Genomic DNA, 60948 nt, shown 5'->3' on the forward strand with positions numbered 1-60948 from the left:
TTGATACAAGCTGCAACTAAATCGTGTGTTCATTAGAGGTGCTGCTGTGGGAAAATGGCAGAACACTGTCACCTAGACATTATAAATGTTTTTCTTGGAAAGAGCCTGAAGGAAAACAGGCATAAAGACACTTGTGCATTGTAGTGTAATTGGCCCAGCAATTATCAGTACAAATCCAACTGGCATGTGTCACAGGTCAGTTTGAAATGTGACTTTGTAGAGTTGCACCATATCTGGTTGATCCGGCTTTTGAGTTGCAATGATTGCAGCGATTTCAGAAGCAGTCTAAAATCAAAGCAAAGCAACATGCTCCCTCAGGTGAACTATAGTGGCACTGCACTGCCATGGAAGCAGAGGACTGCACGGCAGTTTTTCATTTAAACTTATTTAGTCGATTGTATAACTTTTTTAAATCAATATATTTATCAGTTATATATTGTTTTATTATTCTATAGCTAATAAGTGATAGCAAAATATATGTTCTGGTGACTTACAACATTTTATGTGCTCTGTTGAATACTTCTGTTTAGCCAATGTTTCTGCTGTTATCTGTTACAGATACCTGCAGTTTATCCTTTAGCACATGTCCTGTAATGCAGCGGTGCCCAACCTTTTTTGCGCCATGGACCAGTTTATGTCCGATAATGTTTTCACTGACCGGCCTTTAAGGTGTCGCGGATAAATACAACAATATAAAACCAGTATAAAACAAAAAAAAGATTTATTCATAACACATGGGAAAAGACCCAGGGAAACTGAGTTAATGATAAAAACGGTTAAACCCCCACTAAAAACCGATACAAACCATAAAAACCACGTTTGACCAGGACATGTCCTTCAATGCACATATTAAATAAATATGTAAGACTGCTTTCTTCCATTTGCGCAACATCTCTAAAGTTAGAAATATCCTGTCTCAGAGTGACGCTGAAAAACTAGTTCATGCATTTATTACTTCCAGGCTGGACGACTGCAATTCATTATTATCAGGATGTCCAAAAAACTCCCTGAAAAATAAATGGCCTGAAAAGCCTTCAGCTAATCCAAAATGCTGCAGCAAGAGTCCTGACAGGGACTAGAAAGAGAGCATATTTCTCCTGTTTTGGCTTCCTGTTAAATCCAGGATTCAAAATCCTGCTCCTCACATACAAGGTCTTAAATAATCAGGCCCCATCTTATCTTAATGACCTTGTAGTACCATATCACCCTATTAGAGCACTTGGCTCTCGCTCTGCAGGCCTACTTGTTGTTCCTAGAGTATTTAAAAGTAGAATGGGAGGCAGAGCCTTCAGTTTTCAGGCCCCTCTTCTGTGGAACCAGCTTCCAGTTTGGATTCAGGAGACAGACACTATCTCTACTTTCAAGATTAGGCTTCAAACTTTCCTTTTTGCTAAAGCATATAGTTAGGGCTGGACCAGGTGACCTGAATCCTCCCTTAGTTATGCTGCAATAGACGTAGGCTGCCGGGGGATTCCCATGATGCATTGAGTTTTTCCTTTCCAGTCACCTTTCTCACTCACTATGTGTTAACAGACCTCTCTGCATTGAATCATATCTGTTATTAACCTCTGTCTCTCTTCCACAGCATGTCTTTATCCTGTCTTCCTTCTCTCACCCCAACCGGTCGCAGCAGATGGCCCCGCCCCTCCCTGAGCCTGGTTCTGCCGGAGGTTTCTTCCTGTTAAAAGGGAGTTTTTCCTTCCCACTGTTGCCAAAGTGCTTGCTCATAGGGGGTCATATGATTGTTGGGTTTTTCTCTGTATCTATTATTGTACGATCTGCTGTACAATATGAAGCACCTTGAGGCAACTGTTGTTGTGATTTGGCGCTATATAGACAAAATTGAATTGAATTGAAAAACCATTAATTTCACACCCGAGCCTCAACTCTCGCTGCCCGGTACCAAACGACCGGGCCGGGTTGGGGACCACTGCTGTGACGCATGCAGTACTCTTATCTCTAATTCCGCGAGAATAAACCCAAACTTCATTTTTTTGTAAACCTAACCATATAGATTTGGTCCCTAAACCCACTGAATAGTAAACCTAACACATGTAAACCAAACCAAGCAGTATGTGCAGCAGGATATGACCCCACCTGCTCTATTAACATTAGAATGTAACAGTTTTTACACACATCAGATCCAACTTTGTAATAAGCATCCACATTTAAAAACTGATCCTAAATATTGTAACTTTTCTCATTATCATTTTACTGTCTGTTAAGGGTAAAAGAAAAAGAATGAAAGTTTAATGAATACTTTTTCAAATTCAAACAAACACAAATTTTCTTTTGGATTCTTCCTCAAAACCTCAAAATGTTTTTTGTTGTTTTTCCTGCTCATCTGGCCGAAGGACCTGCAAGTTTATGGCATGTTGAGACATCCATCTGTCCGTCTGCAGTTAACTAGAATTGGTAAATGTCCAACAGTGTTGGTCTGAATTTAATTAAACTTACACATTCAGTTAATGTCCCTGCATCAGTACCAGCACATCCACTGATTTTCAAAATGAGTTAACACACTGATTATGGGCGATGTAAAATAAATAAATAAATAAAAAAAGACTAAGAAATGGTTTACAATAAAATGTGTCAGGTTAATACTCCTTGGTGTGAAGGGTTGTCTTGTATGGGCGATGGAGGGTGCATTTTCCTTTCCTGTGACACCCTGTGCCTCTCTCTAACGCCTCCCTCACATGTTTGGCTCATTGTGTGAGGCAAGGACTAAAAAGGACACAGTGTTAATCCAGTCTTTCACTCGCCTCATTGAATCAAAACACACACACACACACACACACAGATTGGGCAGAGAAATAGACTCCACTTTCAGTGCTGGTAATTTTAAGTTCAGTAAAACCTCTAATGTGCAGTATTATATGTTACATTTTCCAATCTGACACATAATAAATAAATACATTTGTCATTGTTTGGAAACATTTATTCAGCTATTTATTTACAGTCACATTATATGCAATGAAAATGAAAACATCTTTCTTTATACAGTTTATACACACAAACAGAGAAGGAACCACAAAGAGAAAGATAAATAAGAAGTAAAACATGGAACACTAGATACAACAAATTTCATCACTTTCATTGAAAAGTTTTACGTTGTGTTGAAAACAGAAGCCATGAAGATAAATTCATGGGACAAAATAAGGAATAGAAATTTGAGAAGAAGATTCACACATGAGCTCAGAGCTCCTCTGGTTTTTCCGTTTTGCTCCTCTGGGACGATACAACAACGAGAACTGACAGCCACAGGCTCGGTAGGCTAGTTTTTGCTATTTGGTCTATTTGTACTGTAAGAAACTAACAAAACCACATTTTTAACATTTTTAACTACTAAATGTTAACAGCAATATTTCACATTTCTCCTAAATTCTATAATGTTCAGCGCTTCAACCTCAGTCATTAGACCCAATGTTGTTGTATAAAACTTCATTAAACAGAACTTTGAGGCAGGAAATCTGCTAACAGATTAGCATCCTTGCACTTAAACCTGCTAGTGGCCATGCTAATGTAGTATAAGACTGGGCTGTTGCTGGTCATAAAAATCAATCGAAAAGCAGGAGAAGCAGGGTTTCTAGGAAATGTAGTAGTATTTTGGAGAACTCTATTAACCAGGCAGAGTACCAGAAAAGCAACGTTAACTGCTGCATAATTATACTAATACTAAAGAAGACAATCAGAATTAACCTGAAGACAGGATTTGACTACATAAGTCAGCATAAAGCTTAATGAGAAAACGGTCAATAGATAACAAAGAGTAGGAGAGTTTTGCCTTGAAGCTCAGTTAAAATCTAAGATGATGCAGTTTTGTTAGTCCTCCAGCTTTATGGAAGCAAAAAGTTAAACTGTGTTGTGGCTCTTTAATTTATACTTTGTGAGCCATTCAGAGGAAGTGTGCAGTTAATATGTTAATATGTTTGTAAGCATCTCTATAGGATGCACTCAGTATAACACGCAGTCATACAATGACATCCCGAAGTTATGTTACAAAAGGAATTACGTTTAAAACTGAAATATGGTTAAAAATGCATCAAGTTATAAAACTCTACAGGCGTTTGGTTTATTATTGAAACAAACACCCTGCTATGCACACGATGCTGTACACATGTGTAAGTTACTATGTGAGCGTCTTTAGCGGATGGGGGCCTTCAGAGCAGCATCCACCTCCTCCTCGGGCAGCAGCGTATGCCACTGGGCCACAGGACGCCTAGGATTGGCCAGCATGTCTGACCAGTGGCGCAGCCCGACGCCTGAGGCGCCGTAGCCAATCCAGCACTTGCCGATGGCATCGTTGCTGCCCAGCTTGTCATAGTCATATACGGTGATCACCACCTGAAGTTTCTGTGTGAGGAGACAGATGAGGGTCAGGTGTGCACCTTTATTCCAAGTTGAGTGATGTTATTGTACAGCTTTTGAGTAAACTCAGGTTATGATGGTTGGTCAGGTTTAGCTACTGGGTAATGCAGACCTATGAAAAAGAAAGTTTTAACAGGACTCACTAGGTACGATCCATGATTCAGTGGCTTGTAGACTCACCTTTAGCAATAATTACTTAATTTTTAACCCACTCTTCAACAATCTTGCTTCAAGTCACTGAAGCTTGAGGGCTTTTGTTTGTGTACACCTCTCTTAAAGTCCTGCCACAGCATGTCGATCAGGTTGATACTGACTGGTCATTGCAACACCTTCATTCTTTTTCTTTTCAGCCATCCTGTTGTAGATTTGGATCATTGTCTTGTCGCGTCCCTCTGGAATACTTTGGTAGTACTTTCACATTTATAATTTAACCTCTTAACACCTAGTGTAAGCATCATCATCATCAGTGAGACGCCCCCCCCCCAAAAAAATACTTTTTAAGCAACAAATTGCAAAAATGCTCCATGTTGCAATTATGATACAAATTAAAACTATATGAAATAATATTTGTAATTTAACTTTTTTTCTTTTTAATTCTCAGACGGTTTGATAAACACTATTTTTTTTTATTTAAATTATTACATGGTTCCAGCTTTAAAGGGTTGATACATGTAGTGACTGGTCTTCTGAGAAGGCTAAATCAAACGGATTCATTTGAAATTTAAACCTATATTATTTCAGTGTTTTCTCTGCTCAGTCTGCTGTAAAACTATATAACATACCGGGGATATGTGAACTTTGCAAATTATACAACATATTAAAACTGTGGCATGAGTATCATTAGAGGAAGTTGGGGCAAGACTAAAGGAAAATCTCTGCAAGAAGCACAAGATGAAATTTGATTTTAAAATTCTATTGTTTACTTATAAAATTTTAAACAATATGGCACCTGACTACTTAGCTGATCTCCTCTGTCTGTACAGCCCTCAGAGAGCACTAAGATCATCGGGCCAACTGCTCTTGGTGCAACCTAGGTCTCGGCTGAAGACCAGAGGAGACCGTGCCTTTGCCGTTGCTGCACCCAGGCTATGGAATACTCTCCCTCTTCATATTCGCGCGTCAGATTCCATTCAGTCTTTTAAATCACGTTTAAAAACGTATTTGTTTGATCTGGCATTTAAGGCGAATTAGGGTAATTTACATCTGGCTCTGTATTTAGATTATGTAACTATCTTATATTTTATATATTTGTAATTTATATTTTAGTGTGATTTTATTTGTACTGCGATTTTACTGGAAAGCACTTTGGTGTACTTCGGTCTTAAAAATGTGCTATATAAATAAATTTTGATTGATTGATTGATTGATTGATGAAATCACAAAATCTATACGAGCTAGGTAAAAATGTTGCCTTTATTCTTTTGAGTTTCAAGAGCCAATCGAGAGGCAAACATGGGGGCACGTTTTCCAGATGTTTGTGTTTCTTCTCATTCAAACACAGTGCTGGAATTTTCAGCCTAAACCTGGCACAGCAGTATTTCTAACAGCCTCTGTTTCAGGCCTCCTAAAATAAAATAGTGCACAAGCTGAATGCAACCACAGGAAAAAACGTTGCACAATTTAAGCCCTGTCCATTGATGCAACTCTCTGGTCTAAATATGACGGGGTCAAACTGTGATGCATACAAACCTGGATCTGGGAGAACGGGATCTCGAAGCTGAAGCTCTCATTGAAGTAAGGATTCAGTGTGTTTTGCTTGACTGACGTCTTCTTCTTTTTGATTCGTTTGCCGTTGTGTTGAAGAACTACCTTAACGAAGGGATCTGAGAGAGAGACATGACATCAGGATAATCAGTTAGCAGAGCTCTCCAGAGTCTTTAACAAGCACAAGTACGAGTATGTGTGTTCACCTGACAGTCCTCCAACATCCATCTTCTTTAGATTCTTGGCTTCCATAATGTTAACCGTTAACTTTCCGGCAGTGGGGACATAACGAAGGGAAATACAGATATCACCGAGTTTCTCTTGCTGTCAGGAACAAAAAATAAACACAGGGATTTGGTTATCTTGCCCAAAACCGGTATGTACCATTAGATTTATCATGTTTCCAGGAGATGGAAAAACACCTTTACCTCCTCTTTTTCTCCTCCAACCAGATCCCGCCATTCATGTATTGGCTGGCCGAGGTCTATGGAGTTCATGGGGATCTTGATTTCACCGATGACATCATGTTTACCAAAACGGTCAAAGTCAAAAACTTGCAGCACCAAAGTCTGACCGCCCAGTTCACTGTAGGGTATCTGAAGAAGAAAATTATTAACAATGTTGAGTGATGAGGTGGTGCTCAGCGATTTAAAAATATAATATCATCAGTGTGATTCAAACCTTAAAGGTGAAGGTCTCATTAAACACAGGGCAGAGGTTCTTGCGCTGGATTTTGGTTTCAAATTTCTTTTTCTTGTCTGGCAACATGTAGACTTTGACGTAGGGGTCTGAGGTGCCGCCCATGTCCATGGCTGGGAGATCCTGAGCCTGGAGGATGCCAACTATCAGCTGCAAGAGGAGGGAGGAAACAGATGTTAGATGAAGGTCATAAAATCCTTCTTTTATTGGGTTAAATGTGTGTGTACCTGATTATCAGTGAAGTTATAATCCAGTGTGTACTCAAGTTTGCCAAGGGACTCTTTCTCCTCCTCCTGCTTCCCTTCCTCTCCTTCCTGGAAGACACAAATTGGATAGAAGTTAACACACCATGCCACACCATGATTCTGCAAAATGTCTAAAATATGGAAAAGAAAATGAACAAGGAAGGCTTAAATGTAAATATTTAAATATAATACTCTGGTTTGGAGTCTGTGTGAAAATATAACCCTTTGATGAAATAATCTATATTCTCCAGTGCCCAAAAGCAAAGTACTGGCAGTTCTGACTCCTTTTGTGTTTACCCTAGTGCACTGTGGCTGTTGTGTGCAGTTTAAGCAGTGATTTCAGCCATCACTAGTCTCAACCTGGATAAAGGCCAAACAGCTGTGAACAGTTAATCAGTGATTACAATCAGATAGAAAACCCAGAGCTGCAGCTAACTCCATCTGTTGACACGCAGAGGGTGGAGGATGTATGCAGCCATGGATCTTTCTTGATTCACATCCCAATAATAATAATTATACCTAATAACACCCTCATTTCCTAATTTAAAATTTGATACTGCAGCCAGCAGCTGATAGCTTAGCCACAAAATTGTAAAAAAAAAAGAAAAAAGAAAATCTACATTCTGCTACCATTTAGGATAAATTAGGCTAGCCTTGGGCCTTAGGCTTCCCTTTCTTTCTGTTCCTAATAGCTGCTTAGCATAAAAAGCTCTGCAAATGTGTGATAATATGTGGCAGTTAGGGTGAATGTTGCATAGCCTGTAGAGATCTGTGTCCCTCCATTGATACGCTTCCTCAGACAATCACTGACCCACCACCAAATTCGTCATGCTGAATAATGTTACAGGCATCACAATGCTCTCCACAGCTTCTGCAGACCATCTGTGGGGCATAGACGTCCGTGGTGGACCTGCCAGTTCTGGTCTTCTATTGCAAATAGAAATCAGGTTCACAGTGCCAGACAATAAGCAGAGGGCCCACTAGAGGCCCTGAGGCTACCCTCATGAAATCTGTTTTTGAGTGTTTGGTCACACACATTCACACCAGCTTCCAGCTGGATGTCATATCGTAGCTCAGGAAGTCTTCATCCCGTTCTTCTCGCACAAAGAAGCAGATTCTGGTCCTGCTGAATAAAAGATCCTCTAGAGTCTGATCCAGCTCTCCTAGAATATCTGTTTGTGTCCTGGAATCTCCTCCATGCCCTTGAGAGACAGCAAACTCGCTGACAGTGGAATATATTAATGTGGCATCCTGGAGGGGTTATATATTATATGTAGCCTCATGCTACCAGCGGTAACACTGACTGTAGCCAAATGCAAAACTAATAAAAGATAAGGGGTAAAAATCCTCCACGTGTAAAAACATTGCTGTTTTGGGGGTTGTCTCAATGTTGCCCCTCTACTGCACAACCCACAGTAAGGGAATTTTAGACCAAACTAAGCAGAGTTACCAAGTAGTGCAGGTTTTCTTCTTTTTGAAGAAAAGAAATTCCTCTTTTCTCACCTTTTTCTCCTCTCCCTCCTCTCCCTCCTTGTCCTTCTTCCTGCGTCCTCGTCCTCCCTTCCTCTCGCGGGCCTTCTTGGGCTTGCTCTTGTTGAAGCACTTCTTGTAGATGCAGAATCCCAGGCAGCCGACAAGAGCAAGGACCACAACCACAATGGCACCCACAGCCCACATGGGCACTGGAGAAAGGATGAGAGGAAGGGGAAATGTAGATTAGTGCTGCATAAAAAGAAAAGAGTGATCACACTGCACAGGTCAGAAAGTCAAACGCTTTTAAAGTGTTAATGTTAATGTGTCATCCAACATAATCAGCTCACAATATCATGGCTTCTTGGGCTTCCAACAGGTTTAGTGGCCCTCAGCCCTCTGACTGGTTTAAATCAAATTATTAGCACTCTTACTGTGAGCATTTATCTCAAAGCACTGCTGTTTCTAAGAAACGGTAGCTAGCTATACTGTAGATGAGTAAATAAACTTAAAGACTGACTCTATAAAATACTTGCTTTTAGGGTCAACATTTTATCAGTTGCCTTTTTTCATGTGTCTGCTGTTCCGCCCAGGATGAGTTGGAATAACCTTAAGAACGTGACTCTGTGCGACAAACACAGCAGCATGAGATGTGAGATGAACTTACTCTTGAGTTTATGATCTTGGAGAGCAGGACAGAAAGGTCACACGGCGAAGAAACGAGAGAAGACAGAATGGGAAAAATGAATGACAGGATGATGAGATGAAAGAGACTGAGATAGATACCCTGATCTGCTTTCTGATGCACAATTTCATCTAACATTTTCCTTAAGTTTACAATATGAAAGTTTGTGATTTTTTTCTTTTCAGCTTAAACTGTAACGTTATGTTTAGATAGCCGTGTGCTCACTTGGCAGATGTGTGAGCTCATTAAAGAACTTGTTCTTCACGCTGTTAAACTGGTGGTGGGAGACGGGTGGTGGAGGGGGTGGCCGCTCCTTCTCCTCCTCCTCAGCTGCCCGGCGGAGCCGCACTCCAGCCATGTTGACCAGTCGCATTGTTGCTCTGTAAAAAAAAAAGGAAAGCAGACAAACAATAAATAACAGGATCCAAGCTGATCGTAAAGAAGACTTGACGGAGACAGCAGCGAGACGATAGGATTGCAAATCGGCAGATTTAGGAGACAGAAAACCAGAAGAGATGCATGTTCAGTCACAGTCAGTCCTTCTCTTTGTGTGTTGATACACCACTGCTGCTTGTCATTAAAGGGCATTTGTCTATGCATGCTTTCATTTTTCTCCTTCCCCTCATGCCCCTCCCTGAATCTGGTTCTGCGGGAGTTTTTCCTTTCCACTGTCATCAAGCGCTTGCTCTCTGGTTGTCGTTTTCCTTTTTACTTTGTAAAGCCTTATAATGTGCTTTCAGCTGGCATTTGCTGTGGATCAGCATTCACATATAAAAATATAAAAGCATATGAAAATTAAATTGATATGAAATGAATCAAATAAATTAAATTCATTGTTAAAAGTTAAATTAGAGTTTCCCTGCAACAGATTGGTGGCCTGTGCAGGGTGCACCCCGCCTCTCGCCGGGTGCACAGCAGTTCATTTGTATTTATATGGTTGATAAAATGGTTGTGATCAGGCAGCCACACATGTCCAGCAATGGTGGGCAGCTTTTGGGAACAATATTACAAATTGATTGTGGGGAGGTTAAAACCTCCACTAATTTTAGTCTTTAGATTAATTGGATTTTTTAATTTTACCTACACGATGCAACAGAATTACTACAAAGTGCAGTAAAGTAATAGCTCTTCTCACTGTTTCACTCTGATTTAAATGTGCCCTCATTTCATTCTGTCCTTTTTGACCTTTGACCTGGCTGTAATCCCTTTAATCCTCTCTCCATCGCCTCATTCTCATGCTCAAAGTGTGTGCTTAGTCTAAAGCATTGTGTTTTATCAGGTAAGTGAAATATTCAAACTCATTTGTGTGTAAGTGTCACTGTAACTTCATCCCTTTTACATAGACTGCTGTTGTGTAGTTTAATCTGTGTTATATTTGATAAGGTATTCACATATTTCATACATTGTGTTCAAACTAGATAACAAGTAAATGTATCTGTACGTTTTCTGAATGTATAATAATATAGTAGGAAACTGAATTACCCAGTAAAATCAGGTGCTTTTAGAGTTCCACATGTACAAGATTAATAGAACAATCAGCATATTCTAGACTACCTATGCAACAGTTTAAGGAGCCAATTTTTGATTGATATTTAATTTCATTATTTAGAGATTTTTTTAAGTAGCCCCTTTGTGGCCCCTACAATTTGTAGTGAAACTTAAAAAGGTAAAAGTTGTGCCTTCCTGCTTCACCCAAGACATTTCAAATCATGCAACTTTTCCTTTGAAGGCAAACAGTTGATGTTTCTGGTTTGTTTTGCACTTGTCACAGTTTGCGCATGTTTACATCAAAGTTAAGAGAACCCACTGTGCAAACTGGCAGTGACCACAGCAATTTGTTAGCGACCAAATCAATCAAATGAAGGTTTTTAACCAGGAAACTCCAGAACCAGTTACCTACCAGTTGGAGACTACACTTTTTTCCCTAGCAGCCAGACATTAACAGCTAACAGGACTAGGTCTGAATGAGTAAGGTCTGATTTATTTTCTCAAAGACATTTTTTCCAGGTTTTCTCAAATCCAAAAATTCACTTAATACAACCTGATGTTAAAGGCATACTTTTTTGGAGCGTTTGGCTAACAAGCTGTTATTTTGTGAACATCTCTGTTTGTCAGTCAGTAACACGTCCCGTTTCTGATTCTTGGTTTACACTAACACACTTCTAGTCCATTTGAAAGTGGCTACATTGTTTCATTTTCTACAATGTAACAACCTAATACAAATACATATTACTCATCCTACCTATGTAGCTGAGCAGATAAATAAGCTACATCATAGCAGACCACAAGGTTAGTTACTTTTAAACACACACAGGCCCCTCCCACGTCCCTCTGTCGCTGCACAGCACTGTAACAAGATTAATTGCCAAAGGTAATCCAAAAATCTCAGGCTTAACCAAATTAAGGACAGTTTGCCTCTCCGGGGTTCCTCCCCTTTCTCCGCCCACACTGTCACCACTTCTCCTTCACTCCTCCTCCCTCTGTTGTCTCCATCTGTCTGTGATTAGTCCTGATTTAGATACATGTCTCCCTGCTGATATGCACTACTGCACACGGAGAGGCTCATAGGCAACATATTTCAATAATGAGATCTGGTTCAGCTGGCAAGCTTTGTTACAATGACCCTTACAGCCCCCTGATTGTATAAGCAGAGGATTAGAGAGGGAGACCGAAGCATGTTTGTGTGTCTGTGTTTGTGCATGCAGATAGATACATAGAATAATTCACTGTATGTGTATTTTGAATGGATTTGCAGACCGCACATTGCTGTTAACACTAAACTGCATCAAAAAGAGGTTAAAACATATTTACACACAAAAATAAAAAAAACATGTGAGTCAAAGTAAAATACAATTAAATTATTTCAATTGCAAATAAATGAATGCTTCATTTTATGTTTTTACAGGATGGGATCATCAGCGTATAACATATTAGTTTAAATCAAATAAATGTCTCAGTAGGTATAAGCCTCAGATGGTATAGTGAGGATCCTGGATAATAGCAAGCATCATACTATGTATCATATTACTGTTTATGCCACAGGAAGGTGTGTTAAATAACCACCTGTTTGGAGGGATTTAGAACACCCCAAAACCTTTGGATGATAATTGCACATGTTTTCTGGGTCACAGCAGCTTTAAGCTGGGCTCCACCCAAAGTCAGAATCCTGGTCAGTAATGTGTGTGTCTGTCCAGAATTTAAAGCTTGGAGAAACACAGTCCACCCAAATCACACGTCAGAAGACTGAAATTCAGTTGAAAGATTATTAATGTGAACCAACTCTTGAAGAGAAAGGATGCCCCACACACAATAGTAGCAACGGTTTCTTTTTCCTGTTTTGTTAAGAAAACTCGTGTTACAAACAAAGAAACCTGAATCTCAGAGTTTGTCAAACATGACAATAGCCAGTAAAGTGTATTAATATTCTGCATCAGCCTCACATTCTCATGTTCTTTAATTGCAGTGTTGTATAACTGAGTAAAAGGACCCTATTGTGACTGACACTGTATAAATGGTATTCATAGCAAGAGTGCTTGTTTTAGCATAGAATAAACTGGAAAGGAGACAATTCCAGCTGACACAAAATGCAGCAGACATGTGAATCAGCACTTTGTTTTTCATTTTATGCACTAACTTGTTCCTATGATTAAAAACTCAAAACTCAAAAATGTTTGCACATTACTGTAAAATCTGCACTTTGTGAAAGTGCTGCCAAGAGGAAGACAGCTTAGAAAGGTGTTCAGCGTATACAGGTTATTAGCTATGATGTAATAATCAGATTTGTGTTATGGTTAAAGAGTAAATCATGCATACCATTCAGCACATCAACCTTTCATATAGGATTTGCAGTTTAAGCTGCATTAGTCTTCTTAAAGTTGCTCTGTATCTGCAAGCCCCTTTGCTACCCATCTCCATCTCACCTTGATAATGAGGTAATATTTTGTATCTGGGTTGTTCATATGATCACGTCTTGGATACAAAAACCCCCAAAAGGATAAAAATGCACTTTGTAAAACATCAAAGATGCACTTTTCTGTAGTTTGTCTTCAGAACATCATCGTTTCACCTCATCGATCTGGAAATGCGCTGGATACTCTGGTGATCGGCACTGTTGGAGGAACTACAGATTGTGGATATTCCTTGCCAATACATTGTCTTTCATAAAGGAGCACAAGGTGACTCACAGCTGGGGCTCTACTGCTGTTTTTAACAGCAGCTCTGTGGATGGCATTTATTGCCTGCTGGCTGGTTCATCATTTTATTTACAAGGAAACATCTCAAAAGCTATTTTTGAAATGTTGCACCTCAGAGTTTACAGAGCTGACGTATACAAGCTTCAGTGAGCCATCAGATCATCCAACATGCCTCCACCAAATACTTGGATTGATTAATCAAATATACTTATTGATGTCTAAACCCCACTTCTTCCTGTTAGTAGATGGAAAATGAACCAACAAAAAAATCAAGGTTCACCTCTAATACAGCAGCCCATAGCTGCCAACCATGACAAAACAGATCCTTTTTGTGGAATAGATTAGCTTATCAAAACAAAGTTACTGGAAAAAGTCATCTGCACTTACAGTAGCCCTGACAGGAAAGAAGCAAACCTTTAACCTCCATAACAAACAGAGATGTTACAGGCGAATACAGCAGGTGACTTCACGTGATCACAGACACTAGAAATAGAGGTAGATTCCTATAATCCACTTAAACTAATCTTTGCCACCTTAGGAATCCTACACTATGTATCATCAAATGTATTTTCCAAGAGGGAACTTTCTCACTGCTCAAAAAAAATAGATACTCAATAACTGAAGGGTGCAAATTAATGTCTACATGGTTATATCTTAAGAAATTTACAGCATGACTGTAATATGCTTATAAATACACAGACGTGTACAAAAGCAGGGAGGTATTAACTGTAAATAAGACCTGAAATAAGACACTGATACAAAGCTTGATACTTTATATCTACGGTATAGACAATATTAATGTCAACAGTTTGATTAAATGTATATTTTATATGCATTATATACCTAAAGTAAAACATGATACGGTGAAAATAAAAGAGGAAAAGCATAACTCACATGATGTAACCTCAGTCCGTCTTGTGTCTTTTTCTGTTATTACTTTCTGCATCCAAATGTTCTCCACCATAAATCCTCCACCACTGATTAAAGAGAAGCTGGTGTGCACGACTGTCTCTCTCTCTCACCCCCTCTGCACTAATCCTTGCAGTATCCCTCACTGCCAGCTACTAACTAATCACCTAGTTTAGTTCTGTGTTTTTTCAGCGGTGATCTGCATTTCATTGCTAAGATCATTCATATAATACAGAAACACCTTTAAAGCTACTTTTGTAATCAAATTAAAATCAAATGGTTCATAAAGGTTCATTAACACAGTGACACTTTATTTTTTAAACTAGCAGAGAGGAAACATACAAACATACAATCACTATAGTGATGATGCTATGATACATTATATTGCAACAAACACTCTAATCTGACAAATATATACAATTGTGGGTAAAACATTTGTATATAGCAATTAGATGTTGGCACTTACAGAGCCCTAGACAATGTCTGTGCAAAGTTTCATCATGATTGGTCGACTCATCTAGGAGGAGATGAATGGGGTCAAGCTGGTAATTACATGCAATATGTTTCTGATAATACGGCAACTAACAGTAATAAATTGTAAATCACCGATCTGTCTATATAGAGAGAAAAACCCATTTAACAGAAATTCATAGTTAACTTTTACATTTGCACTCAGTAACCTAGTAACAAAGGAATATAACCTGAAGTTGAGTTGTTCTCACTGATAAAGCCTCATTCAAACTGATGGAATCGTTGTAGCAGTTAGTCTGCATTTATAAATTGGACAGCAATTATTTGAAACCTTCACTAATCTCTCTCAGAGTGACTGCAGTCAGTCCAAGTCCGACTGCAGCTGTTTGCAGAAAGGTTGCCTCCTATAAGGTGAGATGAGCCCCCCTTATACACATTGCAATTTGCATTTGCAATATGTTGTTGGCCTTTACTCTAGGGTTCTGTCTTTCTTGGTGCTGTAGAAATACACTCTTTGCATGTCGTCCCCAGCACCTAATGAACAGAGAGTAGAGTAATTAATCCCCAGAAACACGATACTGTGAGGAATCACAAGTGTACAACTAATCGCAGAATGCATTACAGTGGTATAAGCCCAACCTAATTGGCAAATGAAGTTGAGTTGTTTCCCACAGTGGATGTCCTTCCACTGGAAGTCCTCTGTGCTGCCCATGCCGCCACAGGTGTTCGAATAATAGCGAGGGACCCAATTTTGTGGCCAATGGAAGAAATTCATGGAATGTCCAGACATCCAGAACCAGTCATTTCCTCTTAGTGACCTGTTGGACAGAGTGAACAAAATGCTGCTGTTTATGTTACCTGTGGATGTTTAAAAGCTTTTTCTCTTTTTTCCACAATTATATGATGCAGATTTATCTTTATGATGTTAAATGGGGCCAAAAACCTAAAACCAACCATTCATCCATTTTCTTCCTCCTACCAAGTTCAGGGTTATTATGAACTAACTGCACTCCTGTGACCCTCGGTTAGATAAGTGGTGCTCTGTTGGTAACTTTGTGTGTTCTCTATCTTCTTTTAAACCTTTCCTAGTCAGTTTGAGTCATTGTGTACATTGTTTGCATTGCTTTGTGGTGATATTTTTATTTGATGTGGTTACTTCTTCTTCTGTCTCTTTGTGGTCATTTCACATTTCTAATCATTGGATAGATTTCTTTTTACATTGTATTGCAACTGGACATGAACAACATCTCATTCATATTATGTCCTGTTCATTCATTGAGGTGTTAAGAGCATTTACATGATAAGCACAGTACCTGCGCAGTCCCAGCCAGATGTAGTCTGTGAGGGTGAAGGGAAGGCTGCCCAGCAGCTGCTCCAACTCGTCTTGCTCCTGTTGGCTGTGAAGGCTGAGCAGGTCCCAGTGATGATGTCTACAGTACATCAGAGCATCAGACCAGCAAAGCCTCTTTCCCACAACCATCACATTCCTCTCGCCCAGCAGCACGCTCACAGTGGGAGGAGATGGTGGAGGAGTTGGTGGAGGAGTGACAGCTTTGGGGGCTGAGAAGAAAAATTTTGACAGGTTGCGTTTGTTCCAACCATGTTTGGTTGTTTTCATTTTGTTTTAACAGGCTGAATTGTAAGGTTGCTTTCAGCTCCAAATTAAAACATGAATACTGAGAGGTGGAAAGCAATATAGAGACAATAAAGAAAGCAACAACAAGCACATGCAACCACAACATATGGTGCTAGAAACAAACACACCACGGCCATACCAGAGAGAGAAGCAAACACCTCCACTTCACACATCGTCAGTATTTTCTGAGGTCCTGGTAAGAACACAGTGATGTAGCGACCTTCCATTTCATTACACTGGAATGTGTGTGTTGGGGAACTCCCTAATGAATTGATAGTGCCACACCTGATAGATTTACACAAACATCAAACTTATTTTATCTACAAAAGAAAATGTTTTGGCTAAACAATAATGTGCTGTTGTTTAAATGAGAAAAATAAAATCATAAATATTTATGGAGAAATCGTGTCCTACATGGAGTTTTTAATTCCATTTTGATCCAGTGAGTTCCCAATCAAGATCTGCGCCCCAATAAGCCTGTAAGCTGTACTCCCGACTCTGTTGATGATGGTGACAGCAGTGACCTTATGGAGACCCAACAAGTCTATGTGCCACCAGGGCGAGTCCTCTGTTGGTGAAGTGTGGGTACAGCATCCTTGTGGCACTTGTCCATTTCTGCATCCATCGACAGCTTTTGAGGCCCAATATTCTGTCCCAGACCAAGTCGATGACTGTACTGTTTCTTTGTTTAAGGCCACATTTGGAAGCGGTTCCACTGAGTATCGAAAAGAACAAACAGACATGAGTCATTATCAGGCAGGTGTGTTTCAGTAGATCAGATTCACTCACTAAAAGCTCTACCTCGGGCAGCATACACCTCCACTTCACACAGGGTGAGAGTTTTCTTCTGTCCAGGAAGAAACAGGTTCACAAAGCGACCCTCCATGCTGCCTCCGTCACACTGGTATGTGTAGGTTTTACCCGCTTTTATGTGGGAGATGGAAGCACACCTGACAGACGAATATATGCAGACAATATTCTGTTAATATGGATTTTCCCAAAGTTGGATAGCATGTATCTCTTAATTTCATTTCATAATGAAAATTGAATTCTCATCATTACTTGGGATTATTGTTTCCATTGTTCTCCAGTGAGTTCCCTATTCGGATCTCAGCTCCATCCAGTCTTTCAGCACAGCAATCTCCTCTGTTGGTGACTTTTACAGTAGTGATTGTAAAGCTGTGCTGCAGGTCTACCCGCCACCAGGGGTCGGTCTCGTCTTCAGCAGTGTGGCTGCAGAACCCATTGGTATAGAACGAGTTCCGTCTACCGTCGATGGCTTTGGATGCAGCAGCAAAAGAGAGCGTAGATGACTGAGTAGCTTCTCCTTTAAGTGCTAAATTGGGTGATGGGTATCCTTAAAAGAAAACCAGGAAAAGTCGGTTTCTGCAGAAGGTGCACTGTGCAGTTATTTTAAAGGTCACACTTAATTTTCATAACATTTTCTGAGTTTCAGAGTCTATGAAATACCAGACGTCTGTATCAGCATCAGACTGAAATGTGATTACCATAGTACACTTCAACCTCACAGAGACTTAGGATCTTCTTGCTTCCAGGGAGAAACACTGTGACGTATTGTCCTTCAAAAGACCTGCAGGGAAAGTAAAATGTCTGTCCACTGGGAAAGTGAGAGATCACAGCACACCTGTGTATGCAAGAGCCCAAAAAAAACAGAAAGAAAGTGAAGGAATAAATCTTATTCACATAATGATTTCATTATTTGGGGCTTTATCAAGTGTTTTCACCTCATGCTTTCATGGTCATTGATCTCTGTTGACTTTCCAATCCAAATTTCAGCACCATCCAGCCCGTTTTCTAGTTCTACTGTACTGGTAATTAGTACAGCGCCGATTGTGTACACTTTCTTCAGGTCTACCCTCCACCAGGGATCAGATTGTGAGGTGGTAAGTGTGCAGGACCCTCTTTGATAGCTCGAGTCTCTGTTGCCATCAACTGCCTTGTCAGCAAAACCCAGGCTGTCATTGTTTGAGGACTGTACAGCATTCTGATTCAGTGCCAGGTTTTGGAGGAGATGACCTTATTAAGAAAAAAAACTGTAGTAATTAGTCAAATTAATAGATTACTCTGGGAGTCGAGGGTGGTGGGAAGGGGTGTTGGAGTAGGGTTGTACCTGTTGGTGCACCAGATTCCATCAAGAAGAAAATACCTGTTAACATAAAGTATTTAAAGAGCTTTAGTTTTCTTACATCCAAAAGAAACATAATATAAGCCCAAAACAAAAAACAAAACATTTGGTCAAACCCAGGACCATGAGATTAGAACGGGTTCTTGATTTTTCAAAATAGGCACCCAAAGAGGAAAGAATTAAGGGAAGATAATATTCCACAACATCTCTAAGTGAGCAAAGCAGGTTATGAGTAAAAGAAGAGTACATTTTGTGATTGTGCACTTTTTTCCTTCATAATTGTGGTTCATGGTGTGGGTTTTAGATAGATTAAAACAATAAAATATCTGGCATTGATTCTTTATATGGGAAAATACATTTAGTAAAAGGTAATTTGTCTTACCTGTGAAGATCCAAATATAATCCATGCCATTCATGTCTCCTTGAAATGTCAAATCGATTATGAAATTGAACAAATGACATTAATTGCTCGTATACACCAGCTGGCAAGTAGAGGACTTACTTTCTCCGTAGTTTTCTTCAGAGTACTACAAATAACATACTGGATTTAGTCTGGTAAAGGAGAACATATGGAACTTTAATGAGTGTTCGTCAATGTTTGCATGAAGGAAGACACACCCAAATTTGGGTCATCCAAACAACTTAATTTGCACTTTCTGTGAGTTTCCTGACACTGCCAGCCCCTTAAGTTTCTATGTTTTGCAAATGTTTTGCATTTGAACGGTCTCACATGTCAGAGCACTGACAAAGAGTCAGAGCACTATTGAGCTACTTGACCTAGCTGTCTTAGCTAATTTTAGACTGATTTTTAGTCAGGATTCAGAATTCATCAAAGTACAATACAGGTGGTGGTGTGAGTGGATTCCACTTTGTTAATGTTGACAAGGCCACTCAACCAAATATAATTTTGGCTGTTCATTACACTTTGCCGAAAGCTTCTTGGGCCACAGCTTTGGAAGCTGCCTCATCCAGCAGCTTTCGTAATATTTACCATCAAGCCAGGAAATGGCCAGTGCACGTGTTTTAATAGGACTCTCCTCAGTTTGCTGCATGCTCTGTCGTGTTCAGAGAGGCTAGAATTCATCTCGGCCCCAGCTATGCTCGTTATAATACCACTCTTATGCAGGCCAGTGTATGTTCTTTTGCGTCAACCCCATTGCAAGAGATGTTCATGTGGGGATTCAGGAGCACCAAATCCCACTGCACGTTATGTTTCAAGGAATTAGGGAATGACTGCTGACCACAGAAAAAAGAATTTTGACCAGTTAGAGATGCACCACTGAAAGATGGCTAATTAGTATTTCTGCACAGCATGGCTGGGAGGAGTATGAGAGATCTGGGTATATAGTAGGGATGGGTATCGTTTAGGTTTTATCCGATACCGGTGCCAAATCGGTACTTTTGAAACGGTGCCAGTGCTTAAACGGTGCTCGAACCGGTGCTTAAAGAATGGAGAACACAAACTTTGTCCAAAAACCTCTCATGTTCAGCTGTTTTGTTTTGTTTTTGTAAAAAGATAACAATGTTAGCCTTTTCTGCAGCTATGGGGCATATATGGCATCACTCTTGGCTGGAAGCAGTGCTTAATCAATGGAAAAAAAACACAAACTTTGTCCAAAAACCTCTCATGTTTAACTGTTTCCCACTTTTTCTTTGGTCATTTTAGCCTTTTTGGCCAGGGTGAAGGGAGTATCTGCCATCAAACAAGAAGACAGCCGCATGTAGCTATGATGATGTTTGCTAGTTCACCTTACATGCATTAATGTAATAACGTGGTTAGCCTACTCAACGTAAATTACACACGAACAACATTAAGCGACTCACGCAGAGAAGAACGGCTGCTGCTGCATCATCATCCTCATCATTTCTGCTACACTGGCAGGGCTAGGGGCCAGGACTCTATTCTTCGGGTTTTTGGGGGATGTTGCTCCGGGTCCGATAACTGGCAACCCACCCAACGTGCACAGTGTGAGGTCTGGCAGCAAGCTATCAAATACGGCGCATTTCTCGGCTTTTAAAAAAAACGCTATGCGTCGCCAGGTGTTTCATCAGTTTCGAGGTGTTACCTCCTTTGACAGTATCACAGTATCAGCTTAAAGCACTTGTTGCTGCTGAGTTTGCATATTTTGCTGTGAAGTACAACCAGACCTTTGACCGCTTTGCCTTGGACATTTTTAATCTGTAGCTCTGCTCTAAAAGAACGCACGTACCTGGACCCGCCTACTATCCTGGGAAACGTAAAATGATTGGCTAGAAGTGTATCACAGCTCAGGAAAAAAAAGCACCGAAATGTGCGCTGCTTTTCGGTCTGGTTACTACCGTTTATGTCAGAACCAGTGCCATCATGGCACCGGACACCGGTACCCATGCCTAGTATATAGAGTCCAGAAAGCACCTAAAGAGAGTGGGGCAGTATATACACTTGCATCTTCAGATAGCCATAGCAAAGTAAACCATGTTCATTGTAGCTTTCTAAAGGATGTAATATGATAAATCATTATATAATACTTTTCATATATTATGTTACACATTACGCTGAGAGTGGTTCTGTTGCTGAGTTGGAGTCATCCTGTTATCTCTTACTACCTCAACTGCTTCAATGACGGGAACACAAGTGAGGAGAGATGTTACATCATACGAAACCATCTGCCTCCATAATGACGTCTCTCGCCTTCTCAGAAAAATCCAGAAATGTGGTGTTTAGAGCTGACTACCAACAGGTTGAGGATCAAAGCCAGAAACTTTGAGGTGTTATAGATGACCAAGTTGATCAAATAAACAATATGATCTTACAGGTACACCCCTTGTACCTGTTCTCAGTATCTTCAGTAAACCATACAGAATTGGTGTAGTTTCCCCTGGTTATAGCCTGTGGCATGAGGTCCGGTTAATAGCATCGTCCTGTTTCAGACAATCTTCCTGTAACTACTTCCTGGGTCTCGTTTCAGGGGCTCATAATTTTCCCATGATAGTCTTTCTGGTTTAGCAAAACTGCGCACCAACCCTTGTCTGACAGAAGGACGACAATGTTGTTGTCTTTACTAAGCAATGTGAGGGCCGGGGGCTTTGCATTGCTGCGATAGGCCAAAACTTCCACATCTGCTTTCACATCTGCACTGTGTTTTTTTTAAATTGCTGATTTTGTGGCTGTGATCATTTCCACTCGTGAGATTTTTCTCAGTGTTCAGTCATTTTGCGAGAATGTTGTTCACTGCTTGAGTGACTTGTCTGCCAGAAACATGCTCATGTATCCACATCCTCAGTGTGGCATCTTTCTCTCATCTAGTGGCTGAGAATACGCTCTGTGTTTTGCTGATGTCAACAAGTAAGTCAAACTTGCTTTGTTGCCTGGTCTTAGACTGTTCATGCTGTGCTGGATGAGCCTTTTCAATGAATTCAAACACCATTTGAAGGGTATTCTCATCTAGACTCACTGTAAGTCTCAATCGGAGCCGCTTTCGAATTTAACACATCGATGGTAAAATTTGTTTGTCTCACCTGTTCATTGAGCAGCTGGCTCTGTGCCTTCTGGAAGATTTTTGTTGTGGTTTCTGTAGTCAGCGCTCTTATGTTAAGTTTGCTCACATACTAGGTTGAGGCAGTCCTTCCCAAAGTTGGTTAAAATGTCTTAATGCATGCTCAATGATCCAGGTAAGGAAATCCTAAAAAGTTGATTCTGTTCAAGTGAACATTGCGTTTTCAGTGGAACAAATATTCTGTCATTCATCCAAGTGACTTCTTCAACCTAAGCTTCCTGCAGGTTTCCCCAACCTTATAAACAGTACATCTGCAAAATGACTGAAGCTACACTGATTAACAATGGGCCGTGGTGTCACCAACAAACTAAGCCCAAATCATCACCCGTGCTTGAAAGTTGGTATGAGATGTTTGTCTTGATATGCTGTGTTAGTTTTCTCCAAATATAGCAGTGCATTATGGCCAGACATCTCCACTTTGTTCTCATCTGTCCAAAGGACATTGTTCCAGAAGTCATGTTCCTTTTAGAGGAAAGAGGAATTCAATTGAATTCAACGGAGGGTGAAATTAATGTGGCAACAAAACAGACTGAGGGGTATAATTAGCAAGTGCCAGTAGCCCTTGGTTAAATCTAACATCGGTGCCTAACCGGTCCAGCAGCTCATCGACCCGGTACATGGGGTAAGCATCAAACTGTGACACTTCATTCATCTTGCAGTAGTCAACATAGAACCGTTTAGACCCTTCTTCACCACAAGAACTACGGCGCTGCATCAGGCGCTGTGCGACTCTTTGCCATCATTGCTGGTGTTGCATAATGGGGCACAAGATGACCTCTCTTGACAGTTCTAATAAATATGAAAACATTCTTCTCCACAACAGAAACCTGTAACAGAAACCTTGAAAAAAGGTGGGTAGGGCTAAAAAGAAATATAAAATAATATCTACAGCTCACATCTGACAGTCAAACAATTAGAACTGTTAATGGTAAAACACTCCCCCCTAGTGGTCAAAGTTCCAGTTCAACTTCTGTATAGAACAGGGGTCGGCAACCTGCGGCTCTTTTGTCCTTATACTTCAGTATTTAGCTAAAGTGTATTTTATTTGTCTTTAGTTCTTTTTTTAACTTGTAGTTCTAGAAGATTATTGTGATATTGAAATATAAAATAATATTATTTTATTATTTTTCATCGCTCAAAGTAAGCGTCACACTCGCGGAAGCCGGTGTACCCGCCGAAACGCCTGCATTTATCGAGACTTTCAAACCCAGGTAGGCCAATTATGGATCTTTGGATCCACATTATGTCAGCAGCTGTTCTCCACCGTGAACTATGTTACAAACAAACAGCGCTCACGCCTCACAGACGACAGCTTACAGTCCTGCGTAAACTGACTTCGTACAGCCCTGATCTGCAGACGCTGTGCGCAGAGGTTCAGGAGCAGAAGTCCCATTGTAAACATACCACGGCAGACCCGACGATGTTTGCATGAACACGCTTTTCAGCATCTCTATATTAACCACTATTCACACACGGTTGCTGTACGCATACAGCCGGCTGTAGCTTTGCAGCTCACAGCCCGACACACACCAACACAACAGCAGAGAGAGCACAGACTTTCAGGCGGCGAGGCGTGATTGCGGGTGCCGCTCAGGTGCGTCACCTCCCCAGCAGCGGCGCTGCAGACCACGCCCCGCCACACAGATTAACCAAGTAAAATACATATTTAGGCAGAATTTTGCAAATATCTGTTTTTAATTTTTTATCAGCATAGTGCTTTTTTCAAAATATTTTTAAAAGTCGGGTCAAGGCTCCAAAAGCACAAAGGTGATATAAGTTTTTGTTTGCTGGATCATTTTAGTTCAGCATCTTTCCTTTTGTTATATTTCTTTAAGAGTTCAAAATGTGTTCATTACATAAATAAAATGTAATTTTCTCTGTAGCACTTCATGGATTTCATAAGCAACACACCTTAGTTGTTCACACAAAGCATAAAGGTGAAAAACAATACACAGTGTTATCTTCATTTTACATGTCAGAAAGTATTTGCGGCTCAGTGTTTTCTTTTGTGTGGAAACCAGCTTCAAATGGCTCTTTGGGTGTTAAAGGTTGCTGACCCCTGACAGGCCTATTACTTAAGGAACCTTTGAAATATGTTTTTCACGGTATATTTTAACCAAAGTATACTATTGTATGAATAAACTTTACACAGGTGGCTTTTGTTTCTCCTGGAAACATTTTAATAGAACATGGTTACTTTTACTGCGTAGTTAAAATTATCTCCATTCTTAAGTATGAACTTAAGGTCAGTGGTTACTGTATCTTTTAGCCAGACCGCTTTAAAGAAAATTACATGAGAGCAAGTTTACTGTAGCTCAAAAGTCCAAGTCTGGCTTTTCAGTCCCAGCTTTGTTTCATCTGACCAGAAAAAGGATTCTCAAACACTCATTGCTTTTGCAGCCTTATCTGTCAGAATTCATCCACCCAGCAACTGTTAAGTAAAAGCACAATCACAAGTAACAAAGTCTCATTGCTTTCAGCCATGCAACTGCAGGTCTGCACTGAGGTGGAAGTGTACCAAAATGTTGTCAGCAAGTGTCAGTTAACATGACTTCACTGTGCAAAACTCCAAGTAACACTCACATTCTGATTTAAACACTTATTTGTACCCCAAGTCACTGAAGTGATTCGTGAGTGAGTCACAGATGCAGAGAGACCAAAGATCCAGCTCAAAAGGTTTATTCAGATGAACAGATCAGAAACATTTCCAAATGTCAGACAGCTTAGAAGCAGAGCCATACCCTGATAACATCCATCGCTCCATGTGACATTTCACACAAAAACACCACAACATACAAGAACTGATGCCAGCTTTAAAGCCAGGAAATCAGGAAAGAAATCAGCTGGAGCAGAAGTGAGTTTACTTCAAAGCCTGTGTTGTTAACATGCTGACTCCAGGCTCACTTCTACGTCTCAGCATTTAGCTCTTGTCACCCAGAGTGTGCTTGTCAAACAGGTACTCTGCCATCTTGTTGTTGTGAGCATCCATGCGGGTGAGGTTAGTGATGTGGTCACCCAGCTTCTTGATGGACTTCACCTGCTCATCCAGGTAGTGGCTCTCCAGGAAGTCACACAGCTGGGAAAACAAACTACAGTTAACATTTGATGATTTGTCAAACATACACAGCATGAACTAGTTCAGTCTTTAACCCCAAACTCTTCCCTCCAACTCCCACTTACATGAGGGTCATTATGCTGAGAAGCCAGCTTGTGCAGGTCCAGCAGAGCCTGGTTGACATTCTTCTCCAGCTGCAGAGCACACTGCATGGCCTCCAGCCCGCTGCCCCACTCATCACGCTCTGGTTTCTGCACAACAAACAATTCTGTTAGAGACTGAACACTTGTTTTAAGCTCTGTATACACATTACACACTAACGCTAACAACAAGAGAACAAGTGTCATAACACTGCTCATTAATCCCAGTTTCTGTGTTAGAGACACAGTCAGGTATGTCACAGCAGGACTGGTTCAGTTTGTACACACCTTGATGTCCTGGAGTAAGACGCGACCTCCTCTCTTGTTCTGGAAGGACAGCAGCTTGTCAGCGTGCTCCCTCTCCTCATGGCTGTTCTCCTTGAAGAAGTGGGAGAAGCCTGGCAGGGCCACATCATCACGGTCAAAGTAGAAGGCCTGACAAATCAGACAGGTTATTAATTGGTACACAGCACCAATCATTTCGCCCCTGTACAACACAAGTTATACAAGTTTAACTTTGATATAAAATGTTTCAAATTTGATTTAAAAAGACAATGTGCACTAAATTCTGCAGGACAGAGTCTACACTCGTTTCCTGCGAAGCGAGCATGTGTATGGAAAAGCCACCGTAAGCATGACGCAGCATTTTTTGGTTACTTAGTGACAGTACTTGTGGTGAAAATACACTCCGTATCTGACAACCTGCTTATTGGCACATGATAGGCAGCAAAGAAGCCGTTACTGAAATCATGTATTACTGAAATTAGCAACAACATACCGGACTTTACATTTAACGACTCTACTCCGTTCTCTTTGTCTAGCATTAAGCTAATATAGCTTGAGACTAAGGTTATTACAGACATCAGCATCACATGACGTGTTCTCACCATAGAAGTGTAGGTGTAAGACGCAAACAGCTCCATGTTCACCATCCGGTTGATGGCGGCCTCGCAGTCGCGGTGGTAGTTCTGGCGCACTTGGGACTCCATTTCGGCTGGCGTTTCTTGTGCTTTTTATTAACAAAAACGGTGCAAAAATAAAGCTTCACGTCGACTTTATGTGTAGTGTTCAAGTAGAAAAGGGTTTTTCTTCCGAAGTGCAGAGTAGCTGAAATACAAAGCGGGACGAAGTCAAGAAGTTCCGTTCAAACACTGTTGAAGCAAAAACTCCTCAAAGATTTCTCCCCTGGTGTGAAACGGCACACTCGCGGGTCCCTGTATTTATACTCCACCGGAAGTGCTCGTGCAAGATGTGACGTATGTTTCCACCAATCACTGAGCCGGGGCGTCTGTACCAGCTGTGACTCACAGGATGAAGTTGCATTTTTTTCTCCTCCTGATTCGTAGAAAACTCATCATCCACTTTAATGTTTAATGTGACCTGCTGGGAGATAGTCACGTGCAATGACAAAGCATTTTCACATTTCATCAGGAAACAAGCAAAATATGTAAATTATATAACGATTAATCTCCAGATACTTGTAGATGTAGACTTCCTGATGCACAGGCAAATGGAACGATATCTAGTCATTTGTTCAATACGTACAGTACTGTGCAAAAGTCTTGAGCCAAACCACATTTATTTTGTTGTCAAGAAGCCAGAATGTCCTGTATTGTTTAAAGCAGTGGTTCCGAAACTAGGGTACGCGTACCCTCGGGGGCACGCAAGTGGCTGTAGGGTGTACACGAGGGTTGAGGTTGGAGTGGCGATCACGAATTTAAAAAGCCTAAATTTGCTTTAATACAGTTTGCTGTGGTTATTAAATGACTATATACCACCCTCTGGTGTTCAGCAAAAACATTGCACTGACAAAATAAATGGGCGTGACTTGCCCGATTGACTGAGGCCTGACAGTCAAAGTTGCCTCCAAGCATTCAGTGCAGCGCAGAAATGGACAAATGGTTAACAAGAAGAAGGAAAAAAACACCCTACCACCAAAACACCGGCCACTAAAACCAATCAGCTCATATCTGAAGATGCATTTGCCAGTGACCGCACAGGTGATTGTTCAACAACAATGGTCAGATTGGGGTTCTAGCACAGATGCATCTGTGGTTACTAGCCAAGTGGCTAGCATAGCTGGAGACAGTCGTGGAGAAAGTGATTAAGGGTCTGATGCAGAGCGTCAAAGTGGGAGAAAGCATATCACCTCGGACTGTAACACACCCTCATCAAAGAAGCGCAAATATGATGACAATTATATTTTGCGGGGATTCACGTGTATAAATATTGGTGGATATTACCGGCCACAATGTGTTAATTGTGCAAAAGTATTGTCTAACAACTCAATGAAACCTTCACTATTGTGCAGACATTTAGAGACAAATCATCCCCATTTGAAAAATAAACCAAGAGAATATATTGAGCGACAGCTAAAATCACTTTCAACAAGTAAAACTTGCATTCGAATGCCAAATCCTATGAAGAAAAACAGACTACAAGCATCTTACATGGTCAGTTACAGAGTGGCTAAAACCAACTTGGAGGACCTCGTTCTCCCTGCTGCTTTAGATATGGTAGGGACAATGGAAAAGGCAAAAAAGACGATACAGTCCATTCCATCAGCGCATATTTCACAGAGAATTTTATGCAATACAGCTGAATGAGTCCACGGATGTGGCTGACCTGGCGCATCTCCTAATGTATGTGGGCAACATTTATGAAGGAACTATCAAGGAGGACATGCTGTTCTGTAAACCGCTGGAAGAAAAGACAACTGCCGCTGATATTTTTCAAAAGCTGGACACATTCGTGAACACACATGGACTCGTGTGTGACAGAGGTGTTAGCACTGATGGCGCATGGGCCATGACTGGGACACACGGAGGTGTGGTTTGGCGTGTACAAGCAGTCACGCCAGATGCCTCTTGGGTACACTGCAGCATCCACCGAGAGGTTCTTGCTGCAAAGGGAATTCCTCTCCGTCTGAAACATGTTTCAGCCGAGCCTACTTCGTTATGACCGTCTGACCAGGAGAGCCTAATTGAGATCGCCACAGTTGGATCTCCCTGGTGGATTTCTGCATAGGACTGCGCACTAAACAGCATGCACTGGCTAAGCACGCTATCAAGACTCTGATGCCTTCCGCCAACCACATACTTGTGAGAAAGGGGGTTTTCTGCTTTTAAAAAATGAAAACAAAACACACAGCAAGACTTTGTGTGGAAAACGATTTAAGACTCATCCTTTCCCAAATTGAGCCAAATATTGAAAAGCTGTGTGCGTCTGCCCATCACATTAAATAAAGTTCTGCTTAATGAAAGTTCACATCTGGCCTTTAAGCTCTCGACAAAATGGTGAATTCTAATAAATCTTTTGATACACTGCTAGTATTAAGTAGTAAAGTTTGTGATTAAAATTGGGTCATTACTAAAATATTTTAATAAATTCATTTTGTGGTGAGAAATAATCGACTTTGCAGTATTTAGTTTTATGCATGCGGTATTGCATTGCATTTATAGACACTAATCGTGAGTCATTGGTAGCTGACATGTTTCACGGGGTATGTGGCGGGAAAAAGTTTAGGAACCACTGATTTAAAGTAGTCTTGAGCAATAATTCTCAGGTTTGTAAAGATCTTTTAAACTTTTTATTTTTACTTTTCCCCAGTCATTTTAATCAAGTCCTTGCACCTGACTGTATTTAGGTGAAGATTTGTTTGTTAAGCCACTTATCACTGATCCATAATATACTGAAGCACTAAATTAATAAATAAGCAACTTAACAAAGAACCTATTTTAATTGTAAGTGTGTTTAGGAACTGTCAGCCTGTCAAAAACACTAAGCAAAACAGATGTAATTTGTTCCCATTTTGCATGCTGAGTCAGTGAAAAATGACAAAGATAAAAGCATAAAATATTACTTTTCCACCAACAAAGTGATTCTCAAAGAACTATAGCCTATCCCTTGAATTCGCTTCTGCGACACCATCGCTCGGCATGTCCACCTTCACTTCATCCATAAACCTTCTCTGTGGTCTTCACCTTTCCCCTCCTGCTGGCAGCTCCATAAAAACATATGAATTCAAATTTGAAAAATGTTGGTTCACTGTCAGTATACAAGGAGGATGCGAGGAGAAATGTATAACAATGAATGTCTACAACAAACTGTAAGAGGGAGGCTGTGTCATGGTTTGGAGCTGCGGCTGGTGATGTTTGCAGTCCTGACAAAACTGATGGAATTATGATCACAGAAAAGGGCTGTATGACTTTGAGCTACCGTGCAATACCATCTGGGAAGCATTTTACTTCACCCTCCGTCACAGACGGCGTGTTCAGTGAAGATGGTCACCAGCAGGTTCTAGGTCAATGCATCTCAAGCCCACATCCACTGCCACTGTACTTAAAGGGAGATGTTAAAGACTTTCTTCAGGCATTTGGATCAACTAAATCCATGACAGTCAATCAGGCAGCAGTGCCTGGACTGGAAACAAGCCATCCTTAAAATATAAATACAACATACCAATTTCGTGCATTTGAATGCAAAACAAATGTGTTGTTTGAGCCAGAGACTGCACTTATGGCTGAACAATACATACATTTTATATCAATTATATCAATACTATAACTTGCAGTACAAAGTTATGGGAAGCTTAAACTTTGTTTCAGAATTATTGAATCTGTTTTTATTGTAAGATGATATATATGACATTATAATATGTATATTAAAATTTTAAATTGTGTAACAAATAAATATAGAATTTAAATTTTATTAAATAACACCAGCTACAATTGTGGCAATATTCGTGTTTGTTGTTCAGCAGAAAAATGTCCAGTGTGTTGGCTGATACACTTTTTGATTTTAAAAATAAAAGCTGGAATCATTTAATTGCATTACAACAACTGGTTTTTAATTATTTTTAATCATACCCACATACAATGTTTGTAATGATTTAGCATTGTTGTGTTTGTCATTGCATTTTGTCTTTGTGGACTCTTGAATCTCATCTTGTTGCTGTATTCTTAGAGTGATTTACATTTCCTGGTGTATTTTCTTGTGCTTAGGAGTTTGCTGAGTATATTGTATTTATTTTAAGTTTAGTTTGTTTTGCGTCTCCCCCTTTCTGTCTCTCATTCTCTCTGTCGCCCTCGTTTTCATCTTCAGTGTCTTTGCGTTTGTCTTTCTAGTCTTATGTCTGTCCCCTCCATGCGTTCCCTTTATCGAGTCAGTCTCGTCTCAGTGTTTGTTTCCACCGTCATCCTGTGTCCGTTCCATCTGTTTCCTGTTTTATTTTGCCTGTCTGTGTCCTGTGTGCATTGTGTTCTGCTTTGCCTCCTCTCTCCTGTCAGTGTGCAATTAGTGTCAGCAGTGGTCCATCCTCTCCTCATCCTGTGTATGTCAGTCTCCCTCTGACTGTTGCTGCATCATCCCGTTTGCTGTATTTCCATGTGGGCCATGTTTCAGTCGTTAATTCCTAGTTGTTTAATTCTAGTGTATAGTTCCTAATTTCTGATTTTTTGTATGTTTTTACACTTGAGTTTATGTAATCACAACAGTAAAGCTACCTGTTTCTGTCCTTTTGGTTCTGAGTCCTGCATTTAGGTCCTACCTCTGCCTGCCACACAGCCACAAACATCTCTTAGGTCGAAGGGCAATCAAACATAATGTTACTTAGTTGCATTCAATTTGCATGCAAGCAAACTAGTTACAGTGGGGCAAAAAAGTATTTAGTCAAATTCAAAATGTAAAATTTTATTTGTCACGTACACAGTCATACACAGTACGATATGTAGTGAAATGCTTGGACAACTGCTCGTGACCTAAAGAGAACAAAAAAGGAAAAGGCTATGAATAAGATAGGAAATAAATATGAAAAATTAAAAAGGGTAAATTTAACTAGGAAGGAATAAAATATAAATTAAGGTTAAAAATGAAATAACTGTACAACACAAATTAGAATGAAGGGTAAATTTAACAAGGAAGGAATAAGATAAAATATATAAATTAAAGTTGAAAATAAAATAACTGTACAACAAAATACACAATATAGAACTGTATAAGAATGTATGAAGAAATATAAATAAATATATACACAATAACAGCAGCGTGATTTAAGTAATGAAGTGTAAACAAATGTTCAGAATGTCCAGTGTGTGTGTAAGAACCATATGTGTGGGTCAGTACTGTGTGGTGGTGTGATTGAGAGACCGTATCGCCTGCGGGAAGAAGCTCCTCCTCAGTCTCTCTGTGTTGGTCTTCAGGGAGCGGAATCGCTTTCCTGACCTCAGCAGAGAGAACAGTCTGTTGTTGGGATGGCTGAGGTCCTTCACCATCTTCCTGGCCTTGGTCCAGCACCGCCTGCTGTAGATTGAGTGCAGGTCAGGTCAGCCACCGATTGTGCAAGTTCCCCCACCTAAAATGATGACAGAGGTCAGTAATTTGCACCAGAGGTACACTTCAACTGTGAGAGACAGAATGTGAAAACAAATCCATGAATCCACATGGTAGGATTTGTAAAGAATTTATTCGTAAATTAGGGTGGAAAATAAGTATTTGGTCAATAACAAAAATACAACTCAATACTTTGTAACATAACCTTTGTTGGCAATAACAGAGGTCAAACGTTTACTATAGGTCTTTACCAGGTTTGCACACACAGTAGCTGGTATTTTGGCCCATTCCTCCATGCAGATCTTCTCGAGAGCAGTGATGTTTTGGGGCTGTCGCCGAGCAACACGGACTTTCAACTCCCGCCACAGATTTTCTATGGGGTTGAGGTCTGGAGACTGGCTAGGCCACTCCAGGACTTTCAAATGCTTCTTACGGAGCCACTCCTTTGTTGCCCGGGCGGTGTGTTTTGGATCATTGTCATGTTGGAAGACCCAGCCTGGTTTCATCTTCAAAGTTCTCACTGATGGAAGGAGGTTTTGGCTCAAAATCTCACGATACATGGCCCCATTCATTCTGTCCTTAACACGGATCAGTCGTCCTGTCCCCTTGGCAGAAAAACAGCCCCATAGCATGATGTTTCCACCCCCATGCTTCACAGTAGGTATGGTGTTCTTGGGATGCAACTCGGTATTCTTCTTCCTCCAAACACGACGAGTTGAGTTTATACCAAAAAGTTCTACTTTGGATTCATCTGACCACATGACATTCTCCCAATCCTCTGCTGTATCATCCATGTGCTCTCTGGCAAACTTCAGACGGGCCTGGACATGCACTGGCTTCAGCAGCGGAACACGTCTGGCACTGCGGGATTTGATTCCCTGCCGTTGTAGTGTGTTACTGATGGTGACCTTTGTTACTTTGGTCCCAGCTCTCTGCAGGTCATTCACCAGGTCCCCCCGTGTGGTTCTGGGATCTTTGCTCACCGTTCTCATGATCATTTTGACCCCACGGGATGAGATCTTGCGTGGAGCCCCAGATGGAGGGAGATTATCAGTGGTCTTGTATGTCTTCCATTTTCTGATGATTGCTCCCACAGTTGATTTTTTCACACCAAGCTGCTTGCCTATTGTAGATTCACTCTTCCCAGTCTGGTGCAGGTCTACAATACTTTTCCTGGTGTCCTTCCAAAGCTCTTTGGTCTTGGCCATGGCGGAGTTTGGAGTCTGACTGTTTGAGGCTGTGGACAGGTGTCTTTTATACAGATGATGAGTTCAAACAGGTGCCATTCATACAGGTAACGAGTGGGGGACAGAAAAGCTTCTTACAGAAGACGTTACAGGTCTGTGAGAGCCAGAGATTTTCCTTGTTTGAGGTGACCAAATACTTATTTTCCACCCTGATTTACCAATAAATTCTTTACAAATCCTACCATGTGGATTCATGGATTTTTTTTTCACATTCTGTCTCTCACAGTTGAAGTGTACCTCTGGTGCAAATTACTGACCTCTGTCATCATTTTAAGTGGGGGAACTTGCACAATCGGTGGCTGACTAAATACTTTTTTGCCCCACTGTATTTTTAGTACTATCGTAGTACTATATACACATAATGAAGAAGTTGCTTTAACTTAGTAAACATTATAATTTTCTGACAACAGTAAAAAAAAATTTTATGTTTTACTAAATTAATCAGAAGTATAAAGAAATATAAGATTAATGGTAACATTTATCGCAAATCACGAATGAGATTTAGTGAAATATCTACATAAGTGTAGTGTTCGGAGTGATCATGAGACACTGTGGTAAAGTTTCACAGGATTATTTGCAGATAGTTATGAATCCAGGATAAACACTGTGGGCTCCAGGAGACGGGGCAGAGGTACTGCAGGCTGTCTGAAGGCACACTCACACACTGTCACAGAAGAGTGCAGGGATCCAAACAAGCTGACTCCAAACTTTTACATGTGTACGTGTGTCTGTAACTGATCAGGATTTTTAGTTGTGTCTATCATCAAAAACTGAGTTGAAGTGTTTTAACTCTGATGGCAAACTCTCCCTAACACGTCCACTTCATGCATGCTTCCTGATCTGTCACGCTCATCAGTGGCTCATGGATGTCTGTACTTGACCACAGAGGCAGAGCATCGTTCAATCCTGCCAGCTGCCTATCTAGGGAGCATTTCAAGGATGACAGACTCCACTTTCTCTGCAGCAAGACAGCTCATAACGTTTTAACAGTGTCTCCCTGTCCTCATACTTCTATATCATCTTCTATAATAGAGAACTATCATTGCAATCTACACTACAGCTCAGAAGTTTGAAGTCCATTAGAAACGTCTTATTTTGAAAAAATACTAAAATTCTTTTTCATATTTTGCAAATTTGTCAGAAATATAAAGAAATTAAAAGAAATGTCAATGATTAAAACTCACATTGATCACTAATTATGATTGATGTTTGCACATTTGTATAACAACAATTACAATTATTTAATTATCAGTTAAACCCACGGATTAACTTTCAGTTCTTACAGTAAGAATCCTCCAACAACCTTTTGTAAGAAACATGTTTTTGTCTTTCTTCAATTTTGAGACCAACTGAACCCACAAACCTGAAGCTCCAGACCCCAAACTAACCAAATGTAATGTTTCCTTAATCAGCACAGTCATTTTAGCTCTTGGTGTGTGATGTCTACTCACAGTTTTGGTGCTTGCTTCTTCGACTTGATCCACGATCGTCTCCACAGCATCTCTCTGCTGTTTCCTCTCTCCTCATGCTTCTCTTCATGCGTCCTGTCCTCAGATATAATCCAACCAGCTGCCTCCTTGTTTCCAGCTTGACTTGTTTAGCAGAATTTCCAGTTAAGATAAATCCAGAAAAGTTGTCCTGCTTCAAAAGCTCCTCCAGCTGCCTGTCTTGTTGTCCTCCTCTTCTTTTGCATTTTTGTATTTGTATTTTTTGGACTTCATGTTGCCATGACAACATATCACAGAGCATTATGGTAGATTAAATCAGGGGCTTCTGTCCTCCTGCAGAACTGTTGGTGATGTCGTGGGGATTTAAAGTTGTGTTCGTGAGGTTTATCTTTAAACTCACTGATCCTGCAAGAGCAGGAATTAAACTACAAACCTTCATAGTCCCCATCAGTACTGTTCATTCTGCTCTGCAGCAGTGGTCACAGGGGCAGCTTTGAGTAGTTTAAGCACGTTTTTATGACATGTTTATGAACAGCTGTCTGCTCTGATGTTTACTGGGTCCTTGAATGTGTCATGTTGACGTCCTGGAGTAACACAAACACACAAACCTGTTTTATTCTGAACCACATTTATGTTTTCACTTTGTAGTTCTAAGAGCTGATTCCTGTGTTGTAGTCCAGATAGAAGAGGAACACTGGAGCCTTTGCATGGTTTAGTCTGGGGTCAATGTTTTATGTAGCAGCTCCACCTACAGTTCAAACAGAGGAATTGCAGATAAAGCGTCAGGCACCCATCCATGCTCACTGATCTGTGTCCTTTTGATGCTTTTACTTTGACATCTCATAAGAAATAACAAGAAAAATCTCAAACAAATCCACTGAAACTGATCATGAGCTACAGTGTAAAACAGACTGTTAGTGTTCTAGACTGCAGTGGTTCCTATCTCGAACTTTACGGTCAGCTCATGATCAGTAGTTACTTTAATTTCCTGTTATCAAATGAAAGAGAAGGCCAACTGCTAAACAGCTGAACAAATAATATAAATCAGTTGTTTTAATTCAGATTGGTAACAGCATAAACTGCTTTCCAAAAACAACGTTTTCATATAGGTAAATGCTGCAACGCAAAGATCCTCTGTATGTCTGGAAATACATACATTAAATGCATTTAAAGGATTTTCTTTCATTTTATTTCTTGAATTGGAATTTTAATCGCCAATAATAATTACACATTTAAGGAGGTTGATACAATACTGAACAAATATTCAAGAGGAAAGACTCTCTCTCTCTCTCTGTCGGCAGGTCCCAGTTCATACCTATATTGTTGTTGTTGTTGGGGTTTCTCTGTAAATGATCAGGTACAGACACATGACTGAAAATGAATGTAAAAAGTAAGTTCAAAGAAACGTTTTAGTAAGTCTTCCAAAAAGCCTGACGGCCTATTGCTCAAGACCCAAAACAAAAAGAAAGTCAAGTGGCCAACTAGGAACTGAATGGGACACACTGCTTCTTTATGTTGGCGGTGGCTGTAGCTCAGGTGGCAGAGCAGGTCAGCCACTAATCAGAAGGTCGGTGGTTCGATCTCCAAATATCCTTGGGCAAGATACCCATGTTTGCCTACTGGTGGTGGTCAGAGGGCCCGATGGCGCCAGTGTCCGGCAGCCTCGCCTCTGTCAGTGCGCCCCAGGGCAGCTGTGGCTACAATGTAGCTGCCATCACCAGTGTGTGAATGTGTGGATGACTGAATGTAGTGTAAAGTGCTTTGAGGTCCTTAGGGACTGAGTAAAGCGCTATACAAATGCAGACCATTTATGTTGCACTTTAAGAAGCTTTATAAAATCAAGCAGCTTGAAAAAGGTTATAATTCAAACAAATACATATTTCTAATGGTGGTATGAAAATAGGGGACAGATGTTACTTTTAATCAAAGACAGATCCATATTGTTAAGTGATCAGTTTAGCTTTGTCAGGTCACAATATGCTCAGGGAGAACGAAACATGAGTAGAAGACATCACCATTTTGAAGGGTAATAGTTTTTTAAAGAATTGCTCTGAGTAAATCTGTGCTATTGTAATTTGAAGTAAAGAAATCATTCTACATTTTATTTTGCTTTATTTAATTGTTTCATAGACACAACAGCCTTCTTCCATATTTCTTTATACACAGTTGTTCCTGCAAAAGATGGAAGTTGTACAAGCCTTTTACAGCTCCCAACATTTCTGTTTCTTTGACTGTATTGCAACTGTAGGACAGAGTCTCTTCAGGAGTCTTTTCTGCTGGAGAACAGATGCCACACCTTAAATCCACAGTGTTAAGAGAAAGCATGGAACTCATTCATTTCTAAGCCCTGATTACAGCCCTGAAATACAAATTCAACACCTTGAATCAACTTCAGATGTCTACATCATGTATCAACAACTAACAAGGAGACAGGCCTCACCTGGCCATGAAATATACTTTGTAAACTGTCAAATTATATGTTAACCTCTAAAAACGGGAGACCATGTATATAAGCTCTTTGCATGATCTTACACTGGGGCAGTGAGTTTATAGCAAATCCTTTTAAAATGCATCGACTGACAAAGTAGCCTCCCTGCACATATATAACAGGAATTGTGAAAATGGACATGGCTGTAATTCCTTTGATGCACACGCTTCTTGGGGCCTTGGATGTCTAAGATTGTGAGTCCAGTTCCAAAAAGTTCAGTGTTTTCATTGAATGACCTGTGCGGGTTTTCCTACATCTTGCAGTGCAGTAATACTTGAGGAGACTAAAAGTGAAATAATAAAAACGAAACCTTTTGAAACAGTAAAACATTAAACAGAAACAAACCTACTCTGTACACTACCCGAAACTAAAACAAAAAGTCAAACTAAAATTGAAAGAAAATTAAAACGAATTAGAAAATACAAAACTGCAACAAGTCATCGCAAGTTTCCTATCGCCGTCCCACCCTTTACCCACAGTCTCACCCTGCTTTTGTCTTTGTTTGTCAAACAAGTGCACTGCTGTCGTACCTGTAGTTCATAGCAGGGATGCAAAGTGTGAGAGGGGCTGTATAAACAAGATTTTGGAATAACTTAAAATAAATAAAAAGGTGTAGATTTAGATTACTAGATGATGAACCAATTCTGGCATCTGTGTCTCCTCGTGAGGTATAACTACAACACTGACCCCTATTCACGATTCCGTGGAATTACACGTGAGCCGACGCGTGAATTTTACAGTACACTCACCTCTTCCTTATTTAGGTACCAGAGACGAAGCAGCAACAAAATAATTTGCCTTTAAATTCTGATTAACAGCGAAATAATATTCCCTTTTCTGTCACCTCATCATATTTGCTCTCCCCTCAGCCCATCATCGCGTCCATATGCAGCAATGGCGCAAAGAAGAATGTACTCAACATTTTCACTTTTGAGAGGAGAAGAAGACAAAGGGGAAATGGCGCCATTTACTGTTGAAAGTTACCGAACTTCTTAGTCAAGACTAAGATGGATCTTTAAGAGCTGCGAGCACCTGACACTGATCAGTGTTACGGTGTAGTGTCTGCGTGGCAGTGGAGCCACAGAGGTAGGCGGAGGAGCTGCGCTTCTGTTGCGCAATGCGTAGTATCGGGCTGTTGGGTCAGCACAGAGGAGTGCACGTTCTTATTTCTGGTCAACTTTAACTGACAGCAAAGCCTCGGTAGCTTAACTGTCAGCTTTTACGCCAACGCGAAGAAGCGTGAGAGCTGAAAGCTTGGTGTCGCGGTGTGAGAGCTGAATGCGTCCCGATTTTCTGCGAGTGCCGCTGAACTCCGAACAGGTGTTGGGAGGCGCGCCGCCCGGAGAGCGAACATGTCCAATGGGAGAGAGACAAACGCCGCGGAAAAGTGAGTACGGGAGGCGAGTGAAAAGTCAAGGACACGTCAAAAGTTGGAGTTGTTTCCCACAAAGTGTTTATGTGTGGGTCTGTCCACTTCAGCGGTGACATATCGCCCGGCAAATGTTGAAAAGCCACCTGTGCAGATCTATAAATGTGATTATTCGCCTTTGTCTGTAGCAGGGAAACGTGAATGAGCAGAACTTTTTTCAATGTTTTTAAAAAGTTTGTGCTGCACCAGGAAGGAGACTTGTGTAGTTTCGCATTCTTTCACGTAGTGAAACGGAGAGTGTTACTTCAAACTACAAGTTAAAAAAACTCAATTAGGCTTCCGTATGTTTTTAATCGAATATTTTGTCCCACTTGCTGCGATCTTATTAAACAACGAGTCTTTTAGGCAAATTTCACAAAGTAAACACGCCTGCATGTAAACGCGGATGTCAGCTTTAACTGGGAGGCATGCTAATCGCTGAACCCGAATAGATCTGGTCCATTATCTCATGCTAATACTGCAAGGCTTGTTTTACCCTGAGTCACAGGTGTGTGTGTGTGTGTGTGTGTGTGTGTGTGTGTGTGTGTGTGTGTGTGCAGCAGCTCCTCTGAGATGACCCTGAAAGAGTGTTTGGATGACTGTATGGAGGCGTTGGATCTCTTCCTTAACAACCACTTCAATGAGAGCCTGGAGAAGCTGCGACCAAGGTGACACAACAATCCATAGTCAGGTTTTAGCTCTCCGGAGGTTTCATGTAACTCTTACGATGCAGGCTGTATGCGCTTGTGGTGTTCTTGCTTTGTTTCACAGTGTTCACATTTTCAGTGTGATGTCAGCAGTATTTTAGCCTTTGGTGATATTTAGAGACTTATATGGTGTGAACCGTGAAGCAGTGGCCTTCCTGTCAGGCTTCAGTTCTCCAGGATATGAAGTGTTTGCCGAAGCTGACGCCCAAGGTCTGACTGATTCAACAGCGTACAGACTGTTAGGCCTGCAAAATAAACACTGTGCACAAGACGGACTGGGATGGTGGAAGAGATAGAAAGAATAAAAAGAGCCAGATATTTACTCTTATCTTTGCGCAACAGGGAAATGCAGTAACTACATGTTTGCTTACAGCCTGAGGTGTGTGATGTTGATCCTGCAACTCTGTGTTTTTATGTAGAGTGAATGAGAGCATGTACCATGCTCTTATCTACGCCACAGTGTTGGAAATGCAGGCAATGATGACTTTCCAGCAGGATGACATCACCAATGCAGGAAATACCATGAAGAGTGCCCAGGAGGTCTGTCAGAGGTCAGGATGTCGAGATTGTTGTCCCCTGATTCTGTCTTACAAAGGTTAACGATGGTAACACCCCCCAATCCTCAGCTTGGATGCAGTGAACTATTCTTCCACATTCCATGAGCCACAGAGGCAAATATTAAGAGCTGCATGTACTTTTATGGCTCCCATGTGACCATAGTACCAGTTTGACTGTGTTTGCATAATAGAATTCGCAATAGCAACTTCTTAGATAAGAGAAAATAGACACATTTGATTGGCAAATGGTTGATGTGTCAGATAACATGGCTGCAGTAGTCAGTGTCTGAGTGTCCTGAAGTGCCATTTGATTTTTATTTTCAGGTTTCGACGGAAGTCTTCCAGCCTTTCCAACAAATCAGCCGGGGGGTCACTTTCTGAAGGTAAAAGGCTTAAATGTGCCACTCGTGTAGTTTTAAAGGATCCTTCCAAAAATGCAGTGGAGAAATGTCTACTGTAAGTCATTTTATTTAGTTCCATTTTTTTGAAGAAGCCAATTTCCCCATCTGCCTGTACTTAAATAGATATCTTTAAACACCCCTGGACGTTGCATATTCGGTGGGGAAAACGTTTCTTTACTCATGCCAGTTCTTTCTGCAGTCTAGGAAGAGTCTGACACTAAGTTACTACATCTGGATGAACAGAATCCACATTTTGGAATCCTCTCAAAAAGTTCCATTACACATTGATATACCAACGTGATCTCAGACACTGCTAAAAAACTGATCATAAGCGTGCATAATTTTTACTGTGTGTGCCACCTTGGTTTAATGTGATACCATTCCAACATGCTGTCATGTATTTTGCATGTAGTTTTTTCCAGTGTAGCTGAGGCTGATGGGAGTGCAGGTTGTAGACATATATAGGAAAAATGAAAATGACAGTTGAGCTAAGAAAAGAAAACCAGGATAACCAAAGAATTACAGTTTAACAATGCATGGAAGTGTTACTAATGTTGGCTCAAAATTATCCTGCAACCAAAGTTATAGATGTTGAGTATTTCAGAATGCAGCTATGTGATTGGCTGGCAGACTCATACTTGTGCCTGTAGATCTGCTTTAACAGTGTGACTTAAAGTGCCTTAAACAGATCAGAGAACCTAGAAAAAGGAAAATGAACAATAGTTGTTCCAGCACTGACGGACCCCAGCTATTAATGAACACATTCAGGCAACTTTTGTTTTTCATTCCTTGCTGTGATGCAGCAGTGAAACCATTCTTTCTGCAGTTGACTCGCCGCTCTGAACCGTTGAGGCTAGGACCCTCAGCTCAGAGTTCTTCCTCTCCACATTGCCACATTCTTGCATAAAGGGGCCTGTATGTCTGATATTATAGGGTCTTGCACTATATCAGGGGTGTCAAACTCAAATACACAGTGGGCCAAAATTCAAAACTGGAACAAAGTCGCGGGCTAACTTTAATATTTATTGAAAAAAAAATCTTCCTCCAGATATAAGAATGAATCTTTTCTTATGGACTCAAATAAGTTTTGCTGGAAAACTGAATATGGAACAAGCAAAGCTTAATACTAAACAATATATATATTAGCTGTATAATACCAGTAGGCCAGCTCTAATAGTAATTTGGTATGGCTTCGCGGGCCAAATGTAATTAGGCTGCGGGCCAAATTTGGCCCACGGGCCAGAGTTTGACACCTATGCACTATATAAATAAAATGTATTCGAACTGATAAGCTGACTAAATGTCTTCAGTCAGGATTGCATATGGAGGGTTAAGCTAGGAAGCACCTGCCTGGTAGATGAACACCAAACACAGGAGTATACCTAGATTTTACACTTCATCATATATAATTTATCATTTAATCTGTGTATACATGGATGTGTTTTTGCAGTGCAGCTCCATGCAGAAGTCTGTTATGCAGAGTGTCAACTCCAAAGAGCTGCCCTCACCTTCCTGCAGGTGCAGTATGCTAATATCCTTCTAACAAAGTAACAATTTCTCTACACTTTCAAAAACAGCACAACCTCCCAGTCTAGTCTTCTTAAGGCTGCACAAGCTGTAGAACCTGCCTCATATAACACATAGCATGCAAAAACCATTTGTGTCATGTTAAATTTGTTTGCAAACAACACACAGGTAAACTGTAGCGATGCATTCCTTGCACTGTTTTGCAGGATGAGAACATGGTGAGTTTTATCAAAGGAGGAATCAAAGTACGAAACAGTTACCTTATTTACAAGTAAGTAAACAATGAAACAAGAAGCTGTTTTTAAGTAAATGTGTAATGTTTATAATGCAGTATAGTAATTAAAGTAATTCTGAACTTTACTTTCACTTGTCTGTATTTAATGTCTAAACAGAAATCAGTCACTAAAACATATTTGCACTGTGATTATTAAACGGCTACTTCACCAGTTTTACAGTTGAAGGATTTGCTGATTTATCACAACTGCAAGTCCAGAATATTGTGAGATACAAGAAATGATGAAGTCAAAGCAGTCTCGAATAAGTGTTTCCTGAACGCTTCCATGTTTTTACTTTTCATTAACCTCTGTAGTAAAACGGTGATATGATAAGCTGTGTGATTAGAAATGCTTGTCTTTCATAACGCAGAGAGCTGCATTCCTTCATAAAATCGCACCGCTGTCTCAAAGAGCCCAGCCACGTTCACTTAGAGGGAGGAATAGCATTCGGGATAGGGGCGTTTAACCTGGTATGTCCCACATTATATATTTGCACTGCTGGGTGGCTGCATGTGTATAATTACGTGTTTGTATTATTCCGTTTATCAGATCTTCTTTGCTTACAGACTCTCTCTCTCTTCCCTCCGCGGATACTCAAAGTTTTGGAGTTTGCAGGCTTCTCTGGAGACAAGGTGCAATGAACATACACGCCCACCTCTGTGTATTTAATCATTAGCTGACAGCTGTTATTTTATGATACTTTCTGTTTTCTTTTTAATCCTGTTCAGGAATACGGCTTGTCTCTTTTGAACGATGGTGCGACGGGGATGAACTTGCGCTCTATGCTGTGTGCTCTGCTGCTGCTCTGCTACTACACCTTCCTCACATTCATACTAGGTAGTGCTAAAAATCAGGGTTTTTTTTTAATCATTCCTACAAGACGCCTGTGTTATATTATATGTCCATTTTATCCTCTCAGGGACAGGCGAGGGAGAGGTGGTGGAAGCTGAGAGATTGCTGAAACCTTTCCTTCTGCGTTACCCACGGGTAACTTACTCTAATTATTTATAAAAGCTTTATAAAAACTTGTCTGTATTCAACTATTGTCCTTACTGGACTAGAGACTATGAGACCTTTCAGTCAGGTTTCAGGGCCTTTTGTGGTACTGAGTCTGCTTTTATCCTTCTATCTCAGTTTTGCTGGACTTGAGTGCTGCTTTTAACCTTTTTGACTGTGACTTACTCAGTGAGCGCTCGGAGACTGTGCAGCAGTCAAGCATGTGACTCCCCCTGGGTAACACTTTCCTATGTCACTTAATGTGACACCTGGAGTTCCACAGGCATCTGTCCTGTTCTGTTTTTCTTTGCTGCATGCTCCCTCATGGTCAAATTATCTGCTAACATAACATTTCTTGTCATATACAGATGATTTATGGTTGTATTTACCTTTTGAGTCTTGGAAATCACTATTACATAAGAAGGCTCGATGAGTACATTTTTGGATATCCCACACTTTCTTACAGTTAAGTCAGTTCAAAACCGAAGCTCTCCAGTATTAACTGAGAGGCTGAAGCATTACCTGAGCTATTTAACTCCTTTTATTAAAAACACAGCTTAAAAACTTGTGACACGTTTACAATTAGACAAACAAATCAATGCTGCGGTAAAGATCAGTTTTTTCCACCTCAGAAAAACCTCCAGACTAAAAACATCTTTGCAACCTTCTGATCTGCAAAGGATTATGCATGTCTTTGTTACTTCTAAACTGGAATATATTGGAGTATAACTCTATACTGTTATTAGCCTTGCACTGGCTAATTACAGAATCCAGTATCCAGAAGCCTTTAATGGGGTTGTATATACATATGTGGTAGATAATGCTGCAGGATCATTAATGTTGGCTTCTCGGTCAGTCTGATCACGTTGTGGTCAAACTTATTTCAGAAGGAGCTCGTGTCTTTGCTGTTGTTGCACTGAAACTCTGACCTCAGACATCAGCTGTAACAGGTTTTGTATTTAAGGACAAACCTTTTTTGTTAAGCGTTTGGAAAATGCTGGTGTCTAGAACTGTAATTGGATGATGGGCTGCTGTTGGGACGTGTCATGTAAACATGGTGAATGTGTGCAACGTCAGTTTTGTTATTCTATTTTATTTTAGTGTAAAGCACTTTGGTTTTAAAAGTGTTATAACGATGTTGTTTACCAACTGTGTGTTAGTCTCCTGTAAATGACTCACAGACTGGGGTGGATATGCATTGTTGCTAACAGACAACATTTGAGGTGGAAACATTATGTGAGAAAATCAGTTCCTGTCAGTTTAATTGTGATTGGTTGATTCAGTCTGCAAGTGTGAGATAAAATGGAAAAAGGAGTCCTAAAAACATTTGAGGCTATTTTATTGAACTTTTCAGGGTTTCCTTGTGACTAGCTGGCCTGTAACTACAGGGGTCCAACAAAGAATGGCCACGCATCATACTGATGTCTTCGGAAATTTATTTCTCTCTCTCTCTCACTCTTATTGTCTTCAGATACCGTGAAAACTGAAGAAACACAAAGTTTACAACATAAATGTTTTGAGCTTATCAGTCTCTCATATCAGTGTCCATAAACAGTCTTGTGCAAGCAGAACAGAAAAATGCACAATAATGGATATCACAAAAATGTCCTCTCATTACCACTGTAGAACACGTATGCAACATTATACAAACAATATACATGAAACCATACCGTGTGCGCCTCTTGGACCACATGCAGAATAACATTAACGCTGAGGCTGTAGATGCATCGGTAGCCATGTATCCATGCTAGCTCCACAATGCCATGGTTGTGCTCTCAACCAAACTCTGGTCATGTGACAATTACAAACTTTACCTCATACAAACATTACAGCACTTTACACATTACAGCATGAATCTATCACAGAAACATGAAATAACCAACTTTATTTTAACTGTCTCAGGGACAGTTACATGGCCTGCTGGTTAGTGTGTCAGCAGTTAGTTTACCAGCTATGGTAAACCTTCGAGGTAGTCATGATGTTTCAACCATATACTGTACCACAGACTAAACTATGATTCAAGCATTTAAAAAAAACCCTTGAAGACAGCTATCACCCCCAACCCAGTAATGTCTTTTGCAGTCCAGAGCAGCTCAGTTCAAGGCTGTCATAATCAAACGCTCTGCTACGTTAGGCAGCAGAATATAGCTTCCAGTTTTCCTTCCATGTTGTGAGTCCCATGGAAATAAAATCTCTTGTTTAATCAATACAAAGAATGAAAACTAGCGTGCCTGCACTCCTGTCAGTGCCATTGTGTCTTTTGTAACTGTCGGTAGCACTGGCTGCTCTTCAAATACGTCCATGTTTACATAACGAGTAAGTATTTGGAGAAGAGTCTTTTGGTTTGCTGCTTCAGATTTGACTGATTTTATTTTTTAAAATAAATACACCAACTTATGGAACGTCGATACTGTTCTTTAGAGTTCATTATTAACGTGTCATTTCTGTTTTGATGTTTAAATGTTTTAGTTTTGATGACATGGCAGAAGCTGACTGCATTGTAGTCAGCACTGTGACAACTGGCTGATTAATAAACACATTTCTGATGATCAAATTGTTTTTTTAATCTAAATGTGACCTTTTTTAAGTTCCCCATTAACTGAATGTGTTTGGGTTTCTAACATTTGGCCAGGCAGTGCAGGACACAGGGCTGTAGGAATTTTTAACTCATAATTTTTAGTATTTGAAGTCAGCACAGTAGTATGGTGGTTAGCTGGATTTGAATCCAACAGCCAGCCTTTCTGTGTAATGTTGGCATAGGTTTCCAGGTACTCTGGCTTTCTCCCACAGTCCAAAGACTGTTTAGGTTAACTGGTGGCTCTAAATTGTCTCTAGTGTGAATGTGAGTGTGAATGGATGTCTGTCCCTCTCTGTTAGCCCGCTATGTTGGCGAACTATCCGTAATGTACCCCGTCTCCCTCCTTATGACCACTGGAATAGGCTCCATCCCAGTTCTGACTCTGAATTGGATAAGCAGAAGAAAATGGATGGTGGGATGACATTAGTTGAACTCATATTTGCACACACGAGAGTAGCTGATAAGAGTGGAACTTAGCAACAAAGAACCTGTATGGAGTAATGTGGTTAAACTTTGACCAGTTGCAGTTCCATACACAGTGAAGGATCCTTATAGTGGTCAGAACAAACGTATGATAACAGATGGGAATTTTGGCCAAAAAGGCAAAACCGTATCATTTATTATTGCCAAACATTTCTGTTTTTTGTATTGCTTGTAAATGTATATTGTCTCTGACGGGTTCACGCCATAGTTTTCACACAGTCGTTGATTGTATTCACGTTGCCATCCATCCACACCTTGATTCCTTCGACCCGATACTGTCTCAAACTTCCACTCGCACGATCCTTGCCGAGGTCTCTCGTCCATGTCACGCTTGCTTCATGCCATCACTACCACTCCGCATGACGCACATTCTCGTAAATTCACAATCCTTCTCTCTGCTCCACCTTTTACTCACAGCCCATCCCAGAGAACAAACTGAGCGCTCGGATGAAAATTTCTTGATCAAACACTGCCAAGAATGATTGTTGTGTGATGTGCCTGCTTCCAGGTAGATGAAAATTTAACAGTGTTTAGATTTGTACATTTTTCTCTTTTCTCTAGGGGGCCATATTCCTCTTCTTTGCTGGTCGAACTGAGGAAATCAAAGGGAACATTGATGAGGTGTGTCAAGAAAACATTGCTTGATTGCACTTCTTGAGGGTATGAGGAGCATTTATGATACGTCACTTGCTGTGGCAGTGTTTCTATGTTTTTAAGGAAATGAGCTCCAAAAAACCAGCGCCCAGTGTTAATATTAAATGTACAACATGCCTTGTCACTGTCCGTGTTCTTCTGCTCTACGGTTTAATTTCTCTGCGCTTCCAGGCAGTGAAATTCTTTGAAGACGGCTGTAAGGCCCAGCAGACATGGAAGCAGTTTCACCACATGTGCTACTGGGAGCTGATGTGGTGCTTCACGTACAAGCGTGCGTGGAAGATGGCGTACTTCTACGCTGACCTGCTGAGCAAGGAGAGTCGTTGGTCCAAGGTACAGAAATTATGACGGGAGAAGATCAGAATAAAATTTATTGTCAGACATTTTGAGGATTTAATACATGAATCCTTTCTTTATGGTTCTCCCTGTTAGGCCATGTATGTGTACATGAAAGCTGCTTACCTCAGTATGCTGCCTAAAGATGAGGCCAGGCCTTTTGGGGAGGACGAGGTAGAACTCTTTAGGTAAGCAGGGATTATATCCTTACTTCCTCTTTACCAGTATAGATGCTGTGAGGTGAGCGGTATAGTTCACGTAAATGTCTCTGTGCTTTTTGCTTACAATACAGACAATATTTAAAAAAACATAGCTACTGTGATGGCATCCTCTGCTTTCTGTTGTTCTGTTTCAAACAGTTGGGACCAGCATTTCTGCCGTCGCCATCTTGGTTGCAAAAAAATAACTAGACACAATAAAGAGGGACGTAGGTCACTGCGTCACATTCATTGGTTTGTGAATAACAGGTCCTTAACCAATGAGCATGTGGTTTCGTACAACAGATAACCCTCCATTCTGAAACGTGACATGCCTAAAAACAGAATTTTATTTCTTCAATAAGTAATATTACCACAGGTATCGCCATCTGGCGCTTTCAGTTAGAATACAGGTTTCAGGCACTTTGGTTATTGGTTTCATTTTTCACATGGATGAACACCGTGGTACATTTTACAGCTAAATGGGAGGGATATTTTTCCTTTAGAATATGAAGAAGACCAAACTTTGATGTGAAAATGTTAATTAGTGTCTTCCTGCAGATTGAGTAGGCACCAGTTTGTGGAAGCCAACATGTTGCCCTGCCATCTTGAATACAGTGGCCTGGATGGACATAGCTATTCCACTTAATCGTGTTTAATCACATATGTGGTTAGAGACCATCCACATATGTAGCAAAGGAGAAAGGAACTCACAGGTTTCTTGAAAAACGGAAAGGAAAGAGACAACATGACTGGCATCTGAATAAAATCTTATCCTCTTCCTCCTTACCTCAAGCCTCATCTCCTGATCTCACGTCAGGGCTTTAACAAAGGAAAGCGTGAAATGACATTCTTATTTATTCCCAATATTGTTGCAATTAGTTATTGTCAGCAAATAGACATGCACTCGTCAAATCTCCAGACAGCTAACAACAAAACCACAAACCAAACCACAAAAACATCTTGTTGTTAGCTAACATTATATTAGCTGGTTATAAGCTAACATTAAGCCAGCTAATTATTGGCTCAAGGGTCCTAAAAGTCAAACTTTCCCTCTGATAAAAAGAGATTACATCCTTACATCACATGGGAGTTTATTTGCTAAGTCCAACAATGTTAAATCCATGTCAAAGAAATTTTCACTACTAACACTAACTAACAGCAGCTAACAGCAGCTAATAGTGGTAGCCCTCAGTAACTCACCTCCGTATCGCAGTCACTGGAAAGAAGTGAGCTTCGCTGGTCAATCGATTTTTATCCTTTCACAAAGTCTTGTAGCCTACTTTACAATAAATAGACACGGACACATATTGACAGCTGAGGTAAACAGCAGAGTAACAGCCTACACTCACTACGATGCCAAACAGTCACATGGTGTACTTAGTAACTGAATCATTCGTTGGTGTGTCTTTGTATATCCCCTGTCATTTTAGACAAGTGCCCACCTTGAAGCAGAAGATAGCGGGGAAGTCTCCTCCAACGGAGAAGTTTGCAATTCGTAAAGCCAGACGCTACAAGGCTGCCCTCCCAGTCAGGTTACCTGTACCAGTGCTGGTAAGAGTTACGAAATAAAATAAACACATATAACGACTGCTATGTTTGATTAAAAGAGCGTCCCAACAATATGAACTGCTTCATTACAGGAAATGATGTACATGTGGAATGGATTCAGTATGATCAACAAGACACCAGAGCTAACTGAAGGCATGATGCAGACGTTGGTGGAGGCAGAGCGCTCTCTACTGGAAGCTCCTGGTATTGCTGCCCTTTTCCAAACTGTGAAACAGGAACACGCAGTTTTTCATGTTTGCTCATGGTGTCTGCTCCGTCCCCTGCAGTAAACGAGTACACAGTGGACGACCGCTGTGTGATCCACATGTTGAAGGGCCTTTGTTTGAAGAATCAAGGCCTCCTCCAGGCTGCTGAGGAGTGCTTTAACAAAGTGTGTTCCAGGTGAGCTCTAGCAGAGTTTCAAACGCAGGCAAGTTATTTCCTGCTCACAGTGAAAGCAGTTTCTTCAGAATCAATTAATCTTGTGTGAACAAATTAATATCAGCCTTTCATTGCAACGTTTTTTTTGGCAACACTGGTTAACACACTGTGTTTTCTTGAATTAGTGGCAGAAGAGGGAGTACTTCAGAATCTTACTACTTTCTTCTACTAAAACCTGTAATACAAGCTTTTTACATCAGTGTTTTCTCTGATTTTCCAAACATTGCATAAATTCTGCAGGTCTTCCTTTTAAAACGTATCAGGGTAACTCTTCATTGGACGTCCTTTCAGTGCCCTGTTTGTTTTGCAGCCATAAAACTCTCATCTCACTACGTCACAGTGTGAATATTTGCGTGGCAATCAAGAAGGACTTCCAGCTTAAATTACACTGACAGTCCTCATGAGAGACGTTTGTTTATTCACCAAATTGGTCAGCCACCTGCAGCACAACCCTCAGCCTTCCCAAGGATGCCACATTGAGTACAGTGCAGGATCAACATCATAGCCTATGTCTTAAATGAATGTCCGTGTTGAATGAATATTTAACTCGCTTCTTATTGCAGTGAAAAGAAGATCAGGTTTGACCACTACTTGGTGCCCAACTGTCTCGTGGAGCTCAGTCTGCTTTACATAGACCAAGGCAGAAGGGATGAAGCTATTAAAATACTGCACAAGGCCAAGTAAGTTACTCCTTCAGTCTTCACTCTCCATATTATTGTGAGACTGCAGCATTCTGTTTTGAATATAAAAGTTTGCACTACTTTTCTACCATTTTAGCGGCACTGGCAGGGAGCTAGAACCTTATTCAGCTGGCTTTCAACTGAACAAGCCCACATAGTGTGCCTCACATAGCCACGCGTTTTTGCTTCCATTTGAGTTCAGTCTGAGCAGATGATGAGCCCAGCTTCACTTTAGTGCCAATGGAATGTAAATGAGTAGTAAATGACACTAATTAGTTGGACGGAAGTTTAAAGTGCTGGCATGCTGCACCACAAAACAAAATTAGGTATACACTCGCTGGTCAGTTCATTAGGTACACCTTGGGTTGTCATGATAGCGGGTACGTAGCAGTCATAAAGGACTGCGCACAGTGTGCCAAGATAATATCCCCAGCAAAATTATCTCACAATCAGCCTGAACTGTTAATACAAGGCAGGGTGGATCCATGCTTTCATGTTGTTTATACCAAACGTGACCCCACCTGAACGCTGTACAAGAAGTCGAGACTCATCATACCAGGCAACTTTATTCCGATCTGCTATTGTTCAGCTTCAACGAGCTCATGTGAACTCAAGACTAGCTGACAGGAGTGGCAACCCAGTGTGGTCTTCTGCCGTTGTAGTCCATCTGCATCGAGCTTCAACACCATGTGTGTTCAGAGATGCTCTTCTGCATACTTTGGTTATAACAAGTGGTTTTGTTATTTTATTTTATGGTGTGTTAGTATTGTAGTTGATAGGTTATGGCCTGTAAATGGTAAATGGCCTGTATTTGTATAGCGCTTTACACAACCAGTCATCCACCCATTCACACACACATTCACACACTGGTGATGGCAGCTACATTGTAGCCACAGCCACCCTGGGGCGCACTGACAGAGGTGAGGCTGCCGGACACTGGCGCCACCGGGCCCTCTGACCACCACCAGTAGGCAACGGGTGAAGTGTCTTGCCCAAGGACACAACGACCAAGACTGTCCAAGCCGGGGCTCGAACCGGCAACCTTCCGATTACAAGGCGAACTCCCAACTCTTAAGCCGTTATCTTGGCGTAGTGTAAAATTGAAGCACTACGAAACAGCTCGTGTGTATCCAAAAGTAAACAACATTAGTGTACTTGTAAAACTCACAGAATCCTGAAATGCAAAATTAGGAAAATGATGTTTTTTAGGGGTTAAATAGGACTGCAGTAAAATGGTTGTTAGCAACTGTAGGGAACACTAGAGGTCACCCTATCCCTGTGTAACCATGTACGATCCATTAGCTGATAATGACTCCAGCTCTTCAAGCGTGATCCTCTTTAAGGGTGCCGATGCCAAACACTTTTATCCATTTCTCATCCATCTGCTTGTACTTTAGAAACGTGCATCCAACAGCAGCATATAATGTGTATGGCAAGTTAAGTTTCATTGCAGGACACGCCTTTACCACGTCTGCTGTTCTGACTTACAGGCACAACTACAAAGACTACTCCATGGAGTCTCGCACACAGTTCAGGGTGCACGCTGCTCTTGCCAAACTCAAGGCTGATCCCGGTGAGGATGATGACACCCACCTCTAAGACTGCTTGGGCTCCTTCCGCTGGAGTCTCCGATTCCCCTCACAGTTACAGCTACTTCAGTTTTTGACCAAAGTGCCTTTTTCAACAAGAGTACACTGGGTATGGTATTGCTGTGGTCAGGTTTACCTTTGTGTGATCATATGCACTCCACAATTTAAGCTGGACAAAGGTGTAATCTGTAGAATATTTGTCAGTGAGGCACAGCTGAGGGACCTTTAATTTCACCACCTGCCACAGGTTAACACACACTTATAGGCCATGGTTTTATTGTTTACACTGATAAACACCAAATCTTAAGCAATTGGAAGCCACGAGAAATATTTAATAGAATGAAAACCTAATAAAATGCAATGAATTTATTTTACTGTTCTAAAAGAGCTCTGTGTAATATGCAGTAGTCACTCCCGTGACGTCTAAGTACTACGAACCCTAACACATTAAAATATATTTGGCTTCTGAAAGTAATGTTTCTCCCAAATGTGGACTTTTTTTAAAATTCTGCATTCCTACAGACACACAAAAACTTTAATTTACCCTCAAAGTTTTTATTTTTCCCCACCAGCGAGTTTGGGTTGGTGTTACTTCATCATCACCGATGAGAACTTGGACCTTACAGGGTTAGACGCTGCTACTGCCACGGGTTTGGTAGTGTATGAGGTGTTGAGATGGCTAGAGCATTTCATGTGCAGCTGCACAAACATATTTTAGACAAAGATAACGAGCATGAAGGAGGACTGGCTCGTGCACTGCGCGCCCATTCTGTACGGGTGCAGCATAAGAGCACGGCAGAGCCAGTGAGGCTAAACTACGGCTTACTGCTGTTCACACTCAGCGAGTCGGTGCCGAGACACGACGTGCGCTTTTCAGAAAACTTGAGTGTAAAAATTATTTTTGTATAAATAAATTGTTCTCATGGATATCTGCAATCATGAAAATTGCTGAACTTGGCCTCGTGTCATGTTTTAAACACACCCACACCATCTGTGCAGAGGTTTTATTTATCTGGAGCAGTCCTGAAAAACTAAGTTGAAAGTTGGAATCGTCACATCTTCACAGAAGGACAAAACTTATTTTTAGCCATTTGAACGGTTCCATTGAACTGTACTACACAGCACACCTTCAAAACTATCAAACACAATCTGACCCAGGCCCAACAGTTATTTACGTCTTTAACGACTCGGTCCAAGACTATGAGGAGGCAGCAGGAGGTGCATCGGAGCCTGTTGCCTGTTCCTCTCTCAGTCTGCGTTTCATTAGTTTCTTCTTCTTCTTCTCTTCCTTTTCTATTTCAGCAACCATTTCCAAGAACTTGGGGCTGCGGGGGTCCACTGCATAGCCAAAACGCTCTCTGGCCTCAGCCAGCAACCTTGTACGGCGAGCCTTTTCCTCCTTTAGCTTCTGTTTGGTTTCACGCTTTTCTCTGCGCCAGTCTGCTATCATCTTGGGCATTTTGGCCATGTTTGCGGCAATGAGCTTCTCTCTGCGGTGAAAATAGAAAAGATAGCAGATGTTAGTGCTGTCCATCATACTGGCTGGTAATTAACATTGATTTTGAGAGAAATGTCCTGGCGTGAATATCGTGGTTTTTACAGTAAATTTGGTACAAGCACTCATGTCAGAAGAACTTAACATAACTTCCGATTCCAAAACACAACAGTCTCAAGTTGCTTCACACTGTAAGGTGAACGGTGCCCAACAATCAAGCACTTTGCAATGGTGGGAAGGAAAAACTCCCTCTAACAGGAAGAAGCCTCCGACAGAAACAAAGGGAAAAACTGCAATCATCCATCTCAAGACAGCAAATGTCTTTAAAGGTTTTCTGATCAACTGTGCCATTTGCCTAAAGTAAATAATTAATGGTCCAAACTTTGAACACGTAGTATGACTGCTGTGAAATTTAGTTTCCTGTACTGAATACTTTTCAAGATCTACATCTTTTTTTAAAAAAAGGTCTCTTTGCTAACCCTCCACACCATTTTTCCCTACATCTGATTCAATGTTTGAAGACGAATATCCTAAACACATTCACTCGCGCATTCACATCTGTGGACAATTTGGATTAATCAGTTAACCTATCCCCACAAGCTGCATGTCTTTGGACGGTGGGAGGAAGCCGGAGTACCCGGAGGGAACCCACGCAAACACGGGGAGAACATGCAAACTCCACACAGAAAGGCCTGATGGTGGAATTGAACTCAGGACCTTCTTGCTGTGCAGCAACAGTGCTAACCACCGTGCTGCGGTGTACCCCGCCTCTCGCCCTATGCCAGCTGGGATAGGCTCCAGCACCCCCTGCGACCCTGAAAAGTATAAGCGGAAGCAATTGGATGGATGGATATCCTAAACACTGTTAAAAGATAAAAGGCTGAACTTTTCATTGCCCTAAATCAGGGTCTTTAATCTCCGGTGTCTTCAGTGTCTGAATTTTAATTTCATTTAAAAAGAATCAAGTGTTCCTGCAAAGTCTAAATTTGAGCACACACTAATAAACATATGCCATATTGCAAAAGACTATTTCTGAATCATATGTAGTTGTAATAAACAGTGTAACAAAGCATGCAGAATAGTTTAACGTGAAATTCTTAGTAAAAAAAAATGAAGAAAATGGTATTTTCATGCTGGATGGAGCAGATATTAGTCATGCCACAAAAATATCAGTAGGTATTATTATCTGAACAGAACAAAATTTGAGTTTCCAGATGGTATTTTGATTTTAACTAAGATAAGAAATTTGTTCAGATTTTTCATTTTCAAGTCCTACTCTACCTATCATTTCAAGACCTAGTGCCCTGGAGCTGACTAATAATTCAGGTTTAGTTTGAAATGTACAAAGAGATATTAAAATGCAACAATGTAGCATTTTTATTTATGTATTACAATTGTTGCAACACTCATTTAGACAGTCAACACACCGACCGTCTGATCCCTGCTTGCCTGCAGCAGTCGTGACATTAGGTTAGCATCTTGTGTCAGATTACCAGTTCGGCCATTTAGACACCACAGCTTGACCTCGCAAGACTACTCCTGTGAAATCATCCTGTTTGCATGACTCGTTTAATACATAAAAATAAATGTAGCCAAAGTTTTTACACTGCCACCTGAATTAGACTCCTGCAGGGCAGTAGCTCTCAAAAATGAAACGTATACATATATTTAAGAAATTATGTTCTCAGTTATAATTACAGTACCATCTGGAAACTCCAGTATTTCATTCTTTCAGTTTCGTTTTCTTTTTTCATATTTTAACTAGTCAACACAAACATTTTTGATGTATCTACCCTAAACTAGAAATCCTAATTCAATTTAATGTTAGGAAAGACCAGTGAGTTTTTAACTTTAATCGTTTTTGGAGATATTGATGTCCAAATATGGCCTAAAATTTCAAGGACTGTGAAAAAAACCATCTGAAAGTCAATATACAAGTTCAAATTTAGCCATAACATTTTTATGCAAATCAGAAATGGTCAAGCAGAAGGCCGGTGCTGTCAGTACACTCCTGCAGTGTTTTAGATTAACTGAAGGCTTTCAAGGGAACTTTTTAGAACAACCTGATAATAATAAATTAATTTGTCCAACCTAAAAGTAACAAATGCGTAAACTAGTTTTTCAGCATCACTCTCAGACAGGATGTTTCTAATTTTAGAGATACTGCACAGATGAAAGAAAGCAGTCCTACACATTTGTTTAATATGCGTGCTGAAGGACGTGTCCTGGTCAAACTGACTGCAAGATTCCTCACAGTGTTACGGGAGGCCAAGGTAATGCCATCCATGGTATCTGGATATACACCAAATACAGTGATTAATCTTAAGGTTAGCCCATCAAAATAAAACTTTTTCAAAAACCCTGAAAAACAAAACAACAACAACACAAACACAAACATCAGCCTCAGATCAACTTTGTCTGACATACTAGTTTCAAGGGAAGCGGCAACGGTAAACAACGGACCTGTGGACATACTCCAAAGCAATAAGCTAATAAAACGATGCCTAAGCTTTAAGCTTAAGTAGCTTTCTTTTTACCTGGCTAAATCACCATGGTAACTTGTGCTGAGAACATAACTTGGTCCAGAACAGTTTATGTTTGGAGTGTGTGTTTAAAATCAGCTGGAAGCGCCACGTTTTCACCATTTATTAAGTCTACAGTATGTTTTGTGTGCGATATAGGTCCTCTCCTCCACTTTGCACATGCAAACTGTCGAGCTGTCCCCTCCCAACACTGCTGAATGAAGCCCAGCTGCAACGTTAAAGCAGTGCAAACTGTGTTATTGTCACTGGAATTTGCTTTTATGTTTGATCCCTCTGTAGTTCCAGCAGTCTTTTGCACAGCTGGAACTACAGCGACTCGGACACAGATTAGAAAACTGATCAGTTACATTTGCTATCCATCACCAAGAATGCCAATTAAATTGATCTGGAGACTAAACTTCCACATGTCCTTTATGAAGCTATGGGACTGTTTAATGTTCACTAATTCCTCTCAGTGTGTCTCTAACTGAAATAAGAGGCACTCGACTGATTCAATTTGTCTGGAGGAAGAGCCAGATGATGTGTCACAGTCTCCAACTCCATCCAGGAGTTTTGTTAAACCAGCTAACACAAAGAAAGCCGTCAATGAAGAAGGAGTTTTGGATCAAACTGTTTCACTTTTCTGAAAGTGAGAAGTGTAAAGCTGTATTTGTGTTAACATAATGGCAGCTTTTTCCTCCATATTGCATGAATGGAACAGAGAATGGGAATAAAGGGCTTTGTGCCGGGGGTCAGCTCGTCAGCAAATGTTTGAAGAAGAAAAACTGAAACTCCATCTGGCCCACTGGTCTTATTAAAGTGCAACTTTAAGAAGGAAAACAAAAACTTGTCCACAATACTTGGATATCACAGCTACACTTCAGAAAACCAACTGCGGACTTTAATCCATCACACAAATCTAAATGAGTTTAAAAGTATTACAGTTTCAAGAAGTTTGTCCTTAGAGATTAATGTAATTGTTGATTCAGCTGTGGTACACTACAAACTGGTCACGTAAGCCCAGAAACCATCAGTAAAGTGTTTCGAGAAGTCAAGACAGAAAGGCCTTCATCCATAGACTTGTACAGGACCAGAAGTCAATGTAAAGCCATACGTATCACCATCTGGTGGCCATTCAAAAGAATACACGTTAAAGGTTATTACACTTTGGCTTCACGCTCTTGAAGCTACGCTCGTCTTTTATTACCGTCTATGGTTTATACTCATGATGACATCAGAATGCCTGCGTGCAGGTGCTGCTATGCTTAGCTGAGGTCAGTTCACAGCTGATACCACCACAGCAAATTCAAGGAATGAGACTTGAGCATTTCTTGGAACATCTAGGACTACACTGATTAGACTGGACCTAAAAGATGGATGGCGATGTTTCACATTGGTTAGTGAGGTCATTTTGAAGCCCTGAGCTGAGTATTTGTGCTGTTGCCGTTTTGAAACCACATCTGATGAGTGAGGCGTTGATCTGTGTGTTACACTGTGGGACTCTGCAGGTTCGCAGTGTGACAACACAATCACGAGGTATACCCGCTGATGGTGCTAAATGAACAACATGTTTCCCACAGGCGATGTCACTACCCGATCCGTACCGGAAACCCGATCGGTACCCCGCATGCGCAAATCTTACGTCACTTCCTCTCTTTGCCAACATTGCGACATTCAATATATTTGAATGATGCGGTTAGCGCCCAGTTAGCTCCTAGCATTTCTCAACAGCTCTGCCTCCTTTTCGACTGCCCGGGACATTTAAACAATGGATAATCCGTATACAAAGAAATTCATGCTTTTCTCCTCAACAGAGAGCGTCCCCCGATTGAGCAACAGCGCCGTAAAATAAGAAGAATGGCGCCTAATTACAGAGTTAATAATGCAGACTTTGTAATATCTCACGTGTAGATTCATCAGCCAGATGAAGTGTTTACTGACAATTGACAGTGATAGCGCACATCATCATCACTATTCCAACAATCCTCTCCTCACAGACGAGCATAAACACACTCGACTATCGCTAAATCAGATTTAACACACGTTTGTAATGACGATAATTCAGTTTATAATAGGGTTTATTCGCTCGGTCAGCAGGTGGCGGTATCCTCGTACACTGGGGAGTAAACTGCCATTAAACGAACAGAAGAAGAAGAAAACATCTGCACATGCGCGGTACGGATCGGGTAGACCCGATTTGTACGGTCAGACTTTACACATGCGCAGTAAGGATCGGAGAGTCCTGATCCGTAACTTTTTTTATTTTTCGTTTTTGTCTACATTGTACTGAAATGCTTCATTATTGCAACCATTTTAAGATATACTTGTTATTCTTAACATTTTAACAGATACTCTGACCCATAACTATCGTAAAACGCTACGACCGGAAGTAGAAACCTTTCGCGCATGCGGGGTACCGATCGGGTTTCCGGTACGGATCGGGTAGTGACAGGCTTCTATACCTATGCACATATTTTCCAAACAAAGGAGTCACCCCTGGAAAAAAAAAGTTTACTTCACTTCTCAAACTTCAAAGCTTCGTGCATCTTTAGTGTACAGTCTATGGTAGGGCTGCTCAATTAATCGAATTTTAATCTCGATTACGATCTGGGCTTTCAACGATCATTAAAAATGACTGAGCCGATTATTAGCCCCTCCCTCGTGCTTTACTCTCGCGCTGCTCCGTGTGGCAAATCGAGCGCACCTCTCTGCATTTCGAACATACGTCACAACAATTAAGAGCAGCGGTCTCCAACCTTTTTTTGCACCACGGACCGGTTTATGCCCGACAACATTTTCATGGACCGGCCTTTAAGGTGTCGCGGATAAATACAACAAAATAAAACTAGTACCGGTACCGAAAAAAAGATTTATTCATAACACACATGAAAAGACCCAGGAAAACCGAGTAAACGATAAAAACGATAACAAAATAACACTGAAAACCGATAAAAACCCTGAAAACCAGACATTTCACACCTGAGCCTCAACGCTCGCGGCCCGGTACCGGTCCGAGGCCCGGGGGTTGGGGACCGCTGATTAAGAGGACCCGAGGGAAGCTCGGAAAGCTAAGCAGAAGTTATTTGGAGAGGAGAGTGACTGCTGTTGGTTGAAAAGAGGTAAAAAAAAAACTTCAGTGGTGTGGAAACATTATGGGTTCAGTCAGACGTGGATCAAGTAGACACAGTGTGTAAACTTTGCTACAGTGTAGCTGCACCACAGAGCAACACTGCAAAGCTCACTAAACATAGATGTTTACATTTTTCATTGATTTTTATATTGCAAACATTTGCACTGTTATCAGTATTTGCACTGTTTTATATTATTTTTTGACAATCTTTAAAGTCATTATTCAACACATTGTTATTGTTAAATAAATATCGTCAAATAATCGAGATCTCAATTTCAGTGAAAATAATCGTGATTATCATTTTTGCCATAATCGAGCAGCCCTAGTCTATGGTATCAACTCTGGGGAAGTTTCTTAAGATATGTTCAAGCTGGTGACTCTCATTATAATTATAACATACCTGTCTGTTTTAACAAGGATGGTTGTGTACATTTAAAGCTTCCTTGAGTCTCATGAAAGACATCTCGATCTCTGATTAACCAAAGTACGCCATCATCCATGCAGAGAACTAGAAAGTTAAAAGCCTTTTCCAGTCTGTGACTAAGCTAAAAGCTCAATGTGCAAGACAAGAACATGACAAAAGGCGTGGAATATGTTGTAAAATGAAAACATTAAGTCATTAAGCACATTTTCATATTAAAGTAACTAGTTCACAAACAGGGTCTCCGCTATGTGATCCAACAAAGAAACAAACTGGATGTGATCCAAGGAGTGCGGCCAAGGTTTTTTTTTAAAAAGTTGCACTCTAATGAGACCAGTGGGCCAGATGGTGTTTCAGTTTCTTCTTCTTTAAACATTTGCTGACGAGCTGACCCCGGCATGGAGCCCTTTATTCCCATTCTCTGTTGATATGTGCTGCATTCATACAATATGGAGGAAAAAGCTGCCGTTACTACAGCTCCAAAAAAAATAAAAATAATATTTTTTTAAACTTGCCCACAGAAACAAGGGAAACAAGATCAAAGAAAACCAATCACGCCTCTGATTCTTCACAATTATCCATCTTCTTCTACTTATTTGGGCCCAGATCAGCAGCCGAAGCAGAGAAGCTCAGACCTCCCTCTTGTGAGGATGTAGATTGACAGGTAAATCCACAGCTTAACTTTTAAGCTCAGCTCCACTCACACCTGAACACGACCCTGAAATTGTTTAATTCCTCCAGTTGGGCCACTCCGAGTCCTCGACTGTAAAGATGGATGGTGAAGTCCACTCCTCAACTCGGAGTGGGAAGAACCATGGCCTCAGACTTGGAGGTGCTCATTCTCATTCCTGCCTTTTCACACTTTCAAAAGCTTATGCCACAGTTCTCATTTTACTAGCATGGTTTGGGTCATATGAGAAGGAAGGACCTCCTGTGATGAAACGTGAAATTGACGTAAATCACACAGTTTGGCTTTTGCAGTGACTACAGGCCAGCACAGATGGAACGTTTTGGACTTCATTTCACCACTAATAAAAAAAAAGACACCCATATCCATCTACTACAGCTGGAAGAAGGAGCACTGAAGGGTTTCTCACTACATGTGGAGCCCAAGCACCTTACTAAGGTTTTCTTTCAATGTCTCTTTAGGATGGTGGAAGACAGCTGGATTTGTCCACACATTTTCCTCTATACATTTAAAACCAGACCCTTTTCAATGGGTAACAATTCATTAGGCCCGCCACGCTGGTACAGAAGGGAGCTAAAGCCTGCCACTCTACCTTCTTCAGTACACTTAAGACAAGCTTCTATTTTATTAGATACAATTTCTAATTCGATTTGATTTTACATTAGCTTATTTAAAAATCCTGCTTTAAAAAGTGCTCTTTTTAAAAGCTTGAAAGAGAGAACTATGAAAACGTGTTGCTAGTTACTCTGTAAACGTGTTTGACAGAATGACAAACACTGGTGAGGACGTTGTCCGATAATGGACGCACTGACGTTAGCCATGTAGCCTTACCTCGCCAGCCGTTTTTCCCTCTCCTCCTTCTCCCTGGCTTCTATGTTCTTCAGCATCACCTCTAGCGGGGGATGCCACTGGGTTTCCTCCGCAATAATCTTCTCCAGCTCCTCATGTGTGGGCCACAGAGATGCAGGATCGATGCCCGACACAGAGCCATACCGACCGAACAGCTTCTTATCGTAGCGGGCTGTCTTCTGCCATTCCGGCGTCTTCTCGCTGTCCTTGTCCGGGATGTACGGGTTCCGGAGGTTCAGCTTTAGAGGTTTGGGATTATAGGACGCTGTTTGTGATAAAGATCCACACGGAGAGTTTACAGAAAGCACAGCTTTACAAGATGAGAAGTCCTTTAAAGTCCTACATAAGGCAGCCGTCCTCCTGCACAGCATGTACGCCGCCATGTTTCTTCTAACACAAGAAGGACCCGGAGTGAAGTCATAGATGCCTACCGCAGTGCCTGTTCAATGCGACAGATGACCGTTCCGTGTGGTTTTTACATTCTTAATGTGACAGTAGTTTGTTTTTTATGCAGTTTATTTTTATAACGTAGGGGCAGCACGGTGGTTAGCACTGTTGCCGCACAGCAAGAAGGTCCTGAGTTCAATTCCTCCATCAGGCCGGGGTCTTTCTGTGTGGAGTTTGCATGTTCTCCCCGTGTTTGCGTGGGTTCTCTCCGGGTACTCCGGCTTCCTCCCACCGTCCAAAGACATG

At 40.9% G+C, this 60948-nt stretch overlaps 5 protein-coding genes across 7 annotated transcripts; 1 reads left to right on the forward strand and 4 right to left on the reverse strand.

Annotated features, from left to right (window-relative positions):
- Nucleotides 1-2916: 2916 nt before the first annotated feature.
- Nucleotides 2917-14404, reverse strand: syt5a (synaptotagmin Va). 2 transcript variants are annotated; one of them, XM_082529297.1, is made up of 10 exons: nucleotides 14259-14404; nucleotides 9397-9551; nucleotides 9154-9168; nucleotides 8520-8698; nucleotides 6999-7085; nucleotides 6754-6921; nucleotides 6501-6668; nucleotides 6279-6396; nucleotides 6058-6191; nucleotides 2917-4353 (listed from the first exon to the last, which is right to left on the reverse strand). In XM_082529297.1, the coding sequence occupies exons 2-10, from the start codon at nucleotides 9542-9544 to the stop codon at nucleotides 4144-4146; spliced, it is 1227 nt and encodes a 408-aa protein (XP_082385423.1). In that variant the 5' UTR covers nucleotides 9545-9551; nucleotides 14259-14404; the 3' UTR covers nucleotides 2917-4143. The 2 variants fall into 2 exon arrangements, with proteins under 2 accessions (XP_082385423.1, XP_082385424.1); XM_082529298.1 differs by lacking the exon at nucleotides 9154-9168.
- A 300-nt stretch (nucleotides 14405-14704) lies between these two features.
- On the reverse strand, nucleotides 14705-17669 carry LOC309704236 (uncharacterized protein; the record flags this gene model as incomplete). The annotated part of the gene is made up of 7 exons (XM_082529284.1): nucleotides 14705-15278; nucleotides 15384-15562; nucleotides 16058-16304; nucleotides 16520-16665; nucleotides 16795-17095; nucleotides 17182-17330; nucleotides 17443-17669. Coding segments are annotated over 7 exons (1314 nt in total), but the record flags the coding sequence as incomplete, so codon positions are not given.
- Nucleotides 17670-24725: 7056 nt separating this feature from the next.
- Nucleotides 24726-26498, reverse strand: LOC309704900 (ferritin, middle subunit). Its single transcript, XM_082530389.1, has 4 exons — nucleotides 26145-26498; nucleotides 25546-25692; nucleotides 25243-25368; nucleotides 24726-25138 (listed from the first exon to the last, which is right to left on the reverse strand). Exons 1-4 carry the CDS (start codon nucleotides 26244-26246, stop codon nucleotides 24983-24985), a joined length of 531 nt encoding a protein of 176 aa, XP_082386515.1. The 5' UTR covers nucleotides 26247-26498; the 3' UTR covers nucleotides 24726-24982.
- A 10968-nt stretch (nucleotides 26499-37466) lies between these two features.
- On the forward strand, nucleotides 37467-52103 carry LOC309704690 (tetratricopeptide repeat protein 39A). 2 transcript variants are annotated; one of them, XM_082530061.1, is made up of 18 exons: nucleotides 37467-38157; nucleotides 38742-38846; nucleotides 39305-39436; nucleotides 39767-39825; nucleotides 41294-41361; nucleotides 41577-41641; nucleotides 42016-42115; nucleotides 42212-42277; nucleotides 42374-42482; nucleotides 42565-42632; nucleotides 46264-46323; nucleotides 46528-46689; nucleotides 46789-46880; nucleotides 48323-48443; nucleotides 48533-48644; nucleotides 48728-48842; nucleotides 49445-49561; nucleotides 51052-52103. In XM_082530061.1, the coding sequence occupies exons 1-18, from the start codon at nucleotides 38123-38125 to the stop codon at nucleotides 51158-51160; spliced, it is 1695 nt and encodes a 564-aa protein (XP_082386187.1). In that variant the 5' UTR covers nucleotides 37467-38122; the 3' UTR covers nucleotides 51161-52103. The 2 variants fall into 2 exon arrangements, with proteins under 2 accessions (XP_082386187.1, XP_082386186.1); XM_082530060.1 differs by having other exon boundaries at nucleotides 37468-38157; nucleotides 38739-38846.
- Nucleotides 51462-60702, reverse strand: gadd45gip1 (growth arrest and DNA-damage-inducible, gamma interacting protein 1). Its single transcript, XM_082530120.1, has 2 exons — nucleotides 60238-60702; nucleotides 51462-52640 (listed from the first exon to the last, which is right to left on the reverse strand). The coding sequence occupies exons 1-2, from the start codon at nucleotides 60636-60638 to the stop codon at nucleotides 52349-52351; spliced, it is 693 nt and encodes a 230-aa protein (XP_082386246.1). The 5' UTR covers nucleotides 60639-60702; the 3' UTR covers nucleotides 51462-52348.
- Between the last annotated feature and the right edge of the window lie 246 nt (nucleotides 60703-60948).

The sequence above is a fragment of the Aulonocara stuartgranti genome, assembly GCF_965226115.1.
Source record: "Aulonocara stuartgranti genome assembly, chromosome: 4".
Classification (NCBI taxonomy): Eukaryota; Metazoa; Chordata; class Actinopteri; order Cichliformes; family Cichlidae; genus Aulonocara; species Aulonocara stuartgranti.

Excerpts from the sequence above, each read along its gene's own strand:
- syt5a (XM_082529297.1), bottom strand. The coding sequence starts at position 9,544 with ATGCGACTGGTCAACATGGCTGGAGTGCGGCTCCGCCGGGCAGCTGAG. Across the intron at positions 6,922-6,998 it reads ATAACTTCACTGATAATCAG|CTGATAGTTGGCATCCTCCA; the intron begins GTACACACACAT and ends CTCCTCTTGCAG. Across the intron at positions 6,192-6,278 it reads GGATGTTGGAGGACTGTCAG|ATCCCTTCGTTAAGGTAGTT; the intron begins GTGAACACACAT and ends TCTCTCTCTCAG.
- LOC309704900 (XM_082530389.1), bottom strand. The coding sequence starts at position 26,246 with ATGGAGTCCCAAGTGCGCCAGAACTACCACCGCGACTGCGAGGCCGCC. Across the intron at positions 25,369-25,545 it reads TCTTACTCCAGGACATCAAG|AAACCAGAGCGTGATGAGTG; the intron begins GTGTGTACAAAC and ends TTTGTTGTGCAG. Across the intron at positions 25,139-25,242 it reads CTCAGCATAATGACCCTCAT|CTGTGTGACTTCCTGGAGAG; the intron begins GTAAGTGGGAGT and ends TTGTTTTCCCAG.
- LOC309704690 (XM_082530060.1), top strand. The coding sequence starts at position 38,123 with ATGTCCAATGGGAGAGAGACAAACGCCGCGGAAAA. Across the intron at positions 38,158-38,738 it reads GAGACAAACGCCGCGGAAAA|CAGCTCCTCTGAGATGACCC; the intron begins GTGAGTACGGGA and ends GTGTGTGTGCAG. Across the intron at positions 49,562-51,051 it reads AAAATACTGCACAAGGCCAA|GCACAACTACAAAGACTACT; the intron begins GTAAGTTACTCC and ends TCTGACTTACAG.
- gadd45gip1 (XM_082530120.1), bottom strand. The coding sequence starts at position 60,638 with ATGGCGGCGTACATGCTGTGCAGGAGGACGGCTGCCTTATGTAGGACT. Across the intron at positions 52,641-60,237 it reads AGGGAAAAACGGCTGGCGAG|AGAGAAGCTCATTGCCGCAA; the intron begins GTAAGGCTACAT and ends TTTTCACCGCAG.